This window comes from Spea bombifrons, chromosome 4 (assembly GCF_027358695.1).
Source record: "Spea bombifrons isolate aSpeBom1 chromosome 4, aSpeBom1.2.pri, whole genome shotgun sequence".
Lineage (NCBI taxonomy): Eukaryota > Metazoa > Chordata > Amphibia > Anura > Pelobatidae > Spea > Spea bombifrons.
The window spans coordinates 84,895,369-84,956,316 of NC_071090.1; the positions used below are offsets into that span (position 1 = coordinate 84,895,369).

Consider the following 60,948-nt stretch of genomic DNA (forward strand, 5'->3'; position numbering starts at 1 on the left):
GGATGTGGAGGTAAGTGTCTTGAAGATTGATGGAGACCATAAAATCTCCTATGGAGACGAGGACACACTGCAGTCTCTCCATTTGGAACCTGCTGTATCTGATAAAGCTATTGACGTGTTTGAGATCTATGACCAGCCTTTGGCACCGTCAAGACGGGAGGGTAAGCTCCCTGTTCTTGCAGGTGAACAGGAACCAACGTCCTTTCGTGCCGTAATTTGTTGATAAGCCAAACAAAACTCTGTCTTCTTGCTGGTTCCTGAGGAGTTATAGATAGAACTAATTCCTCTTCTCTTTCCCCACTGGGGCGTTGATAGGCTTTGTGACGCCCTGTACCCTGATTGGGTACTCCTGCCAAATGTTGCTTCCTCCTGCCAGGACACCAACAATTAACCCCTTCAGCGCCAGACAGCGTTGTAGAGGGAAGGGGGGATGTCGCTGCACCGGAGCTGGGTTGGCACTGTGGCTAGCCGAAGCTTAGCTACACAGTGTGGCTATTGTCTTGAAAAGGACAATAAAGGATCATAGCAGCCCATCCGAAGCATCATCAGAACTCATCTTGAGGTGAAAAAACAGGGGTATTTAAACAGTGATAATGGTACAAGAAAAATGAAAAACACCCTCACGTGTCTGAAGTGAAAATAATAATATATATATACTCCCCACAGGTTCCGCAGCTCCCAAAAACAACACTCCTCACAAGTGTATCACAACAGTATATCGAACAAGTGGCGCATGGACATGTGGAGAAAAATAACAATACAATAGTGCAGCAAGTTCAAAAAAATATCTGTGTAGTGAATATATATTGCACTCACGAGAGAGTAACTGGTTATAGAGGCTCATCAGATAGCGACAGATCTTGATAAATCCTGAAATGTAGATAAAAAACCGCCAATGGTGCAGTATAGTAGAAAATATATTTAATAAGAAAAAAACTGGGTAAACTCACAAGTAAGTTGGCACAACAAAAATGTTATGCTATAAGCGCAATGTGGAAACAAGCATCCAGCAAAATAAGAAATATCCGTATGGAAAAATCTTTCAAAGTCTCTCAACGCGTTTCATCAAACTCGTTGGCTTCTTCAGGAGCAGAATACAGATATTGTACAAGTAAAACAAAGTAAAAACAAAGTAAAAAGCTGCAGTTTAACTATAGACTAACATAGACTGCAGCTTTTTACTTTGTTTTACTTGTACAATATCTGTATTCTGCTCCTGAAGAAGCCTCACTGAGTGCCATGGATGGCCGCCTCAATGAACACCGGAACTGCATGAGTCTCTGCATGAGTCTCTGCCTGGCAGTGTCTGCCCTACTGCTGCCGCCTCTATCAGTTGCTGTAATCTGAAGGATCAAATTCAATGACTGGCGTCATTTTGTTGAAATTCAGTCCCAGATCATGCTGCTGGATGTGTCTATACATTGGTGTAGTGCTGGTGGTTCTGCAATACTTAGATTATTTTTTTTCCTTTTTTGTATTATGTTAACCACTTTATACTTTCGTTATTGAATAGCTTTTAATTCTGTAAACATTTTTACAGCTCTATACTGTTTAGATGATTGTCCAAAAACAATGAATTTCACAGGCTGAAATATTTTATTAAAAATACTTGAGTGCTTTTTATTTTATTAAGTATTTAGGTTAACAACACTGTTTAATGATACGGTGGAGGAAGGGGGCTTTCCGAGAGAAATGATACGCGCTAACATTCTACCAATATTAAAAGAAGGTAAATCCCCTACGATGATCACAAATTACTGCCCGATACCCTTAATTAATGTGGATGTTAAAATATTCGCCTCCATCTTAGATGAAGTCTATTCTAAATACAATAATTCACAAAGATCAAATTGGTTTTGTCCTGGGTAGATCATCTACCTACAATACAAGAAGAAGAATAGATATTATGGATGCATCTGCTAGATTGAAAATCCCTTTACTCACTATAGCGGTAGATGCAGAAAAGGCGTTCGACGGGGTCAGTTGGACATTTTTAGATTTGGTATTACAAAGAAATGGAATTCATGGATGGATGCACAGAGCTATTTTTTCCATGTATTCAGATCTATTCCTTCGGCTAGAATAGTAGGTCCAAATCTGTGCTCCCCATGGTTCCAATTGCGAAATGGCACCCGTCAGGGATGCCCTTTATCACCTCTACTATATATTATCTCAATGGAACCTTTAGCTATAAACATCAGAGGCAATGACAAGATAAAAGGATTTCAAACTAAAACTAAGAGTTCAAAATTAAATATGTATGCAGATGATGTACTAGTTACACTAACTGACCCGGTCGCATCCCTTAAATATTTGATGGACGAAATTAACAGCTATAGTAGGGTCTCAAATTATAAGGTTAATACAACCAAGACTGTTCTTCTGGGAAAAAAGCTAGACAAAGATACTAAAGAAGTAATAAACCATCGATATGATTTTACCTGGACAAAAACTCGACTTTAGATATCTGGGTATTTCTATTTCTTCAGACATTAAAAAACTTATGGAAATTAACTTCTTAAATTTGATGAAAGATACAAACAGACAACTGAAAGAACGGCAGTGTATAGAATTATTGTGGTAGGGTAGAATTAATTTAATTAATGCTTATATTTTACCAAGGTGGTCATACCTGTTCCAAATGTTACCTTTAAAAGCCTCTGACCAATGGTTCTCCTTGATCCAAAGAAGTTTCTCAAACTTTATTTGGAGGGGCAAAAGACCTAGATTAAAACAAAGTATATTAATTAAAAAACCATTAGGAGGTATTTATTTTCCGAGCATAAGAAACATCTACTCAGCCAACATGATTGTCCATATACCGTATTTGCTCGATTATAAGACGACCCTGATTATAAGACGACCCCCCAAAATCTAAATATTAATTTAGGAAAAAAAACAAAAAGCCTGAATACAAGACTACCCTATAGGAAAAAAAGTTTTACTAGTAAATATTGATTCATGTAAACAATATTTTCATATTTAATAAAAGCTATGATTGAGAAAAATATATATTTTTTTATTTCCTTTTATTTGCCAACCTGCCCCCCCAGTTATGCACATCTGCCCCCAGAAATGCCTTATACCCCCTATTTGCCACTCTGCCCCATGATGTGCCTTTTAACCCTCTATATGCCACTCTGCCTCCAGAAATGTCTTATACCCTCCTATATGCCACTCTGCCCCATGATATGCCTTTTAATCCCCTATATGCCAGAGTGGCATATAGGGGGTTAAAAGGCATATCATGGGGCAGAGTGGCATATAGGGGGTTAAAAGGCATTTCTGGAGGTGTGTATATATATATATATATATATATATATATATCTGCTAACAGCAATCACACTCCTATCAAGCCAAGGCAGCCAGTACATGCTGGAACCTGAGGATGATAGGAGTGTGAGTACAGCCTCCCTATGCCATGCTACCACCACCACCCTTACACATCCATACTAACACACACTCATTCACAAACATTTAAATACTCATTCATTCCATTAATCAGACATACTTCACACATTAATCACAAAAACCCTCCCCACCCCCTTACCTGAACTGCAGATCTCCCACTCGAAGACTTCTGCAGGGGCCCGGCTGTGCGTGCAACTTCTCTGGCCCCGCCCCCAGAGGAAGGAGGGGGGAGGCAGAGTTATGTGACACGCTGCTAGCTTCTTGTTCTCCTGCTGCTCGCGACCAAAGCCCGGTAAGTAGCATGGCCCCAGCAGACATTTTGAGGTCTGATGAGAAGACGACCTTGATTATAAGACGGGGGGTATTTGGAATAACCTAGGTTTAACATATATATAAGAAAATATTGGAGGTAGTCTAATTTTAGACCAATTGATCCCTATCTGGGAGAATCAAAAGAAACGTTGGAAAATAGATAAAACAACTAATTAATTTCCATCGTCTAGATGTTTTGGTATTTAATACAGAGGATCTTGATATAAAAAGATGGAAACAACAAGGATTAAAATACATTGACCACTTGCTTATAGATGGTAAAATTAATTTTTTTTCCAACCTACAATATGAATATCAACTCCCACCAACAGAGATATTTAAATACTTAAGAATAAAGAATGCTCTTAGCAGTTCCATAATGAAAAGCACTCCACAGACAGATAAACTTAGTGAAATCCTTAGTTCAAATAAAGTAGACCAAGTAACAGCCAAAGTCCTCAAATTAATGCAAGAATGGGATCTAACACCAGACCCTCCATGCATAAAAATTTGGGAAAAGGAACTAAATTATAAAATTGGTCGATCTGATTGGTTCCAAGCACAGCTAAGCACTAATAAAGCCATACATTGTATAAGCCTCCTAGAGATTCAGTATAAGGTTGTTAATAGGTGGTATCTAGTCCCTTCTACCATAAAACAAAATTACCCTTCTTGCTCTTCTTTATGTTGGAGGTGTAATAAGAAAGGGGGTACCTATCTTCATATATGGTGGAAATGCGAAGAAACTAGCTGTGTATGGACCAGACTTTTTGACCTATTGGAATCTCTAATAAAAATTAAATTTAGAAAAACTCCAGAATTGGCTCTTTAAATTGGCCGAAACTAAAAAACAGAGATAAATTATTATTAACACATTGTTTAGTAGCAATGAAGATTTCAATTGCTAGAAATTGGAAATCTTCCTCTCCTTTTGTTTGGAACTATTTTTATAAACAACTTGTCTTTCAAGCCCAAATGGAAAGAGCAATTAGCTGGCCTTTTCTAAATTCCTATAAATCTTTTCAATCATGGGACCATCGGCTTAAAATATTAGAAGAACCAGGTCTAACTTCTGACTCTTATATAGATTGCATTCTATTCCTTGCTCGTGTGTTGGTATAATCATCTTATTAAAGTTTGTGTTTTGACCATTTAGGTGCAATTTCCGCTACTTAAATAGTTTATATATATATTTATTGCTCTCTCTCTGCCTGCGCCATGAATGTCTTATCTATGTAGTAAGGGGGATTCCTCTATAGAACTTAAACATAGACAAAAAAGAAAGAAAAAAAAAAAATACTTGAGTGCTTTTCTATATAAACAAAATTTTAAATTGTCATCTCTGGTATATTAAACAAAATTACTTAACAGATCTTTCCATTATTTTATTTCTATAAAGATTTAATCAAACACACAAAGTTTTTTAGTGCAGGAGGAATGGCTGGTGGAAAGGTCATGACTGCAAACATCTAACCTGCCATATTTAAAGTATATAATGGAGCTATCTACCTCTACCTACCAAGGATATCCAAAGATGCTTCTTCTGTGTCAGAGGTTGTCAACCAGCAAAGGAAAACCAGTCAAATGCACAACACTACCACTTTTCACCCCTGCCAGCATTGTCTAAATATATCAGGCATTTAAACTTCCACAGTGGTCTTGGTGTCATCATTAAGAAGTTATCCAGTGGTGTATTTACCTTTGGACCTCCCTAGGCTAGAACCCCCCAGTCCCTCTCCACGGTCAGCATCAATGGTACAACAAAAGAGCGGCATGCATCTTTCAAAAACGGAGTGCCAGTGTGGTGACATAAGTATTGTTGTCAATGTTTTTGCCAGTTGAACTCTTCCTGTATCACATGTCTTTTGATATGTTAACGAGGGCACACCTACAGTGATTCAATATGCCTGTTGAATGCAAAATCTTAGTTCAGTCTCTCTCTGCCCACCATCCTGTATGGATGGGGCAACCGGTGGTGTGCTGGGTTATGTTGGACCTTTAGGTTAAAGGTTAGTCTTGGAAAGTGTTGGGCTGTCACTCATTTATTGTATGTGACTGTGTTAAATATCTGTTAAAATAGACGAACCTTTGTGTTATATTTTTATATTTGGTTTAACACCACAGCCAGTATAGGGCATCATATGTATCTTAAAGGCGCATATCTACACCAGGTCTGGACAGGGATACGTCACTGGAGTGATCGATATACTGTTTCTTATACAGATCATATTCATTATAAACGTTGAAAGGTACTATATTTCAAAATGGTAGGTTTCAGTTTGCCATCAAACATATTGCTGTCAACATTCAAGCTAAAAAATCCAAACTTTTAAACATAGTACGTAAACCACTGATTAAATAAACACATTGTAATGCAAATATAGACTTTTATTTTGTTGAAATTTAATTATGAAAGGTGTAAAATGATGCATTACAAAACAGAAACCTAGGTTCATGAACTGCATATTTTTAAATACCACTGTACATTTTTAACATTAAAAAAAGGAAAAAGGGTAAGTGAAGAACATTCACAAGACTTGTTTTTTATGGTAAGCAAAACTGAAAATAAGTACTATATTATTTGTAGGATATTAAATTTTGCTGGTTTAATCCCTTCATGTGCCGCTTGGCTGTTCCAACTCACCGCAAAACTCAGGCAGCCAAAGAATAAGGGAAATTGAACACTCACAATGCTCTGAGTATTGGCACATTAAGACATCAAAATGGCTACTGAATTTTCCTTCCATTAAACTACAAGCAACATCTGAATTAGACTTCCACATTACTCACAAACGCTAACCCCTCATTACTGTTTAACAAATCAAAATGAAAACAGTGCGTACATCGACATATTGCAAACATGGGTAAACTGTAAACCGGTGAATTAGATGTATAGCTAACCAAAAATAAAGTGTTAAGTGTTTGCTTCAACTGAAGCCATGTACCATTTCACTAAATACTATTAAAACCCAGTTTCCTGGGAGGATAAAGATGGAAATATAGGAAGTATTACTAGGCTACCAGAAAGTCCCGATTTCACTAGAGTACGAACCAGTCTTAGCGTAGATTCCTTTACAGATTAAACTATTTCATGAATAGTTGTTGGTGTGGAACAAACACATGCGGCCATTCCAAGGTCGAGAAAGACACACCTCGGAAAACAAACTTGTCTAAAGCACATAACGGAGGATACTCCAAGTAGTTAATCGTGGTTTATATTAATCATTGTCACATATAGAACGAAACGTTTGACCTAACGATGGCGCTGCATTATGATTTGGACTGTAGCCGTTGTACGACGTTAATCTAAAGGGAAGCCAAAATAATCCAGTTGCAGCAGTCATAACAGGCAAATGTGAAGGACAATTTACTAGCATAAGATATAAAACAACGTTTGTTGTCCTATTTATTGTCATACAAGGTCCCGCAATGCTAGATCACGCACAGCTTTTAACCCTTTAAGTGCCAGAGGGGCAGTTTTAATAATATGGTGTTCACCGCTTTGTCAAATAGATAATCTCTTTGGCAGATAAACAGTTAAAAACATACATTTAGAGAAGCAGAAAAAAAAATCCATAAATAACAGTGTCGCTTAATTACACAACAAGAAAGAATCATCGGACTTTCCATTTTGGACAAATCTTATATCAATGGGGTTTATTCAGTAACATTAGAGCTATATGGGATTTGCGGTTTCAACTCCTTAACTATAAATTCTAAAGGCCCAACCCCAGTGAGCTTCTGCTGCAGGAAAAGCCTGGTTGCCATGTTTAATACGTATTTGAATAAGCCTTCTTACCTATTGAATTATACATTATACAGAGTGATCTTGGCCCTTCTTGCTGGAGAAACTTGCCGGTGTTGGCCTTTCATAATGAAGTGAAGCAACTCTGTTGTCAAATATTTTACTGAATAAGCCCCATTGTCTAAATAGAAATGTACTTTAAAAGATAAATTACTACCATATGATATATTGAGCCTAAATATTTTTTTATTATTATAATACAAAATCTCTAAAATAAAATATTTTCTTTAAAAACACATTTGATAAGTGCAACTGAAAGTGCACGTTGTTAAACATCTATAAAAGAGCATAAAAAGAAAGGCATATTCTAGAAAAGAAAAAAAATCCCTTTTAACCAACTGTTGACCATATATGTTCTATGCCCTCTTGTTAAACAGGCTGCCCTTTAAGTCCAAGGTGACTTCTAATAATCTAGTTGAGGACAGATAGATGTTCAAAATCAGGCTGCACAAAGCTTGCAACACACATTTGCTAGACCTTTTACGGCACATGATTATGGGATATTTGATTTGTCAATAGCCAAATTGCATTTCTAGTGAAATAATCAATTGGAAGGAGCACACCTTGCATGCTGCCCTCAAAATTATTTTGGCCTGACCTCAGAACTACATAAACACATGAGCCATTTATCATGTCTGTCACAAAAAGAATCCCAAAATATTAATTAGTGGCAGTACAGAACAATTAGCTTTATATATTAACTATATTGCCTCACGGCTATGCAAATGCTGGCCTTTAAGCCACGTGATTATTTTATGTAAGGCTGCTGTTGCAAATCCTGATGCACAATACTTTAAACCCTACTTCTCCCCCCAATTATTCAAAGTGAAAAAGTTAGAAGAGTACATTTGAGGAAGAATCAATGATGTCAATATGTCAAAGTCTTTCACATTCCATTTTTGCAACGGACCTCAAAATTCATCTTCACAGTTCCAAGACAAGGATAACGCATGTTTTTTGGGTTTTTTTTTTTTAGGAACCTTTTGTAAGTAAATGGCTCAAAATTTCTTTAACACAGATAATTAGGTCTACCAAAAGCCACAAGTGCATGAAGTTCCTTTGTAAAGACCTTATCATCGCTATTGCTACATTCAGTGCCCTGTATGCATTTGCCCGGTTTTCCCCACCACCAGCTCTCTGCATTTCGGTGGTGCACATACAGCCAGCACCAAACAGCCCCAGCTTACGTGATATTTCCAGGGGATCTTTCCTGCCATTGACTGGCTGCTTTAAGCAGACACAAAGTTTGTGAATACCAAAGCAAGGGATTGGCTGCAGATTCTTCTAAAGATGTAATTTTTTTTCTCCTTGCATGAATATTAAAGTAGTCAAAGTACTTTAACATACATTTTTGTTGGCAAGACCATAAGGGACATAAGACTGTCCCTTTAAGCAATGATGTTAAATATCTGATATTAAGGGATAAATGGCTCATTTATCAAAGCTCATAGGGCTGCATGGACCATATTTGTATCCAATAAGTTCCTGAACAAAGGATCCTTTGCATTTCCAAACTCCAAAGTCTGATAAGGCAATATTACAAACATATTTAGCAGAATTAATCAAATATGCAAAACTAGCCTACAGTTTGGTACTCTTGATTTGTAAGGATTTTTAGGCACACTTTAAATATTGCATCTTTATATCATGTTCAAAGTGCAGTTTGGGTCACATCAGTTATGGCAGCTATAATCATACTTCCAGGGGACTACTCATTTTGCTTTCTAATTTGCTCGTTCTCTCTCAATTGCTTTTCTGCATGTAAGCAAAATTGTATTTCCCAATTTTCAAGTAGTGTAGCTTTTAAGAAGTTGTTAATTTCTAGATGTAAGTTGGTACATAACCAGGGGCAGGCAGAGATAGCCTACTGCTAAAAATACCCAGTAGGTAAATGTTGTATTTTTGGCATCCGCCCAGGGAAGCCCCACCACGTTGCAAGGAAAATGCAAAGTGGAGCTAAATATTTGATTTGGTGTGGGCACCGAGGATGCCGCCTTAGGTCAGACCTAGGACATCACTATTCATAAATACATCGCTACTGTGATTTATATAGTCCTTGCAGACACCAGCATACTGTTTATGTATATTTTACCGACCCCTGTAGCGGTTTAAAAAGAAAAAAAAAAGTTGAGTGGTTACTATAAACAAAAATGTTTTAAAGCCACTTAACTGCAGTGGTATTGCACACTGAGAGTCAAACATACGAAAAACCCAAGAAGTAGCAAGACACCAGTTGCCTTCAGGTGCATTTACAATGCGCATATTCAGTCCTTTAACTTGTCTTAACAAGTCAGGAGTAGCTAAACTGTATCGCAGGCCATATGTAAAATACAGATTTTACAAGACTGGGAACCTAAGCTACCGGTTTGCATATTTTTCCAAGAAGGCCATGAAATTAGTTAGCAAATGTGCATCTTGAGCAAGCCCTACAAGAACAAAAAAAAAGGGGAAAAAAACTGATCATTCACAGTCTGTCAATCAGGAAAGTGACTAGTATTAAGGCACGGTAATTTGTTTGTATAGGTGTGGACATATTGAAAGCAGTTAATATCGTACACCTGGTTAACAATTAGAGGCCATGGCACAACGGACTTATACACTCTTATTAAATTATCCAAAAGCAATCAATGAGGTCAGTGGTTTTAGTCTGTATAGCATAGCTGTTTGTATGTTGTAAAGGTAAGTACGTCTACCATAGAAGAGTTCTTTTTACATTGCGACTCACATCTACAGGAAACACAGTTCTGTATGAAAATAAATCCTTAACTTTTTTTTTCAATGAATAAGCATAACTGTTTTCAAAAGGAGCTGAAAATGTTTAAGATTATAAAAATTAAGGCAATGCCAAGTAACCACAAAAAAGGTGAAATGTGGTTTAAACTACTCAGGATATCTCATTGAGCATCTTGCATTTTAATTTACAAGGCACCAATTACTGGCTTGTATATGTTAGTCATACAAACAACAATAAAACATTCCCAGAAAGAAAGAAAATTAAGAGGACATAAAACGGTTTAATAAAAAGTGCAGGAATTCTCTGCGTCCAAGTAACGCGTCAGGTTGAACCGACATATTCTGTGCTGCGCGATCTTCTTGGTTTCTTTCATTTCCTCGAAAAAATGGGGAGCAGTCTGTACTCTGCCCAAATTTAGGATCACAGCTTGTCAGAACGAAAACTGTCCTCTATGGAAGGGTCAGACAGAACCATGTCTGGGTCACTCAACATGCTCAGCCCATCCAAACTCAGAGGTCCAATTTTCAGATCTTCATCCAAAGGAAATGCATTGTCTGCATCAAATCCCATCTCCGAAACTCCAGCCACGGCATTGCTAATATCCCTTGATAAGCTGTTACTTGTATCATCTGAAAGAAAAACATATAATTTTAAGGTAACCTACTACCTGCTGGATGTTAAGCCCCAGTTGTATTCATCCATATAATTGATCTGGTTAATGAAAATCCATCTTAAAATAATTCAAAAAGGTCACATTCAGAATAATATATATATTTAATATTCTGAATGTCACCTTATATACACACACACACACACTGTACTTGCCCGATTAATATTAATTTAGGAAAAAAAGAAAAAGCCTGAATATAAGACTATCCTATAGGAAAAAGGTTTTACTAGTAAATACTAATTCACATGTAAACTATTTTTTCATACAAACTATCTAGATCTGACAATATTTAGGTACACATCAATGTTATATGAAACTTTATTTTCAGTCTGTTTCATTACAAAGCACGTGATCAGCTGCCATCAGTATTTGAAGCAGGGAACTTTTAAAACAGAACAAATCCGTACTTAAATGTAAAAACACAACTGTTGTCAGGACAGACCTGTTAAGATTATATTTGGTACACTTCCCCCACAGTTGGAATATAACAGGTTCGCACGCAGCTGAAACTGATCCTGGAGATTTCCATGACTGCCTCCTAGCCCCATCATTGCAGCCTGAGAGTACTGCAGGTTCATACTTGGGTCAAACAATGCATTGCTGTTGGGAAGGGAACTGCTGGCGTTTCCAAACATGTCATACTGGTCTTGCTGCAACAGATAAAGAAAGCTTATAAATCCATGACACTGACATGGAGTACTAAATAGGATCTGGACAATAAACATTTAGAAACAAAAAGTCTCGAGTTGCACCACGTCAGCCATAGAAAAAAACATTTGGTGAAGATAATAGCTTTATTGGTATAATAGATTGCAAGCTCTCTCTCTTCACAATCTCGGCATCTCCAAACGGATACCTTTTGCTTATTACAATGGATAATAATAATAATAATGGTTTTTTAAAAAAAAAAATAAAAGGTTGTAGTCACGTCCCAGATTATTCTTCATCTTATCTCTTACACCTATTTGTAACATGTAAAAGGACAGGAAGTGTGTTATAGCTTTCAGCTTGGGACGACAGTAAGATTCAAAAGCAATTTTCACTATTAACGGATCATAGGAAGTGAAGTTCGCTTTACATGAAATACCCTGACCGTAGCACTGGTGTATGTTTAAGCAGAAACACCTAATCAGATAACATAAAATGGTACATTAAAAGAACAAAATATGGCATGTGGTTTACAGTGCTGGAATTATCCTTTATCTCAGATAATGGCCATTCCGTTTTAACATTGTGCGACATGGAAAAAAAATGTTTAAAGCAAACAAATAGGCCGATGAATGTTATTACCTCATCACTAACCTGATGCCACATATGCCTGCCCTGTCTTGTAGGCTGCTGCTGATCAAAGAAAGAGTCTCCAAAGAAGCCACTTAAAGAGTTCTGTAGAAGGAAGTGATAAGAATGAAGTCACAGAGTACCATATAAAAATCACGCATACTGATGTAGTCTGCAAAAAGTTCAATAACTGGTTAAAAAAAAAAAAAAAACAGGCTGACACAATGTATATAAAAGACTCTTAATGGAAATGTTATTCATTTTAGTAGGTATTATAATTAGCTCTAATAGTTAAAAAATAAAGATAAAAATTGCAGAGCAGGCTGGCTAGGGAATTGTACTCACATTAGCCAAGTTCAGATCCAGTGGAGGACAGGGCACTGGTGAAGGCGGCTGGAAGTTTTGGGACTCGGGAGATTCATGGATTTGTTGATGTGTATGAAGAACCGAATGTGGAGAATGGTCTTGATATAAAGGATACGGAGGAGGCGGCTCCATAGGAGGCAGAGAATGAGGACTCCTGTCCATATTAACGCCCTGCTAAAACACATGGGAAAGCAATCATTAGTTTGCTTAGAAGTGATTTCTACTCAATAAGGCTCTCAAAAATGTACAATGTCTTATGAACATTCAATCCATTCAAATAAGATGTAAATACTTCCTTCCTATGATGATGCACAGATACTCAAATACAGACAGGATACCATCACAGTTTGCTACCTGAATTGTACCAACCACAGGCTGCACTTTTCTCTAATTAACTCCCTACAATTTTGGATGCGACTTATAACCTGTGGTTAGAGTTTCATGATGGTTAATGGATGTCACTGTGGAGCAGAAGAAGGGCCTTACCTTTGTTAAAGCCAAATAGGTTACTGTGTGGACGGGCACATAACTTTATCAGACAGTGAAGAAAAAGCAAACTTAAAATGCAGGGCACGTCAGCATTCAGGCCAGTGGATTCAGAAATAGATAGCCCCATTGCACAGAGATGCAATATGAGAAGGAGCAGTGCTATGGCCCTTAATCAGAGGAACCAATTGCTTAGAACAGCATGGTGTTAACAATAATGGGGTAAACATGAGAAACAATGCAGTACATTCTATAATCATTTATTTTTCAGTAAAATGCGAGGCTTTAATAAAGAGCCTAAATGTATTGGTCTGTGATCCTACAATTTTGGCTTCTCTCGCCTCTTACACAGTAATCTCTGCTTATGAGCGGCCATCTTGTGGGAGCTGAGATACTTCTACACTAAACATTAGTTTAAACATTTTCCTTTAATGTCCCATTGAACTATGAATTGGTAAAGTGTCAGTTACCATCAGGGCCAAGATAAGATTGTAAACCGACCCCTGCTTGCTGAAGTTACCATTCGTTCATAAAACATCATTAAGTTGGTCAACTGTTGACTCGGCTGAGTAAACACAGCGTGGCTCTGAATCCATTACACAGGCAGATGCAACACGGTATCCCTCATTATTGCCAGGAGTAAACTTGTTTCTTTTCTGGGGACATAAGATCATCCCAAACATACATTTTTTTCCCCCAGAAGTTACCTGTGGATTTGAAGTCATGTTCAAGGGGCTTGTAGGTGAAAACTGTCCACTAATGCTTCGGTTAGACTCGCTGCTTGGCGTAAGGGTCAAAGGGCTAACAGGAGTGTGTCTGCGCCTTGGGGAACTTCCAAGAGCAGCAGTGGGGAGAGAAGGGTTGCTGAGGGAGGACAGCCGCAGAGACGGGTGAAGAGAAGGATTGTTGCAACCTAATGGAGGCCCATGGTTGTTTACAGGAGAAGCAAGAGGGTTATTATTCAGTGTTGCTTGTATGGAAGGATTACTGCGGGTATTCTGCAAACCTATGAGGAAGGAAGAAGCACACAATGTCAGTGCATTCATTTTCCAGATCACCCCTGGCCAATAGGAGCGATCTGATCATTATGGCAGCCCCTGGATGACCCTGCCCTAGAAAGAGAGAGGGGTCATCTAGGGTAATAATGATCCCCCCCAAATTATTAATAAAAAAAAACAATTATTACCTGATCACTTGTCAGTGACATTTTAAGTCACTGATTATTGATCGGTCTCCCTGATCAATACAAGTGGCCTAAACCTGTCACAAGTAATCTGATAAAAAAAAATATTTTAAAAAAAGCTTACAAATTGAAACGTGCATGTTACAGTTTTGACTCCACAATATCTGGGAAACATTATATCTATGCATGTGGGGTATTGTTGTACTCGGGGGGGGGGGTGTTTACTTAAATCAAGATCTACCATATCTACCTGATTATAAGACGACCCCCCAAAATCAAAATATTAATTTAGGAAAAAAACAAAAAGCCTGAATATAAGACTACCCTATAGGAAAAAAGTTTTACTAGTAAATATTAATTCATATAAACTAATTTTCATATTTAATAAAAGCTATGATTGAGAAAAATATATTTTTTATTTCCTTTTATTTGCCAACCTGCCCCCCCCCCAGTTATGCACATCTGCCCCCAGGCTTGCCACTCTGCCCCCAGAAATGCCTTATACCCCCCTATTTGCCACTCTGCCCCATGATGTGCCTTTTAACCCTCTATATGCCACTCTGCCTCCAGAAGTGTCTTATACCCTCCTATATGCCACTGTGCCCCATGATATGCCTTTTAACCCCCTATATGCCCCTCTACCCCATGATATGCCTTATACCCCTATATGACACTCGGGCATATAGGGGGTTAAAAGGCATATCAGAAATGTCTTATACCCTCCTATATGCCACTGTGCCCCATGATATGCCTTTTAACCCCCTATATGCCCCTCTGCCCCATGATATGCCTTATACCCCTATATGCCACTCTGGCATATAGGGGGTTAAAAGGCATTTCATGGGGCTGAGTGGCATATAGGGAGTTAAAATGCATTTCTGGAGATATATATATACTGCTAACAGCAATCACACTCCTATCAAGCCAAGGCAGCCAGTACATGCTGGAACCTGGGGATGTTAGAAGTGTGATTACAGCCTCCCTATGCCATGCTACCACCACCACCCCCCTTACACATCCATGCTATCACACACACACACACTCATTCACAAACATTTAAATCCTCATTCATTCCATTAATCACACATACACACACACGCTCAAACCCCCCACCCCCTTACCTGAACTGCAGATCTCCCACTAGCAGACTTCTGCAGGGGCCCGGCTGTGCGAGCAACTTCTCTGGCCCCGCCCCCAGAGGAAGGAGGGGGGAGGTAGCGTTATGTGAGGACTCTGCTAGCTTCCTGTTTCCTGCTGCTAATAGCAGACACGCTGCTCGCAATCAAAGCCCGGTAAGCAGCACGGCCGAAGCAAAATGAGGTCTGATTAGAAGACGACCTCGATTATAAGACGAGGGGTATTTTTCAGAGCATTTGCTCTGGAAAAAAACTCGTCTTATAATCGAGCAAATACGGTATTTTGTCTTCTGAGTTCACACATCAACTCAGAAAAGGAAACATGGTGAAACTGCAAAGTGGATGTGAAAAATTGCATTTTGAAAAAAAACCGTAATGCGCATGTTCCAATTTTGAACCCGCACTGCTAAAGAGACATACCCTACCCATGTATGTGGGGTATTCCTGTACTCGGGGGTATTTCTTAATACTAATCACAAGTTGTTTCAGTAATTTCATGTACCCAAGGGGGAAAAAAATACTGAAATATGTGTGTGTTTGGATTAAAAATTTTTACTGCAATGTTTAGGACAGACTGGCACTAAAATGGTTAAATCAAAAGTGTTAAAATGCCCCAAGTAAAATACTTTGGGATGTCATATATACTTTTGTTCAGCAGTTTTTCTGTTTCTGGCCACTATTGGGGCGCAACTCCCAGCATACCACATTTTAAAAAAAAATCTTGTTTAGAAACGTCATTTTTAACTCTGTAAGTACCAAAATAAATAAAAATACCAGGCATATGTGGTGTTTCCAAAAACAGGACAAATACCTAAATACACTTTTGGAGTGTTTTCCCCATTTGCACTGGTTATATATAATTTTTTTTTTAAGTTTTGTTTTTTTTTTTCATACTAAATGATGGCTTATATATAATATCTTTCAAAAGAAAGCCCTACTTTAGTACAACATGGTAAAAGAAACCCCCGGTCCTGAAGGGGTTAATTAAAACTGCCTGTAGCTTTAACTTTTCTATTTCTTTGTCAATGTAATGCAGAGTTTAAAAGTAAGCAGTCATTTTACTGCAGTCAGGCTTGGCTCCACGGAAAAAGGTAGCAGAACCTACATAACTAATTGGCTCTACTTCCCCCAATGCACTGCTTCTGACCCATCTTTTTGAGGATGCCAGAACTAATGCTTTCCACCATGTTAACCCCTTCACGACAGAGCCCGTACTTGTACGGGCTCACAATGCATTGTCATTAATGGGTTTAAGGACATCCCGTTGTCCTTAAGGGGTTAAACAGGGTGTGGGAATAATCATGCAAACCTTAAAGGAAGTTAAGAGGACTGCTCCCATCACTCTGTACAATAGATGAGTTATACATATTGCCTATTTAAATCCTTTTTTATATGTTAAATTGGCATTTTGAACTGTAAAACATTAAGTTTTAAGGATTTCTCCAAATATTAAATTACACTGTAAAAAATGGTTACATTTGTAACGTATTCACGGTTATGCCTGCCAACAGCCAGTTTAATGAATATGAAATTTATGTACCCGTTTTTAAACTTCAGAATGCAGTATTGCAGCGCAGCATGAAGGCACTATATGGAAACAACATTTAATCTCTTTCACCAATGTTTTAAAGTGAAAACGATGCAAAAGTAGAATATATTTTTCCATAACTTTTTAAGATGATAGGAATAAGAAACGCCTGTTTTCCCAAGAGACAAACCCCTATTCAAAGCCACATAATGCCAGCATTATCAGAGCGGCTTGGTCAAACTCAAACGCTTGCATTTTGAAGTAAGGGAGTGGGCTGCCGGGCACAAAGATCCTTTTCAAAGTGGAAAACTTTCCAGGGTGTTTTTTTTTTTTTTACATTTTTACTATCATTATTATTTCTGGCTTACCACTTATCCTGCTTAAAGCCAGTGCTACAAGTATAATTTTTTATATATCAAAAAAAGCAACATTGGAAGTAAGGTTAAGGTAAATGCCCTCAGAATTTTTAGACTAAGCTACAGACCAGAGCACAGAATGTAATTCCTTCTTTTCGCTTTAACACCAAAAAGAAAATCAAAAAATTACATTTGAAAACTACAGTGCTGCAATCCAATGTGGTATTTTTCTGTATACTGAAGCATTGCAAAGAAACAAACAAAAAAAACATGTAGAAAGATTATACTCATTTCTGTTTTTATAGTAATATGGATGCTGTGAACTGAAATCACAGTAAGTTAACACAAAAATGTATTTGTTATTGGCCTTGACTGGACAGCATTAAAATTTGCCAGTCATTACATACAATTCAATAGTAATAAATACATTTTTATGAAAGTTAAATTATTTTATGCAGAACTTTATGTATTCTCTTCAAGAATGTTCATTATACTAAATATACAATTTGTTAACCAAGACCGTAAGGCCTACTATTGTTTTAAACAACTTCATGCAAGTGTGATTCTTTTTTTATGCAGTTTTTATGTAATTATAACAAAAGACAAAAGCAAAATCAGACTATGATGTACACTGTGAATACACTGCACTGACCTGGAGATCCGCTAATGCCCAAATGAGTCATGGCTGCTGGGAGCCCACTTGTACTGTTCTCCACACTCATGTTGGCATACGAATCATCTGGATCCAAAGGGGTTGGCAGAGGTGATGGGAAATGCAAGTTTGTAAGGTCTGGCAGTGATCCACCTGTATTTGGATTCCCCTGGAAATGTGAGAGGGTCGCATTCTGGTCAGATGATGGGAAAACTCTAAAATTAAATTAAAAACGCAAATAATCAGTGCCAAGATTCAATTTGCATAAACACACTTCCAATATTTTTAGCGCATGCCAACATATCCTGCAGGTCAATACAGTGGTATAGAAAATATGGTTTAAATATGCTTGTGTTAAAAACTTCAAGTTAAACATTTACATCCAAGATAAAACCCAAATGGAATAAAATCCCTCTAGCATCTGTCTATGTTTTTTTTATTGTTCTGAAAGCTCCTCATGAACCCTTAGTGTATACTTGATTGGAATCCTACCAACACGAGAATGTGAATTTGCAGAAACATGATAAATATGATGTAAAACATCAACGTAAGAGACCGAGGGATTTCAGCAGAAAATAAATTGGGCTCCGTACATGCAAGAAAATAAATTTATACAGTAGTGTCACACTTATTTTGGAAACTTCACTCAAAAGGAGAATGCATTTTTTTTAAAATGCATAAGATGTAAGAAAAAAATGCCTAGCTCGATTCAGGGATCTTGCCACCAGGGCATTTTCTTTCCCTTTTGTGTTACATTTTATGCATTAAAAAAAATTGAAAGGAGGCAATCAACAAAATGTACTCTTCTGTTTGTCCTTTAAGATATTTCTTTTATGTAAGGAATGTAATAGAAAACTAGAAGAACTACATACTTGATGCCTGGAACTTCACAGGACCTTGGGCGAGATGTCAGAGACTGGACCTATAGAGAAATGGGGTGGTAGACATTAAAAATATAAAAAAGCTGAAACTGACATTTAAGATTATTTTAAAGTGGAACACCCACCCTATTTGTAATTACTAGTATAAGGTTAAAAATGCATAAAAAATATTATAGTTAAATACTAATAGGTCTAGTTCTGGCATAATATATTTTCAAACCTCTGCATATTAGCCATTTGTATGTGGTCCAACTGTTACCTTAATCTATCGGACAAACACTCAGCCTTTAAAGGTCTTTAAATAATACAGTCTTGTTTAAATAATATATAGAGCAGTCCCACATGGGCTGAGGAAACAGTCGTATGAACAAAATATCAGGACTAAATTACATTTAAGAACTATACACACGCAATGAATTGTAATAACAGATATATTTAACAAGGGCTTTAGTATTAAATGAAATCCAGACACATTAGTTTTTTATTTGTTGTATTACTGGAAAGTGGAAGCATTTAGGAAGAGCAGCAACAAGACCCCGTACAGTCACAGAGGGGGTCACAGAGTGCGGAGGAGCATGGTGTGTAAAAGTCGCCAACACTACACTAATTCCATAGATTAAGAGTTCCAAACTTCCACCGGCATTCATATCAGCACAAAAACTGTGTGGTGGGATCTTCACAGAATTGGTTTCCATGGCCAAGCAGTCATCTCACAATGGCAAGCATCAGATCGAGTGCTGTAAAGCATCCCGCCACTGGACTCTGGAGCAGTGGACATGTGTTCTGTGGCGTGACGGATGACACTTCTCTGTTTGGCAGTCTGATGGGTGAGTTTGGGATTGGCAGATGCCAGGAGAACGTTACCTGTCTGACTGCATTGTGCCAACTTTAAAGTTTGGTGGAGGAGGGATAAAGGTTTGGGGCTGTTTCTTAGGGGTTGGGTTAGACCCCTTACTTCCTGTGAAGGGAAATCTTAATGCTTCAGCAAACTAAGACATTTTGGACAATTCTATACTCTTCCAACTTTGTGGGAACAGCTTGGGGAAAGCAATTTTTTATTCCAGCATGACTGTACTCCAGCGCACAAAGCAAGGTCCATAACGACATGGTTGGTTTTGTTTTGTGTGAAAGAACTTGACTGGCTGAACAACCCCAACAAACATGTTTGGGATGAACTGGAATGGAGATTGTGAGCCAGGCCTTCTAGTCCGACATCAGCGCCTGACCTCACAAATGCTGTACTGTCCATTTATTTAGAAAGCAATGTCATAAAAGTTCCTGTTAGTAAAATGGTCAGGTGCCCCAATACTTTTATCTATATAGTGTGTGTTATATATATTATATACAAGTATAAATTCAAACTATCAGGAACCCAGAGGAGTCACGTGAAGTCACATCACATAACACTGCTCTGTTTCCCTGGGGGCGTGGCCAGAGAAGTTGTTCGAGAGGAAGCAGCAGGGCCCCTACAGTAGTCTGCGAGTGAGAGATCTACAGTTCAGGTAAGGGGGTGGGGAGGGTGTATGAGCAAGTATGTGTTATTAAGGGAATGAATGAGTATCTGTAAATGAATAAGTATATGATTGTGTGTGGGGGGGGTGGCACGGCATAGGGAGCCTGTAATCACACTCATATCATGCCCAGGTTATAGCATGTGCTGGCTGCCCGGGCATGATAGGAGTGTGATTGCTGTTAATCATGTATAATATTGTTATTGATTTTTTTTTTTTGGTGTGAACCATTTTTATTAAAAGTAACACACCAAAATTGGACAAAAATGCAATCACTATACATATAATTAACAGCAATCACACTCCCATCGTGCCCAGGCATACCTAAATTCCAGCATGTACTGGCTGACTTTGCATGATAGGAGTGTGATTGCTGCTAACAATCATATAAGTAAAATTGTTATTGAAATCACAGCAGTGTGATTGCTGTTAAATATATTATTAATATATATATTAATAGTTATTGTATTTTTTGTCCCATTTTGGTGTGTTACTTACTTTTAATAAAAGAGTGGTTAGTTTTTTTTAAGGAGGGGGGTAATTTTTGGTTTAGTTTCGGTTTCGGCCAAGTGAATCCTGAATTTTCAGTTTTGGTCCAGAATTTTAATTTCGGTGCATCCCTTACATTTAATTCAACCTATGTAATCATACACATTTTTAGGACAAAATTGCTACAATATTAAAGAGGCAACAATTATACCAGAACATAAAAAGGTTGTAAATGCTTAAACTGACAGAAACCCAAAACCTTTTAGGTTTCCATAGATTATTGGTAATTATTATTTACAGCAGCTTAAAGATGATTAGATCTTCAAATACACCCTAATGTGTCAATGATTTACAACATGCCATAAAATGATACTGCACCTTTTTGGCTTCCCATAGTTGTTTGGGCAGTGGCTTGGTAACATTCATAAAATTCTCCTCCGGCACAACATTAGGGAAATTAAAAACTGAAAGAGTAATGTCATGTTTTAGGCATAGGAACTAAAACCTGGAAACTTTAATCAATCTAAAAAGGTTACACATGCATGTTTCATGGTAGGACAACCTGCATTTGCCCATAAGATACCTATTGGCCTATGTTCACATGGGATGATCCAGACACCGATACAAACAAGGTGAGCGGTGTACAATTTGGAACTTTAGAAATAATGTTCAAGAAACAGTGAGCCCCCATTTTACAGGACTAAAGTACATTTTACTGTTTGAGCACATTAATTCTAGCTTATAGGTCATCATAATATTTTTGTTTCATACAGCAAAAAATATCAGTGTTTAAAAGTCTTTAAATTGTATTCATCAATATTAATCGCCACAGAGGTTTACAGAGGAAAAACCGTGTGCCTAAGTACTTCCTTATTAACACAAGGGCTCCAGGACCAGGATATCATTCTGTTGACCCAGTTCCATGTAATTATAGCCAGTATTTGTGTTATTAAGGACCTCTACATGCTTACATGAGTTGAAATTACTTCCACATGTGATATTACAAGTTTGCTATTGTATAAAATACCATAATAATTTCATCGAGCCCGCACCCCCCCCCCCACCAGTCACTCATCAACTATATTTTTGTTTCCCTAACTCTCATAATCCAGTGTTGCACATGACTGGCTACACATTAGATAGAAGAACAAGCTCCTGGTAAAAATACACAAACATTCAACATGCAGATACAGTAAAAAATAAAAATAAAAACCTGTAAACATGCATATAACATACATGTGTTTAATGTGTTAAATGTATGTTAACAGTGTGAGTTATAATGCTTTAGTTCCAATACGCACACTATGCAAACACACTTTTGGCACATATCAAATTAAATGCACAAAAATAAGGGGGTTTTGACTAAGCCCTTTCAAAATGTTCATATGTAACGTGGTTGCTGAAATGTTTGTTATGCCTTTGTATATTTGTCTTTTTTTTTTTTAATAAAGGAGTAATGTAAGATGATAAGGTCACACAAAAGGACAGGCATGATGACTATACCTTCTCCAAAGCCGTCAACTTCACCATCCTGTAAACTTGCTGCAAACAGAAGAAATAAAAGAGTGTAGATTATTTCCTTTTACGTTGTATTTACCACTTATGATAGACAGAATAAACAAAAGCCAACTAGTTTTGCCTGCCAACTGCCTCCTGATGTGATATACACATAAAACTCATCGAGGCAGGCCAGAGGTCGTCTTTATACAGTTTTCCAATCTCATTTACCCATGCGGTTTGGTTCAGCCCTGTGCATGCCGTTGGCCTACTGGACCGATTAAGATGATGGTGAGGGAAGGGAGGATGCAGGAGTATCGCTATAAATTACTTAAATGTATAGTAAAGTCTAATACTCAGTTTGGATTGCTTGCATGTTTACCAGAGCAACCACTGTGTACAATGCATATTTAAAAGATCTATATTAATATCTCAAATTATATCCCCTATATAGAGAAGCTGAACACAGGGAGGCTATAGTTCAGCTGTGACAAGCTTAATGACTGATTTGATCAGATACATACTGACTGTGCACACTTTAAAGGGAAACCACCATGGAAACAACATTAAAGTGCACAATATAAATGCAAAGTAGAGTATGGGGGGAGGGGGTCCTTTTGTTTTCATCCTTTCTACTCCTGTTATATGACCAGCGCCTGCTTTATAGATAAGCGGCTCATCTATGCAGGTATACATACTATAGAGATAAAGCATTTAGACGTAGTCTTCCCATTGTTAACAGCAATGCAGTCATAGATTTGTATTCTTGTAGCCGGCACACTGCCATTCAAATGTTTGGGGACATTTAGCTGTTTTTGTGGAAACGAGGAAATGTGCAGCTGTGATAACAATTGTAAAAGGGTTTCCTAATGATCAATTAGCGTTTTACACTTAAACTTGGATTAGCGAACACTACGTGCCATCGTAACAGAGGAACGATGGCTGCTGATAAAGGGCCTATGTGCGTTTAAGAAGATACTCTATTAAAAATCAGCTGTTTCCAGGTACAAAAGTCAATTGACAACGTCTACACTGCATTTATAATGCATTTGATGTCATTTTAATGGATATCTTTTAAGTTTCTTTCAAAAACAAGGAAATTCCTAAGGGACCCCAAACTTTTGAATGGTAGTGTCATTGCTGCAAAATGGCATAGCACTTGCATAAGTAGTTGCCTTTGCTGTGGCTAATATCTCCATGTTCTCGTATGCACACAAAGTACCCTAATATAGGCAGTGAAGCTGTTTAAACCTCACAAATCTAAACATGTAGAGATATCCATATCTTCAGTTGCTTATCAAACACAAGAAAATACAAAAAAACACATAATAAAAAGCAGCATAATGCACCAACTTACATATTAATTTAGCCAAAATAATTCTGCAAATAAAATGTAATTTCTCGTTTTACAATGTTTTTTTCTGGTGACGGGCCAATCCCTACCCATGAGGCATTTAAGCTATGCTTTTTTTTTTATTACTATTAAACTCCAACTCTAACACGCTCCACTTAATAGTCTGCTATCCTTTCGACGTTACTTTATCAAGACGTTTCAGTCCATAGCAATAGAAGTTGAAAGCTCTCCGTTGACGATGAATGTGGTGGGCAGAGATTTAAATGAATCAATATGTCTGAGTAACCAAACCAGAACACTGATTTCATCTATACAGGAACGTATGCAGTAAATGCCAAGTTAAAAGAAAGGGTAGGACAGCATGCAAGACACAAACAACGGGAGGATAACATGCGGCAGTTTCCAAAAAAGTTATTTTTTCCCTCTTTTATAAAGCCAGTTAATATTTTTTTTTGCATTCGGCAGGGTTAATATCAACACTAAGTTTTAGATCCATAAACTGCCTTAAGATTTTCTTTTCTTTCACAGAATGTTAATACCTTAAATAATTATGTTATATTCTGGTGGGGGGGGGGATCAATACATAAACTACTTGACTAAAAGGCAGGGCCGGATTTTGCGTTTCTTTTCATCATCATTTAATCTGATGCCTTCTATTTAACTTGTTTTACAACACTAATCTATCTAATTTGTACATCATCTAGTCTGTATAGGAGTGTGTTCTGTGCATTTATTTCAACAGTAGCAAAGTGTTGAAACCTTTTATAACCTTAACAGTAGTGTTTTAACTATTTGCAATGCTTTTAGGCCTATTTATAAAATATGAAGAAGAAAAAAACAAGAAAACCCCACATCATATGATGGGACACATTGCTGGTGAGACTGGCAGCTTCTCTGTATCATTTCACGCTCCCTGCAGGCATGGCAGTTTTCTTACACTATTCCTTATTTACAGACCCCATGGACATCTTATGCTAGCATCATTAATCATATTGCAGAACAAGTCCCTCCGGATTTGTCATGTGCTGGGAAAAATCATGCATGCAATGTGTGATCTTTATATGCTTGCAAACATTTCTGGCCAGATGTTATAGGCAGTTTGGAATATATATGACTTCCAGACTTATTGACAGCTATTAATGTAATTAGGTATGGACAAGAAAATATTTTTTTTCCCCCGTTAGTGGTGGAGCGACACTTCACATCACACCTTATGATCATACCCTGTATTTAATTGTGAATTCTATTGTTGTGGCACTGCTAGAATATAGCAGTTTAGTTTTCAAATGGTATTCTTATTTATTTTACTTTTTCCCTCTTTTTTTTGTATTTTTATTGGGAATTTTTACACGTTAATCCACTATGTAGCACAGGTTTTCCTTTTCTTTTGTATTTGCTTTCTTTTTTTTTTTTTTTTTTTTTTAATTTTCAGTGCATACATCAATTTTTCCTACGGCTTAGATACAATTTAAAGTATTTATACTAAAATGTATTTATTCTAAAAAGGAATTTCATATTTGATTATTTAGAAATTGCCATATTGCTTACATTTTGATAGATATGAAAAAAGCATGCTATCATTATGATATAACATGATAATTGCCCAATTCAAATCTGGAGAAATTATAGTTTTATTTTCTAATACAACATAGATTGTAACCTATGGATCTTTTTGTGTTTGTAAGATTGCTATTGATTCACAGCTAGATTTATTTTTATAAAAATTAATTTTTATATAAAAGGTACATAAAATACAAAAGTAAAATTACTCTGTGGAGTTGGATAATGGGAAAATGTATTTTGCAAAACAAAGGCCCAATACCTTATCTAGAATGCAACTAGAACTGGAAACCGTTTGAACATGTATAACCCTGCAAGTGCAGAATGCTGAGTGAACACTAGAGGGGGGAGAGTACAGGGAGACTTTTCTACTATTGTGTGTGGCTCTTACAATGAAACTTCTTTTAATGATCATTACAAACACTCTTCCCTCTGCACTATTATGTAATTGTGTTAATAGATCAAAATAACAAATCCTCTTGAATTAAAAATGCAGTACGCTGGAGTAGATTATGTTTATCTTTTCATTTTCAATGAATAGGATAGTCAAATAAAGTCAGCGTAGCAAATGTATGTACAGTGGGAAGAAAAAAGTAAGTGAAGCCTTTGGAATTAACAGCATTTAAGTATAAAGTTGTCTGAAAATATGATATGATCTTCAATAACAAACAAAACATACAATAATGAACAAACAAATCTAATAACTAATAACACACAAATCATATTGTTATCCACATTGAATACATCATTCAAACATTCACAGTGTGGGTTGGATAAAGTACATGAACCCTTAGGATAATCATGTAAACCAAAAGTTAATTGGACTCAGGAGTTAGCAAATCTGGAGTCCAATCAATGAAATTGGTTACTTTTTTATTTATTTTTTTAGGGCAAGCAGGGCTTTCTTTAGATACCGTTATTTTTATCATATCAACTAATATACTATAAAAAAAAAGATAAAATATGGTATTTTTTCTGCAAGTTATTGGGCAATAATTACAAGCAGCGCTTTGCTATTTCAAAACCATGTTTTCCCGAAATGCAATTTACCTCATAAAACCATATATTTTTTTAAATTAGACACCCAAGGGTATTTCAGATGCTGGTATTTTAACCCTTTCCATGCACCAATTCTACCATCAGCCTTTGTCAGTAACAGTGTTACTGACAATGTTTCAATGTTTTTTTTCCCACACACATTGTACTTCAGGTGTGAATTTACTGCTCCTGGTATCCATCACTGTCAAACAACACCAATATGTGTTCAGTAACATCTCCTGAGTACAGTGATACCCCCATGCATGGGCTTGTTGGGTGGTTATTTGGGAGGTAAAAGGCCACCTTTGTGAGGTGTGCTTTTTGGCATTTGGTCAGTCTGTGCCCATGTCCCACTTGCGAGGCTTCCGTGGATCCTGCAAAGCCGCTGATCGCAGCGAAAACGCCACGATTGTGGCATTGCAGCTATTAAACAACAGCCCGTACAGGTTTTGTTGTGAAGGGGTTAAATAAAAATGAATTTGTAAGACTCTCCGGATTGATAGTACCGGTCTATCTCAGATTCCCATTCTTATCAGAATCTTCTTCCACCAATGAATCTGTAGGACTCTCCAGATAGATAGTCCCAGGACTATCTCAGATTCCCATTCTTATCAGACTCTTCTTCCACCCATTTGCGGTCATGTAGGGAGGAGAGTGTGCAGCCCAGGCACTTTACAACACTCCTAATGAACTGGGCCATAAAACCCCTGCCTAACTTTTTAAGATCGTGGCCGCCCCATTATTACAAGCGTACATGTACAAAACACCCCCTATCTACCCGATAGCTAGGTTACCTATTCTTCCTTCTCAGGCCTTGTGTAACCCCCTCCTGACAAGTTTTATATCATACCGGTGAGGGGGGGGGGCACATTGTCAGCACACAGAATATCTTCACGTTATTATTCTGTTATGGAAACTTAACCATATTTCTCAAACAATAACTCTGAAGATGCTAGGTGCTACATCCCCTGTGTGACCCTTAGTGGCTGGTCCCCTGTAGGACTTTTTGGCACCTAAAAGAAGACATTTGGCATCCTTTGAAGATGCTGTACTTGGATGTTCTTCATGTTCAACTTTATGGTGGGGTCTGGCCAGGATTCCAGATAGCATTTATGGCAGGGTGTGGCCTAATAAAAACTATATTTTCTCTTCTTCATGCAAGATGCCTTGTTAACCCTTAAACACAGCCATTTACATGCCAAAAGACATGAAAGATTATCAACGATTGTATATAATTAGCTTAAGCACACTGTTTGTCTATACCAACGACTTAGATGTAGACCACATGTTATAAACAATTAATGCAAAAAAAAAAAAAAAAAAAAAATCATTTACTTTTTCTTGCCACTGTATGTATGGCTCCCACCTAGGTTAAGATGGCAGTAGTTATAACAGATACAACTCATTGCAACTGTGCCAAGCAGTCATTTCACAGAACGTTAGGTGTACATAGACTGGTTACAATTAGAAAATACTTAGTCTTACTGTTCCTTTGTGGAGGTCTGGGAGCCCGCAGCATAGTCTGATTCCCTCCCATGAATGGGTCCTGGGACTTATTAGTTGAGGCACTTGTGTGAAGAGCGGAATCAGAATTTGTTCTGTGAAGAAAAGAACCGATTATCAAAAAGACATGCCTATTGCAAACAGAATGGCGTAAGGAATGGTCATACACAGTACAAAACAGAAGCAAAAGGGAGTCAAGTCATCCACTGCCAAAGCTTGTATAACCAAATACACTAAGCAAGCTTAGTTTGGGTTATGTTACATTTTTGTGATAATAAACTCTGCTTTCATAAGCTTTTTCTTTTCAGAAAACACAGTAATTAGCCTCTGATTCTGCTTAAGGTTTCCATGAATTCACATTGTGGCTACGTTGTAATGCACATATCGAAGGGCAGCCAGTTTCCCTTTCATTTCTATACATTCAATAATAACTAAGAAAAGGACAAACAAATGCACAACGCTTCCTTCCCCATGTGCACCTCTCCTCAAACCGTCCACGTTTGACTAGTCTCAATAAAAATGTTGGTTTTCTTTTTTGATGACAGAAAATACAGAGGTTTGGCTGTGGTCCCTAAGCTTTCCATGAAAAGGATCAGCCAGCAGGACCTTGGTCATAGTTTTGCTCGATTGTTATAATGTGAACAAAAAAATTTTCAGCGGCTAGAACCTTGGGAAAGCATCTCGCATGAAGCAGCATGGCTGAGGTCTTAACATTCGTAAACAAGCACAAAGCAACGAAAAAAATAAATCCATGCATTTGACAACGGAACTGCACCATGTGTAAGTCCCCCATTTGTATATGTGTGTCTTTGAAAAAGCCACTCAATGTCTGCAATTTACATTATTTTGATGGGCTCTTCAGATGCTCATAAAATAAAACTATAATTACATTTGTGCTGCAAATGACGAATAATTTCATCAAGGCCAGTTTACAGGTTATAATTATCACTTACTGTTACTAATGAAACCACAATATATGTAATGATGGCTTGTTAAACTCTAAATGAGTAGAAGACCAGCCGGAATAGAGGCTAAGGTTAGAATACTACTTTTAACATAAACGCATCACCAATATATTTGTCATTTCACACACTGTCATTTTTATTACCATAGGCATATTGTACTGGGCATCTGGAATATACAGTATATTCACATTGATTCAAAAACAGAGATAAAATTATCTTGATTTCTGGGTCATGTATCCTCCAACGCTGTATTCTATGGAGCCACAAAAAAAAAAACCCGGGCCCCTGCATGACTTACCGTGGGGGCATCAAAGCTCTTCCTACATACACACGCTAACATACATGCTAACGCACACAGTAATATACTAACATACTCACACACGCGCACACAGTAACATACTGTGAGTGTCTTAATATGGGGGTAAGTAACATGTTTACATACACGCCAACACTATCTTAAACACACACACACTCACTCACTCTCTGCCCTTCTACCTTTGTTGTCTTGCACTCCCTCCCAGTCCTCACACGCAGGGAGCGCGTCTCTCTGGCTCAGTGATATGCATGGCCTGGGTGGAGAGGTCATTCAAGCTTTTTTCAAGAACACCAAGGTAGCATCACAGAACTGTATAATGGCTCAAGAACCAAAGCCTTCTAACACCATGGTTTAAAGTGGAAGAACCCAGTGTTTATTACAGAGTAAAATTAAAAATGTACCACAACTATGAAGGTTAAAATCAATCACCTGTTCAGAGCAGACAATAGTCTGAATCCTGGCCGTTTTTCTTCACTCCATGGAACCTGCTGCCTTCAGAGACAGAAGTAAGGAGGGAGGGAAAGGGGGGGAAAAAGGAATAATGTTTGACATCAGTTGTAATCCCAATAAAAATGATTCACAGTGCGATGGTCTCATGATGCTAGATCTTCTGGTAAGAAATTGTACCAGCGAAGAGTTAATGAGGGGGGGGTGAAAAAGGGATTCAGAAGGAAGACTGGAATGGATGTGGCCAAAGTAAAAAAATCTTTAGTTGATTGGGAAGTCAAGAAAAGCGAGATGATGAAAGAAATTGTTTGAAGATCTTATAGTGCACTAGAAGGTGTTAATCAGATTCAACTTCACATTAGCTTCAGCAAAAGAATGGAAATCGGTTACAGATAAGATGTGCAAGCAAAGTATTTATTAAATTCTTATTAAATTAAGTGTAACCAAAATGTTTACTTACACCATTTAGAAAAAAAATTCTAACGTAATTAGCCAAAGTATTGTTCCACTGCTTGAAGCTGGCTAGACAGATTGTTTAAAGTTATCAGAGCTACTAAAAAGCACTGCCAGAAATAAATATTGTATTTAAAAAGATTTTTTAAAAAGCTATCTACTAGACTAGCTGTCACGTACAAAATAAGTAAACACAGAGGCTATACAGATGAATCTGTATATTATACGGACCACTAGAACAGTGAGTTGGGTATAGTTTACATTTAAATATATTTAGTGGGCAACAATATTTTGTATAGCGTTATAATTATTTAAAATGCAGAATTCTGGACTATTCCCTGGCTTATATACTATTCATCACAAAAAAACGTGTTTAAGAAGTAAAATGAAAATATATGGTATAATATTCTGTGACACTTCCTAAATGTAACACCCCATCAAAATACATTCCTACAGATCACTCCAGACACAAGGCTGATGTGTACGTATGAACACTGGAGTGTTGGGCACGAGTTGCTTTTGTTGGAAGAAGAAGAAGAAGAAGAAGAAAAAAAAAACTGTCCTGGTACACAGACTTTGTAGCTTTGATGACGTTATGGGAGCAGAGGTTTTCTTCGTTGTAGTTTTTTGTTTCTTTGGCAGAGAATCGGTTGCCAGTGGGAACAAGCGATTGGACGCTCTGGAGCGTGGGACAGAGCCACTTGTCCAGACCAGCTGCACTTATGACCTCTCTCACTGGAAATTATTTCATGAGGATAATTTACTTGCAAGGGACACTGGCTTGTACCAAATGGATCCATGAAAGGGTTAAGATCTATGGGCGCACCTCACTCCAAGGCTTCCCATGTAATGAATTTAGCCAAGACAAGAAAGTATGATGAGGAAATGAGAATATCTAGATCAAATCAATTATGGGGACAAAAAACAGACGCTTTCACATTGACAAAACTACCCCTCGGAAACATAATTAGGGGCCTGACTGTTCTTACAGGGGAGATTACCACCATGGGTTTACAAATGTGGGAAGAGGGTATTTTTTCATTCGGGAAGAGTTTAAAAGAGACAATTTTTCTTGGTGTTATGTTATGCGATGTGATTGGCGAGTGCTATTCCGCAGGAACTGATGACATAGTAAGACTGCAGATGACACACCCATGAACATCTTGACCTGGAGATGCAGTTGTCCTCACCGTTTCGTACATATGGCTTTACTTTACCGTCACTTATTCATTTTCACTCTCCCTACTGTAATAGCACTACAGAATATGCGGTGGTTCAAAAAATAAAATGTAATTAATAACAAGAATAATGGTGAGGTCCATTCAAGACGACCCCCAAAAAATAAAGATATTCTGGGCAGCCGGCATGTAGAAGTCTTGTCATAAGAGCCCGATGTGTACTAGTCTGCATCTGCTGACCAGTTCTGGGAACGCATGAGAAATTCAAGATTTGCACCTACTGACCCCATTACTCTGTAAACAAAAATCATCTCCACGCTGCCAAAAAAACAAACCACAACCACCTCACTAGTAGACAATGGCTGCACACAGGATTCACTTCCAAATGTCCTGACTGCTTTTGATTTAATGTGAATAAAACCAGAACTTTGGCCAAAGTCAATGAATCGTGGACCTGGTGTCTACACAGATGTCTAGCCCCACACTTCGAATACAAACACGTTTCACATCTGGCTACAAAAGGACTGCCAATTTTTTAAAACAACGCACTTTAAAGCGTATACATCTAGTGAGCTCCAGCCATGGAAAATAATGTATTCATTAATATGAAAAATATAGATTCATGTTAGTAAGCAATAAGTCTAAAAGAGGGGTGCATGCCAAGAAGAGCAAAGTAACCCATTACATATATAAAACACATTATAAAAAAAAATGCATTATTAGTTAACATTTACACATCACAATAAGTGTGTTTATACATATATATGGATAATTATGTCACGTCCACAATGTGCATTTACACCTACAAGCCAATTTGTCCTGTACAGGACAGGTAAGAAAGGTCTAGCAAAAAACTTTTGGCTACAGTTCTGGACTAAAACTATTGCAGTAAAAGGTGAATTTTCACACAGCTTGCATGCCAAGCATTTCTACTAATTATACATGAAAAGTTTTGCATCTCATCTTTTTAGAGACGGAGCAATCTCTGCTTTCATGCATTATCCCGTTTGTTCAAGCTATTTTTAGTACATTACTGAAAGGAAACACAAAAGCAATGACATACATGCTAAAAATACACTGAATCAGAAAACAAGACATGTGGCAAATGTCCATTTCTTTCAGGAAATAATATAGCAGACATTAATAAACCGATGAAAAACGGGTTGCTCTTACCTTCTCCAGTTGTTATCAGGTGGAGGAGACAGATAAACGGATCCATAAGGAGAGCTCTCGCAGTGATTGAGAGTTAAGGAAATGTGGACGGCCAGCAGACCACTTAACACGTTACAAGAGACTTTTAGAGTACTGCATGCTACAAAATTGATAACCAGGACCTACAATAGCCAGGGAAGAGTAATCCAAACCATTATTGCACTTGAATATAGTATTAAGTGACTCTGTAACTGAATATGCGCTACACTTGAGATAAGCGTGGTGATCTGAGAAATCAAGTAGAATGAAAAGCCTTCTAATGCTGGGAACATTTACACGCCTGAAACTCAAAAGCGAAACTCACTAAGCAGCAGCTATGGAAGATACAATCTCTGAGCACTTCGGTACTGCCAATTCCAACTTTAAACGTAACAAATACTCACAAATACGTTTTCCCTCATCCAGACATCTGGTCCCATGCTGTCTACTTAACTGGACGCTAACCTTGTAATACTAGAACCAGGGGGAAAGTCCTTGTACAGTCAAGGCCTATCAAGCCTCCTTTTCTAAAAGTATGCCAGAAACAAAAACGAAAAAAAACCTCTGGATATCTAAACAGAAACCCAATATAACAATACAATTCCTAAGCAGCAATTTACATGACAGCTGATTCCATAGACAGAAAAGGGTGAAAATTAAGAGCTGTAGGAAACGCACAGGTATATTATAAAGCATATTTTTCTGGTGTCCGGTGAAACCAACTTCCAGTCGTTTAATACAAAGTCATTCCCTGAGTGTGCGGACAGCCATGACTGGGCACGCGGCAAGATTTGCTTAACCCCTTAATGACAAAGCCTGTACATGTACGGGCTCAAAATGCATTGTTTTCAATGGGTTTAGGGACCGCCCATTGTCCTTAAGGGGTACCCATTGTACCTAGAGGGGATAAAAAAAAAGCATTTTCTCTCAGACACCTAGGTCTTAATTACCTGCTACTGTATACTTTATACAAGTAAAATTTTAAGCGAGAAGACTAAACAAAAAAGGGGTCGTTTATAGCTACATAAACATCCACAGGAAACGTATGCTGTTGACATTTACTCATTTACTGTGAACATCTCAAGTGTACAGCTCCCCTTTTAATTGTGATTAGCCCATCATATCCTATTATTAAGCGTATACATTTGTCAGTGTGACTCGGTTAATTTGATGAGAGAAGAACGAATGGCCTGCTTGTCTTCATTCTGGTACGGAGTCTTACGCATGGTCAACTATAGAGTGAAGAATGTCCGCCTTCCCAATAAGCCTTTCAAACGTGCTGTGTTTTTCTTTGCACTGGTGGCTAAAAACCAGGAGTACAGAAAAGAATCTCTGAACACCTGTTACCTCCCCGCCCTGGAAAAAGCAAAAGAATACGCTCATTGAGTAGAAACCTACACACAGCAGTATTTATGTTACAGGAATAGGAAATATTTCATTTTTTTTCATTTTATTGGGTAATTAAATGCAGCTCTAACAATCTATAACCCTGCTCTTTTTCTGGTAAAAGTATTTATGATAGTAAACAACTAGATTGGACTTGGCCTAACACATTTTGATTAGCATGAGAGAGAAAAAAAAAGTAGGAGGGGGTGAGAGTGTCCATAACATAACAAGCTAACGAGAAGAGAGGTAAAAATATACAGGGTTGAGCGGCCGGCTGGTGGAGCAGCATGACCCGAGCCAGGAGAGAGCCAGATCCTGAGTCAAACTCACAACACTGAATACCAAGGTGAAGCTTGAGTGGCTCCAACTCACATTCCTCCACTTTTTACAAGCTTGGTTGAGCCAGCCCAATGTTGCTCACCTAGCATTCAATTTTATGTAACTGCGTCAAATATGATTTTGCCTGTTTTTTTATTTATTTCTTTTTGTGGATACACAGCAAAGGAGCACTGAAAGTTAGGTCAGTCACTGTTAACATTATAGATGCAACAATGTGCATCATACAAAAATAACACGCAAACTGTGTAAATGGCTAATTATGACACTTAAAAGACAGTCTGATTAGGTTGTCCCCTGATGTGGTGGTAAATGCAGAGATTACATGATGCACATCTAAAGCACAGCTCAACTAAAATGACTATTGAGATGACAGAATTGGCCATTACTAGCCAGACAGCAAGCCAATATGTGAACACACACATAGCCACGGGTCATATGAGTTACCCAGCACGCAACCCTCGCCACTAAAAGGCATTTCTGGAGGCAGAGTGGCATAAAGGGGGTTAAAAAGGCATATCATAGAGCACTCTGCTACAGAAATGCCTTATGCCCCCCACTTAACAGCCCCCCCCCCAAAAAAAAAAAAACTTACCGGTGCTTCTGACTCCCCGGTGTGTTGTCTGGGCAGCGAGTAGACGTCTACGCGATTTGCGTAGGCAACTTCCGCTGCAGCCGGAAGGAGGTGAGGTTAGCAGCGGGGGTTGTCTGCGTCCATCTCGCATACACCCTCCGACTGTCAGAGAGAATTCCCCACAGCGGTGCGGGGAACTCTTCTCTCTGACAGCCGGGGAAGGTCTGCACGATGGACACAGACAACCCCCGCTGCTAACCACACCTCCTTCCAGCTGTGGCGGAAGTTGCCTACATGAATCGCGTAGTCGTCTACCTGCTGCCCAGACAACACACCGGGGAGTCAGAAGCACCAGTAAGTTGGGGGGGCGGGGGTTACCAGACAGGAGATCTTAGTCTCATAGTCAGACCTCTATTTGAGGTCTGATTATAAGATGACCCCCCGATTATAAGACGAGAGGTATTTTTCAGAGCATCAGCTCTGAAAAAAAACCTTGTCTTATAATCAAGCAAATACGGTATTTATAGTGTTTTCCTATCTTACCTGAAATGTTTATAAACTGTGCATGTTTACAAACATTACGGGCAATCCATTATTATAAGTGTGTCTAGATAAAGAATTCATATCATGGTTGAGATTTAATAGCTAATTAACCTTTATTTCAACTTCTTCCCGACAGTAATTACAGCTGGATACTGGTTTATGGATTGGGTTTGCTTTGGTAGAGCTTTTCCAGAGATGCCAATGGTACATTAAGATACATACAAGAGAGAGCGGCATCATGCTAGTTACTTGTAGCAATGGGGTCAGGGAAAGTGGGGTTCTTTCCCTAAGAAAGAAAAACTTTTCAAAAGTTAGAGTGGCAGTTTCTATACATGCCACACTTAAACATGAAGAAAAAAATATTAAACTTTGCAAAGATTTTTTTTTTAAATTCAGAAAGGAAAGGGTTACTAGTAAAGATGCAGAACACACATTGTAAATCTGACAGGAAGGAAGAGTTTACTAGTCTGAGTGCATTCCCACTAAGGACTCCAGCCGTGATGTAGGGATTAGGCTCAAATTGTACAAACAAGGAGTGTCTTTGGCAATTCATATTTCATTTTTCAGAAGAAAAAAAAAACACCCCCACTCATTGCTATGTCAACACAAGCTCAAGACTGTGTTTTTGTCGCTATGAAAGCTTTAAAAAGACCAAATCATACGCAAGAACGAATACAATACTAGTGAAATGCCAGTTCCAATTCCTTTTCATAAAACAAAATCCCAGCGCGGCTCTGCAACGAAAGAAGGGGGAGCAGGGAAAGTAGACACAACAGTATGTGCCGCACAATAATAGCTGGAATATGATATCCTGTATGAAGTCTGTGTGCGATTACAGCATAGACATTTAGAATGAAGATACAAAAAGTTTATACTTAAATGAAAAATGTCTAGGAGCTTTAAGTAACATGTTTTACAAGTCTACATGAAAAGGCATGACTTTCCCTGGAGCAATACAGTATTTGAGTTGCCTCCCCTTAATGAGACTGCTGTACCTGCTGGATTTGCCACATTCCACACTATGCCGACACGCACTTCAAAGCCTAGAAACCTCTACGCCACGGCAAAATCATTTAAAGTCCACAAATCTGCAATAATGCTCATATTTTGGGGACAAAGAAACTTCTCTGAAGTACTAACTGTTCTAGGGGTACTAATAAATAGATATAAAATCAACCATCTTAATCTGGTAAGGATTTCCATGTTCAGTAGATTAGGTGGATTCTCCCAACAGGAAATCTCTACCAGAAAGAAGATCAAAATCTCTGACACCGTGCAGGGAACTTGCTGACAAAATAGGCAGAGCCATGCAATAAAAACAGGAAACATGGGAACTACTTAGCAATAATTTAGGAATACATCTCATAGGGTCTTCATTGATAGTTCAGTCAACAAAAAAATCCAACAATGAGCACCAATTCTATTAACCTATTCATACCAAGAAAAACTGGAACCCCTGAAAGTAATTCTTTCTGGAACAAAACAATCACTATATATGTGCAGGACAGAAGAGCCTGGTCAGTACGATTAACTTTTTCTAATGGGCAAGTTCCTTCTGGTTTCTTCCATTCTGACAGCAGAAACAAATTCACCCTCATTTTCATGTGACACAAATTAAATCTGACATCACACTCCTCCCACAATACATGGTGTCACCATGTCCCAGGCCAACCGAAAGCCTGGAACATAAAACACAGTTATAGGGCATATGGCAGCTATGAATCACAGATAAAATAATAAAATAATTGTATTTGTTTGTTGCTATGCACAGATTATTAGAAAGATTGTGCTTTATTGTAAGTGGCCCTCCAAGTTCCTACAAGAAAGGACAAAACACTAGAACCCACAGAGTTAGGAAAAGACTGTCATTTCACAAAATAGCAACTTAAAAGTGATCCGAATTAGGAAAACACGAGAAGGCATTGGGTTTCAGCATCCTGCACATTTCACTGGCCATTTCCGCTCTGTCACAATGCTACGGATTCAAATACGAGCTTCCTGTGAAAATATCCAAACCCAGATCTCAAGTTTGTCTAGAAACATCAGGATCTTCTAGATTTAGTTTGTATAGCAACGTAAACCGGTTCAGGTCTTTTCTAATCTGTGTAATATAAAACTGTACAATGTTATATTGCGGGGGGGGGCACCATGGACATTTAAAGGGACGTCTTGCCTATTATACGCATTAAAGTGAACATGATGCTTGGAATGTCCCTTTAAAACTTTTTGAAGACAGGCAACGATAGTTTGCTGACAAAATAACGTATTATTTGAGGACAAACATGACAGATCTGCTTAGGTTTCATTGCTGAAATGCACGGTGGAGTCTAGTCAGGTCACATTTTAAGGGTTCAGCAGACAGTTTGCTTTAATTTTCCATTTTGTTCTGTAAATGCAAGCGGAACTTAAGTAAGACATAGAGCTGCCTCCGGTAAAAGGGCTGCATATGGGAAGGGTCACAAAGCTTTCACAAACACTCCCTCAGTTCCCCCACCTTACAACGAGTTCTGTAATAAAGGAAATACTCATTCTTAGATCCACTTAGAATGCCAGACGAAAAGCACATCATCTTCAATTCTACCATTCAGCTTCTCTTACAGCTAAATATTGCCGCAAAATGTACAGCATCTAGAAAAAGCAGTTCTGAGATGTAAAATAATTTGTTTAACCAGTTATGTTGAAAATCCCCAAGAGAACTAATCCTTCCATGCGCCAATCTGTCTGACAAATTAATTTTATTGTAGCTTTTTATGAAGTCACCGCAACCTGTGCTTAATAAGAATTAATTAACCATAAGTGAGACATCTCTTGCAAGTCCTCATCAGAACTTCCTAGAGCAGTACATGTTGAAACACTTATGAAGATATTAGCAGAAAATGAGTGGTTGCCAGGCAAAACTGGGTATTAAAAAAACCATCATTCATGCAAAAAAATAAAAATAAAAACCAAACTTCTACAAAGGCTCACTAATAAATCCAAGATTAAGTAGTGAGTCACATAGGATCCACTTCAGATACCTGTATCCAGCCTTAGTCATGCCATAAAATTCAATGTGCCACGTAATGTACCGTATTTGCTCGATTATAAGACGACCCTGATTATAAGACGACCCCCCAAAATCTGAATATTAACTTAGGAAAAAAAGAAAAAGCCTGAATATAAGACGACCCCAAAGGAAAAAAGTTTTACCAGTAAATGTTAATTCATGTAAACTCTTTTTTTTAATAAAAGCTATGATTGAGAAAAAGATTTCTTTTGTTTTTATTTCTTGTATTTTCCAAACTGTCCCCCAGTTACGCACATCTGCCCCCAGGCTTGCCACTCCAATATGGCACTGTGGCCCATGATATGCCTCTTAACCCTCTATATGCCACTGTGCCCCATGGTATGCCTTTTGACCCCCTATGTGCCACTCTGCCTCCAGAAATGCCTTATACCCCTATATCCCATTCTGGCATTTAGGGGGTTAAAATGCATATTATGGGGCAGAGTGGCACATAGGGAGGTATAAGGCATTTCAGGAGGCAGAGTGGCATTAAGGGAGTTAAAAGGCATTGTATAGAGCACTCTGCCTCCAGAAATGCCTTATACCCCTATATGCCACTCTGCCATTTAGGGGGTTAAAAGGCATATTATGGGGCAGTGTGGCATATAGGGAGGTATAAGGCATTTCAGGAGGCAGAGTGCTCTATTAAATGCCCCCTTAACGCCACTCCAGAAATGCCCTATGCCCCCATTTAACACACACACACCCTATAACCCCATTTAACTAACACACTCTCTCTCTCTCTCTCCTCTCTCTCTCTCACCCCCTCTCTCTCTCCCCCCCCTCTCTCTCTCACCCCCCTTCCCCCGCTCTCCCCCCTCTCTTACCGGTGCTTCCAGCCGGGGCAGCGGGTTGACGTCGCCTTCTGCTGCAGCCGGAAGGAGGTGTGGCTAGCAGCGGGGGTTTGTATGCGTCCGTCGCGTATACTTTCCCCGACTCTGACAGTCGGGGAAGGTCTATGCGACGGACGCAGACAACCCCCGCTGCTAGCCACACCTCCTTCCGGCTGCAGCGGACGTTGTCTACGCGCATCGCGTAGACGTCAACCCGCTGCCCCGGCAACAAAGCAGGAAGCACCGGTAAGTGTGTGTATGGGGGGGGGGTCGGGTGAGACAGGAGGATCCAGGTCCCCTGCAGCGGTGCGGGGGATCTGGATCTTAGTCTCCTAATCAGACCTCTATTTGAGGTCTGATTAGAAGACGACCCCGATTAGAAGACGAGGGGTATTTTTCAGAGCATTTGCTCTGAAAAAAACCTCGTCTTATAATCGAGCAAATACGGTAATACTTAAAGAAATACAAACTGGGATTTCTCACTAAAAAATACTTTCTAAAAAAATAAATAAAAAAAAAGCTTTATAACCAACAAGCAACACAATTTAATTAAATAAAAATGTTGGTAATTCCCTTTTTACAAGTAAATATACTTGTAACAACGTGACAACGTGACATTCCCTGGACATTTGGATACCAATATTGCACTAAGAATGGTCCTACCCAGGGGTGGTGAAGAAAAAAAAAAAAAAAAAAAAAGTATCCCTGCTACAAATAATGAAGAAAAAAAAATATGAAAAAAAAAAACATGATGGGCAAAAGCATATAACAAAAATGCAAAATGCTAGGAAAACAAAAGGAACAATGTGGTCGGAGAAGTGCTAAAAGCTGGTAGGGTAGTAAGTTGGAACTCATCCGAACATCCACTACTCAGATGCAAGTGCACTGGCCCTAGGTGAAAGCCAATAAATTGCAGCTGCTGGAACACCAGCACTTTCAAACATTCCAGAAACCAATTTCCTCTTGCCCTTGTTTTCAACCTGAAAGGATATTTGACGTCCGTGTTTCTCCATAGGTCTGTGATGAGGTGAGTGTAGACGGTTACGGGAAGCTCTCTCGACAAGTCCATGGTGGCGCATGCCTCGTATATTGTCCGTGGGGTGAAAGGAAGGCTGCAAGAGAAAGGAAAGGAGTTCAGACTATCACTGCTGCCAGGCAAAGAGGCCAAACCACTTTAATTACACTTTGTACATGTAAAATATGTTTTCATTTGTCATGTAGCTACTTCTAAACACACCAAATCAGTCCTTGCTGCGCACGACACAAAATCAGAACATTCATATTGTAAAACCATCAAACTATGGAAAACCTGGACATGAAAACAAATTTAGTCTGATTTCATAATGGTTAACCCTTTCACCCACCAAGGTTATATAATACGATATGGACGTTAAATAGTGCTTCATACACGCTCTTACATTTTAGCTCATCAGTGCTCTTCTGTTCTTTACTAGTTAACGAGTATTAAAAACGTTGGCTTAAGCACAAGCGCCATCAAAGCCAGGGGAGGACCGAAAAGAGGGCAGGAAGGCAAGTTCTCTGAAGCTTTACTGTGCGTTTTATTTGCAATTCCTCATACAGCTACCATGGTATTTTAGGAAGAATTTATTAATTGACCAAATCCTTTTTGTGTTCTTTTTAAAACTTGTAACACATCACCTTTCCGTTTTCCACAAGACTGCATAGTAAGCACTGGGTATGCTGCCTCCCAAATCTGCTTTGGCCTGCATTACTACTGGGCACCTGGATGTAATTGCCCCCCCAGGTGGAGTGTTGTCAGCTCTCCCCTGATCAAACCAGGACCCCCCCCCCCCCCTTTGTATCTATAAAATCTATTCATAGCTCTGGAAAGTTACACTTGTACTGTGATGGGATGCCACCTTTACAATAAGGCAGTTTGTGAAATTTCACCCTTGCTAGATATTCCACAGTCCACTGTGCGATTATCGGAAAGCAGAAGCGTTTAGGAACAGCAGCAACACGAAACGGAAGACCACGTAAAGTCAAAAAGGGAGGTCACCAAGTGCTGAGACGCATGCCGATTCCACAGCTGAAGCGTTTCAATCTTCTGCTGGCATTAATATCAGCACAAAAACTGTGCGCCAGGAGCTTCATGGAATGGGTTTCCATGGCCAAGCAGCTGCATCCAGGCACAACATCAAGCGTCGGACTCCATCAAGCAGGACTCCAAAACAGAACACGTTTACTGCTCCAGAGTCTGATGGGCGAGTCTGGGTTTGGCGGATGTCAGGAGAACGCTGCCTGCCTGCCTGACTACGTTGGGGCAGAGGAGGAATAATGGTATAGAGCAGTTTTCAGGGGTTGGGGTAGGCCCCTTACTTCCAGTGAAAGGGAATCTTAAGCTTCAGCATAACAAGACATTTTGGACAATTGTATACTTCCAACTTTGTGGGAACAGTTTATGAAAGGCCCTTTTCTATTACAGCATGACTGTACTCCAGCGCACAAAGCAAAGTCCATAAAGAGATTGGCCCACACAGGACCCTAACCCAACTCCATACCTTTGGGATGAACTGAAATGGAGATTGAGAGCCATGCCTTCTCATCAGTGTCTGAGCTCACAAATGCTCTACTGGATGAATTGTCAAAGATTCTCACAGAAACACTCCAAAATCTTGTAAAAAGCCTTCCTAGAGGGGGTACCAACTTCATATTAATGTCTATGTATTTAGAATACAATGTCCCTGTTAGTGTAATGGTCAGGTGTCCCAATACTTTTGTCCACATAGTGTATGATCAGACATGGGAGAAGCCATATTACTTAGATTAAAAGATAATTTAAAACACCAATCATCACAGATTTTCAGATTAACAATGATATTAAGAAAGCATGTTCTGGAAGTTTGTTTTGGTTCTTAGGTCAAGAGCTGAGGCTCCACATGAGAATAGGTTCTCTCAACTGTGATATGGCATATAGCACGCAAATACAGGGATTAGGTTGTCTCTTTGCTTTGAATGTCATAGGGAAATTAAAAGGACAGAAAGAAAATACTATGAATATACAAACCATAGGAGTTGGCCGAGTTCCCTCTACATAGGTACAATACTTTAAGTATTACTGTCCCCACAGTATATGAGTTATAAATCCATACCCCTCAAAATCTCCCTCTTTAGGAGGTACGGTACCTTATTGGAACCCCCAATCTTTTCTCCCCTGATGTCCCTCTTTTTCTACATGCTTACAGTGTTCTGCAGCCTTAATAAATCACAACATAGTATATAGAAAGAATAATTTACATTCAGAAGTCGATACATTATTTCTCTTCCAAACACCTTACTTTCCTGACCTGTGACTTCTATAGGGACTGATGCAGCCCGCATCATCGTTAATTCTACGTCTGTGGGCAAATGCCGAAGGTGCGGATGCAAGTATACCAGGTTTGGGTTTTATTCCATTAACAATGATCACTTGGGAATCCTCCCTTGCATTTTCAGCTGTGTGCTGTGCTCCAAAGCAGTGTCAAAAACAGTGTTCATATACAAATGAGGGACCCCACATAACTATGGGTAAGGAATCAAAATGACACCTGGCGTGCTTATATGCACACATCTTAAGCACCTCTATACCGGCGAATGGATTTAATTTTGCTCAATAAATTCTGTACAACCTAGGGCTGTCTTTTTTTTTGTTTTTGCTTGCCGCAGTTAACACTTTCCTACTGCCATAACAATGTCAAATGTATTACCACCTCCTAATAAAAAGCAAGCAACAATGTGCAAACTAGTTGTACAACTTGCAAACACAAACAACTAAATCACAGGACTAGATAACTAAAGGAGAGATGCGTTTTCAAGTAAGAAAAAGGTTGTTACTTTATTACATATACCCCAATATAATAATAAAATGCTCCTGCCACTGCAGACACATCTAATACTTGGCGTCAGTCCATTTTTGACTTCCATCCATAGATGAACTCTCGAAAGCGTGCTTTTTTTTTTTTTTTTTTGTAATACATTCTGTTCCCACCGACTCTCAATGGTTTTAGAAGACTCGTGTTATCCACTTAAGTAATCTGTGCCTGCGTTGCATCTCTCCTAAGGCCAGTGACAGCTGAAAGCATTGCTGTCATTTTTCACAGGAGAACACTATCAAATCAAATAAATATTCACCCTGTACAGATCAGCTTAGCTTAACATTTGCTACAGAGGCCTGTTTTATCAACACAGATCAACAGCACAGCTTACTTATAGAAAAATAGGAAGGTTGTGGACATGGTGGCAAAAAGGATATGGTCATTATAAAGTATACTACGGTGGATCTGACAACTGGAGACAAATATCCGATCAACACGCCAGTCTGTATGCTATGTCAATACCTGCTAACAAGCAAACCATTTTAAAATGCTTTTACAATAAATCTTATTTTCCCTTCAATGAAAATCAGCATGCCTAGATTCATTGAAGGAGGGTCATGTATTACACACATGGGGGCTAAGAACTATGTTAAAACAGTTTGAATGATACGGGTTTGTAATGCAGAAAATGGATCATATAAATAGCTTACAGGATCAAATCCAGCACCAAGTCATCATTTGATTGGGCAATTTACATTTAATTAAAATGCAGGAGTGATACCTACATTACTGGTAAGAAAAGGAAAAAAAACAAGACAGAGTATAATATCAAAAAAGCAATGTTGACTGCTTTGTTAATTGCTGTTTTAGGTAGCACCACTCCCTGTGGATAGGAACGATAGCACCATGAGTACAATGAACATCAGAATCCAGAGGGACTCCGATATTAAAATGCATGGACTGTGAATGCTGAATATATGGCTGTGACCATTACAACAGTGGGAAAAGTAAATCAAATAGATACCCAAGTATGTATCCACATGAAAAAACAAGGGTTATGACAAATGGTAACTCCCCAGCTAATGCTAGCACCCTAGCCTTCTTCATAGGCTACTGTGGTGATGGCACGTACAGGAAGCCGCTGGGGTCATTGCTGAATCCAGCTAATGAGGAAAGATGATGCATTGGAATAAAAGGAACATGCGTAAGCTCGCAAGCAGGGCTCTCTTTACCTAACGCATCAGTTTGCCTCAGTCTTTCAATTCTAGTTGTCATAAACTTTGAATATATGTATTATAAGTAGTGTTGTGTAAATGGTTGGCACTATAAACAAGATATAATTATTAACAACTGCAGTGCATCAGGAGGTAGCTTGTGATTAAGCTGCCATGCAATGACTGTCACGATAACTAGGGTTATTTAATAATTGCTGTTCTGTCATAATAATACATTGCATTAGTCTGGCAGTGGAGTTCAAGTTGCCAAAATACCTATAATGACATTCGAGGGTTACGAGCTAAATGTGATGGAACATGGTACGAGCCAGTGCTGAGCTAAGTCTAGGCCTGACATGCCAGACCAGCCATTCAGATCCTGAGGTCTTGTAAAAGTCTCAGACATATTGCTCTCTTCCTATTATGAGAATCTGAGCCAGCAATCGGGCTCATTTACAGGTCAAGGCCACACAAGCCTGCTTGACTCTAAATGACAACTTGTTAGGTTCCGGGTTAATGTGCTCTGTCCAGTCCACCTTTAAAATCAACAAGAAAATTCAGAACGATACATTCTTTTTCACCAATTGTTTCTGCTTTAAGACTAATTGGGCTTCTCCCTTTTCGAGGAAATGCAAGTGTTTGTATCTTCAGTCTCCAAGAGGCAATGGATGTAGCTTGTTGAAGATCCACTCATAACTTTCTGTCTTTTGTCTCTCCCTACAAGGAATCCATAATCTATTTGAAGTTGCCCAGGACCTGTCTACAGTTTTCAGCTGATTTATGAAGTTTAACGGTTGCTTAGCACAATATTTGAGTAAACGGTTTGCAAATCTGCGAATCACAATCGGACAAGAGACAAAATCTAAGTTTTCCAATTGTGCCTTTAGTTTAAATCGGATTTCTGAGTTACATACAAGATATTTCATTCTACCGGCAATGTACAGGAACGTTGGTTATGTTGCATACATGTATATAATGTACACAAAAAACTGCATTAAAGGAGAGTTCGATGTTGGGCATTGACATTTAGCAGCATTAACGTAATTGCAAAACACGTATCTAAAAAGATTACAGCAATCAATGATCCTTTTTAAAGGATAAAAACGCATAAACTATATAACACCTGGCTTATCTAAACACTGAACTTTGAAGGTTATTAGAACTAATTACTCCCTTAGGATTATGCAAAAAAAAAAAAAAAACCCTTTAACTTTAGCCTTTTTATGTAGGTTTAACTTTAATTTTTTTTACCCAATAGAATGTACTTATCATTGACTGCTTATACCCAGTAACAGTGATCTTTGAAAATAAATTTCCAGTAACCTGTATACAGTAAGTAAAACAAAGCAACATAGTTTAACTTGTTTATTTACTGAACTGTTTAAGCCGTGGAGCTTTTAGGGATGGCAACTAAAACCAAACTTGGGATAACCCACTTGAAGTAAAGACCCCACCTGATCTTTTGCATTGGTGAATATTTTGCCACTGATTGTTATTAAATCTGCAGCACAATATTAAAGAAACCCTACAGAATTCACATTTTCTTCCTGACGCAGCAAAGCATCCTCAAACTACGACATTGTCACCATCAACACATTTGACAGAATGCAAAAGAAAGTCTTATTATGCCACCCCTATTCGTCTATTCTGAAATCAAGAAGAACACTTCAAAATATTATGCATTACGGATTATGATCTAGGCTAAAAAGTTTGTATTTTACAAAAAATAAACCCAAGAAAACAAATTCAAAACCCAGTAATCTGTAAACTGGTGCTGGATAACTTTATAAAGAGGGTTGGAGCCATCCAGTTCATTTTGGGAAAGATACACCCTTAGAGAACAAATGAAGCTGCATAAAAATCTAGAAGCCAGTTGTGTAAAAAAAAAAAAAAAAAATTACCCACACATCTAGTAGCCATGACTACCTGGCTCCTGGGATTTGTCAAACTAACAAAAGCTATACAAGCTTAACTGAAAATGAAGAGCTGCTTGTAGAACGGTAAAAATATTAAAGGATTTGAGGAGTGGTCAGACGAGGGCCTCCAGCTTCAATAAACCAGTAGTCTTGTTTTTCCAAATTCAGTTATTCCCAGAGATCTGAATCTGTCTACTCTTAATTCAAGAGACATTTTAAAAATACTGTCCCAGAAATTCCAGGATATGGAGCTGCCCTCGCAAAGAGTTAATGTGCTTTGTCAACATTACAGCACATGACTTAACACTAATTGGCTATTCGCTAAAATGCAAGTAAATAAAATACATTTAGTATTTATCATAAAATCTATATTTGATAAAAGTTTGGTAAGAGTGCCGCAGGCCACACTAAATATGCAGCAAAACATTAAATATTTTCTTGGTTTCTTGGAAGATGGTTCTATCCTTTAAGAAATTGAGGATATTGCATTCAGCTTTCAGGAGGCTGGGAAGCGGTCTATCAGTTCCTAGGTATCTGTATAGAAAGAGAAGTGTTGTGTACGCTTACAAGGATGATTTTACTTTTCATGCCGTGTTCTTTGAATAAAATATGCATTATAGTTTGGTCAAGGGATAAGAGACAGGAAGAAATTGTAGGGAGAGTGATAGAACAAAACAGAAGTACATCTATGCTCTGGTAAAACATACTCTCATATATAGTGCTTAGTAATTTAAACAATATTGGGCTTTTTAAAGTCTACCAGTCATATATTTCTTATTTAATTTTGGTGCCAATAGTAATGGCAAGTAGTGGCATAAAACAATGTCAATAGAGCAACATACGAAAATGAACTCCCCTCCCCAGCCATACTAAAATATAACTATTACAGATGAAATGGTATTTGGTTACATTATTCTCACGATATTGATTTAACAATACAAGTATGCGCGGATACATGCTGCTGCTTGTATCATTCCAGGTCCCACTCAGAACAGTGCTGTGTCACCTCTTGCTGGACTTAACATTCTTATAACTAAATGCTACATTAGAAACAGTATTCCTAGTACTGTTGAAGGGACACTCCAGGGCCCCAGGGTGCCCCCTCTAAACGATCAATGTTTTTCCGCGCATGTGCACGAGAGCCGTCCAGAGCGTTAACAGAGCAAGCAGCAGAGCCAATTGGCGGTAAGCAAATCACCCAAAATGAAATGTGTTCGGCCCAGCACATCTCTTGCACGGCATGTAGTTGCCAGGGTTGGCAACGGCGCAAATGCAGATCTGCTAAGGTTTATTTACTTAGTATCCTATAGATTGTAGTTGAAGATTTGTCTACATGCACCAGCAATATTAATCCTTTTCCCTGTACTGGAAACCACATCATACCCAGCTTTCTTTACACGATAACAGATACTTGGAACACACATTAAAATAACACTTGCAACTAGCACTATGCTGCAGCGTGTCTTCTCTCGGTCCTGACGATTAGAGCGGGTCACCGATGTAACAGGTGCCGGCAGTGTCCACACACACTCACACAATGCGATCCAGTATGCAGCAAACCTTACTTATGATATAAATTGCTTCCTTAACTGTAATCATAACTTTAAAGAACTTTACCGACTCTTTAAACATTCATCCAGTTACGATACGCCAAGTTAGTACATTTGTTTCTCAGTTCTGAATTTGATGTGATGTGATTGTTGATGGCAGCAGAACACAATAGCCTCGCTTACAGAAGCGTCTTAACTTATAGAAGTACAGGACTTCCAAAAAGAGACAGTTAAAGAAAAAATATATATATATTTTAGACTGTTGTAGAATGTTTGGAAGAGTATTAATTTAAAGAACTTTCCTTAGGTTCAGACTTTGATGACTCCATACTTTGTAAAAGGCACCCACAAGATCTCTCTTTTCTTGGACATTGCTGGATGTACCTTGGGCTCCATGACTACTTGCCATCTGGCTGGAATCTGCCCCCAGGCTGAGGGTTGCCAGCTCCCCTCAAGTCACCCGGCACATTTACTGGCTAGGCTCTAAGCCATAAACACTGGCAGATACATTGTGATGGGGAGTATTGGGAATACTGGCTATTGAGGACTTGGTCCATTATACTATATAAAGGCTTCTTAAAAGAGAAACTAGCTTTCATTCTATCTATCTATCTATCTATCTATCTATCTATCTATCTATCAAGGGGACTAGGTTTGAAAACTTGGTCATAGATTTTTAGCTTTACAAACTATATCTCCACATAACAGGCTTCTTAATGAATCCATGAGATGAGAGAAGACCTCAGAAACAGTGAGCAAGACAAATTCTACAAATACAGGCAGAGTCTGGAGTTTCCAAGAGCATCCTTCATAAATGTTGATATCTACAGTTCGTTGATTTACAAGCAGTACAGCAGCTGGAAATTATTTCTGGAATTCACATCTTAAAGTTTCTATTGTGTAGCATTTTCTTAAAGCCCTTTTTTATTATTATTTATTTACACAGATGAATAATGTATGAAGTTAACATTTAAACTAATTATCTTCAAAACTCTAACAATGACAACTGCCAAACAAAAACACACAAGCTATATGCAGCTTTTAATTTTTTATTTATGCTGAAAGCTCTGATATCAACAGTCCCCCTTTAAAGTTTTGTTATGGTTACTAACTGCACCTTAAATAAAGAGGTGCGCTATGGTTTCCTTGGAATATATCCACTTTGCTTTTCAAGCATACATTTGAACATATTAAAGGAACCGGTACCTTACAATAAATTATGCTGCGTAACAGTAGTAAGAACCCCATTGGGGAAAGACAAAGGGGTAAAGACACTGCCATGTAATGCAGGGAACCAGAAGGGGCTGGGAGGGATTAGGGAAGGGAAATGCATTATGATGTCATATCCAAACTAAACATATCAGGCCATACTGTAACCCAAACCTTAGCAGGCCTGGTGACGCTTATCAGGTTTCCACCTCGAGGCACACCCACAACAACCAATAAAGAAAAGTAATTGTGTGGACTGATTTTTCTCCATGCTGAAACTAGATGTTTAGCCTTTAGATCTGAAAATCCACATATGAGACCCAAGGCTGTAACATGGATATTTATCCTCCAAAAGTATATATTTAGTGTCCAATTATACCCACTTATGTGTTTATTCTTTTGGCTTTATTTGCTGGAGATTACTTTATTTTGACCAGAGTAACATCTCATGGATCAGCTTCTGATCTGCTGTTTCAAACCCAAGATTTTTGTTTTTTAATATCATCTAGACTCTTTCTTTTATCTATTTATTTAGTCTGAAAAGAGCCCCCCAACTCACATGGTTTTGCCAAGCCAGTGCTGGAGCGGACTGTCAGCAAGCATTTCAAGTCCATGGACATGCGTCCGGCCAAACACAACACTTAGCTGGGGTTTAGGGAAAGCAGAAAAAGCATATGGGGAAATAAAGGGATGACACGGTTATCTTACGGTGTGTATTAAAGCGCATCAAATGGATTCACCATCCCTTTAACATGGTTAACCGAAAACTCCTGTACTATGACATATTTGACATTTTAAACTATATAATAAGTGTTCTTCTAAATGTCATACGTGCTGACAGGATAGTTTATAACATACCCAGAGTGACATTTTATTATTCTGTTCATAGTCCGACAACAATGTGTTCAGTGTGTTCCTATCTAAACTGTAAGGTATACGCTCACCCCTGGTCAAAGGGCCAGGCTTCTGACAGGTCTGTTTCAGCAATTAATCATATTATCTATAGAATATTCTATATTAAATTGATTAGTCAACATAAAATCGACACTCCAAACAGTGCTTGATTGTGTTGAGACAGAGATACCAGCTTCCTTCACCTGTCACATTAACCACCAAGCAAATAAATGGCACCTTATTAAAGGAACGGTTTAATGCCTCACCAAAGAACAATGCATATTAAAGTACTTTGGAAGTAATACTCAGCATAAAGTATATTTGATGGCTAGAGTGTCTTTTTAAAAAGTAGTTAAAGGTAACAAGTCACATCATGGAACCGGAGATCTGCCTCTCAGAGTGGACAGCCCTGTCTGATTAATCTCACGCCATGAAGTTCTTCCTAAGACTGCAATGCTGCAGTCAGCAACTTAAGAGGGAATAGATAAGAACGGGAGTAATAATAATGCAGATCTTGAGAACCGAAAGCTTAAGCGAAAAACACGAGCCATTGTATGCAAGTTAAAGCATATGATCGCTAAGTGGTGCATTTCAATTATTGCGTCCCCCCCTTGTAAATACAATTAGGGATTTCAGTTATTGTGTTCCCCCCTTGTAAATACAGTCAGGGATTCTGCATTCCTCCACCTCCCCTCTTTAAGATGACTGCCCCATGGTATACATATAAGGTGGGTTCTAAATACATACATACATTAACCTGTATACACAATAACTGTAAAGCATAAGATTTGGAAAAGGTGATTGAAGCGCACTTTTAAATTTTCCACATCTTATTCATCCTATTTTCCCCAACTATTATTTAAGTATTTTGTTGAATCACTGAAGTCTTTCCATTACCGCTGAGTTAGTTGAGAAGATTGTTTGCGGGTGTATAGATGTAATACTCCACGACTAAACCACCTATCCTGTTAAATCTTAACATTAGAAATGTAATTTCTATTACTGCTGAAAGTCCAAACAACGTCTTTAATCAATTAACATCTTTGCCTCATTCATTATTTAATATGGGATGCTACGATTGTCATGTAAAACAAAAAAAGGACACATTGATCTTTGTTTGCTTTGCTACAGAAACTATGAAAGCTTCGAAAAAGTGTTTGTTATTACGCGATCAGCTCTTTCCTAAAAGAATGAAGCTGCAGACTTGCTACGGTATAAATCGCTTAATGTTCTAAAAGAGCTTAATTAATCTTTTGTCTGAGTGGGACAGCTCCTTTAACTGAACCATGAAATCTCTATTTGGCATTGCCAGCATGTGCCAAACGGATCAAAGTCACTTGGAACCCAACATCCAACTAACATCAACCCAGGAATTCAATGATGAATTCGTTAAATGAAACGGCGATCAAACACGCAGCCTATCTGTATGTCAATTTACCAATTAATCTGCAAAGGAATTGAAGTAACATCAGTAGGAACACTGACAACTTAACGAGCTTCGGCCTTTACAACAAGGTCACAGAACAGTCTTTAGGATTAACAAAGCATCCTGTGCAGTTTGCTTGTCAAACAGAATAAACTAATTTGAACAATCAGCTGAATTCTTTAGTGACCATGGCACATTTGGAGGAGCAAAGGGAATCCAGTGAGAAGAAAAAAAAACAAAAAAAAACAAGTTAAACGAAGAACAAGCGACTAGCTTGTCTGAACTGCACCTTCATAGTAAAAACAAATTAAACTTTTAAGACTCGGATCTTAAAACATTCTGTTCGTAATCGAAAAACAAAAACTCAATTCGGTTTCATTTGATAATCAACCCTTGTAGTTTAAACACATCTGCTGTACACTGATCCCCTAGGATCTACTATGTTATTTCCAAATACTTCAGAAAAAAATAACATAACAGAACCACATGGAAATATCAGTTTCTTGCTCTGCTTCCAATAATGATGCAGATGTTTAAAAGGGCTCTCCCACGCTCTCTATTAAATAACCACCAGTCCAGGTGCAAGGTCTTGGGAAGGAGACTCATGCGCTTATCCTATCAGAGACCATCATATATGCAAATTCGCTTAGAAAACCACCCGATTCATCATAACATTGCCACATACAGAAAAGACACAAACACGTTTATACTATTACATATACATCATGTTCACTAGAAACAAAACATGTAGTTATGTGTTAAAGTCACCACTCTTACTTCACAGTCCTTATCTACCTACAATCTGAGCAGTGTGTCACTGATAAATAAAAAAAAAACACACACACACACACACACACACACAATGCTCAGTTACTCAAGAAACATTATAGAAAGGATAACCAAGTCACCGTGTATACATTCATGTTCTAAAAAAGATCAAACTCACGCCATTCCAGTACAGTTCACCCCAGGGGTTAGAATTAGCAGTTATTCTAGGGGTGACGTGTGTGACACACTGGTACAGAACACTATTACACAATGCCAGGCAACACTGCATAGAGTTTCTCAGAAAATAGGGAGGCTGGACTATAGCCCATACAAGAAAGCTTACATAAACAAACACACCGATATTGTGGTTGTGAAATCACTAGCAATGCATGTATATTATATACAATATATAAAAACTACACATACACAATAATATTTACTTCCTAAAATGTCAGCTTCTGGCATTTTCAAAGAAGGCTGCCGAGGTGCTGCAGAAGTGCAGATGCGCATGCGCCTATACTGCCTTCTGTAGAGAGGATTGCAGGTGCACATTCATTCACCCACAGCCATTCTTACAGCTATCTTACATTCTCTATACTGGTGTAATGCCGGACAATGGGGAGTGGAGGGGATTAAGAACAATTTCAAATAATGTATGGGTGAAGTTACCCCCTACAGAATTACATTTTATGGCATACTTGTGTAGAAGTGAGCCATGAACTTGTGATCTTATAGTTCTATATTTTGTGGACCAGTGTCTTGTTTCCTAGTCCAATTTTATGTACTGTGTTCTGGGTTTTTTTCATGCACAGGTGAACATTTCCACAAGTATGACTACTATTTACCCATATACAATATATATTAAACACATATTATATACACACATTATATAAGTGTATATACACACGCATCAAATGTTTGGGGTAGCCGTTTTCAAGGGTATTTCTAGCTGTGACATAACCGCAAAAGGGTTTTCTAATGATCAGCTAGCCTTTTAAACTTAGCGAACACAATCTGCCATTGGGACACAGGAGTGATGGCTGCTGATAAAGGGCCGCTGTATGCCTATGAAGATATTCCATTAAAAATCATCTGTTTCCAGTTACAATAGTCATTTACAACTCTAATTTCTACACTGTATGTCATGTTATTTTAATGGACACAATTTGCTTTACTTTCCAAAACTCATCAATCAACAATTATCTGTAGAGTCAGCGAGCCGTGAGGTTCACTATTGACCCATGTCACGAAATAGACTAAAAGACAATATTGTTATCAGAGCAAATTTTGTAAAACAGAAGAGCAACATCAGCTTGTTTTGTGTTCTTATCAGAGTCATCCATTTAGCTAGAAATTGACCAAAAATGACCTCAAGTCATTCAGGCAGTGTTTCATCACTACAACACAGGTCTCAATTTTAATGGCCAATTTCAGTAAAAATGAAAATTATGTCTGTCTACTTGTAATGTTATATATATATATATATATATATATATATATATATATATATATATATATATATATATCTATCTCAACAATTCATTAAATAAAGTAAAAACTTAAACCATTTTGATGGCTGCATGGCAAATATGTACTCTTGTTGCAAACTTTAAGATGTTTGATCCCACATATTCATTCCCCTGAAATGTATGTGTGTTAAAAAAGGTACCCTTCATACCTCCCAACTCCAAAATCCTTTATCACGAAATATGCAGAGAAAAAAAAAAAACCCCGCACTATATGACGACACAATTTTGAATAACTTATTGTTTTCCGTAAAGCATATTTAATCGGACAAATATTGGACACAAACTGTTGCAAGGTCAAGAAAAATCCTCGACACAGCTCAAAAAGCTAGAGGGACATGAAAAGTCTTACCTGGAAATCATTGGGGCTGCTGCTGATCTGGTTTACGTTTGGCAGAGAGCCACCATAATACTGAGCCCTGGATTGTGCAAGTCGCAACTGTTGGAGCTTCTGGAACTGCACCTGCAAAAAGCAAAGACGGAGAGTCTAAAAATACATACAGATCAATGGAGAGGTCTAAACCTCCAAAATACATATACAGGATTCGTTAAATGGAGCTGACAGGTAACCAGCTCTACATATACACATATATATTATATATACATATATATTATAAAAATATATATATATATATATATATATTTTATTATTATTATTATTATTATTTTTAATTTGTCTTAAATGCACAGCAAAATTCCAATAAATGCACAGCAAATTTTAAGCCATCTCCTACTGCGCAAGAAAGATTACTCTTTAAAGATCCCAGGCTTTTCAGCCTTTAAATGGATTACATGGAAAAAAAATGGGTGCTAATTCAGCGTGCAGTCTACCTGTAATCTGTGGTCTACAGTTAGACTGCAGTGCATTCTGTCCAGCACCAGTAAGAAGTGCAGTATAACCCTGCTAGAACGTTAAGAGATTTCCATAAATCTATCATCTGCGCGGTTTTACGTGAATACGGTCTTCTGGATGCACCACAAAACGCAGAGCCTGGTCATCGACGTGGCAGTCATACAAAAGAAAAAAAGAAAACGTGACAGAGGTGGGGAATAAGGACGTGTACTACAATGTGGTCATAGAAGGGCGCCAAACTTTCTGTTCAAAAAAGAAATGCATTTTTCCATTATACGGATATAAACAAGTTACACCGCAACCTGAGTTTTAGAACTGGTGTTCTTTCTTGTAACAGAAATACCCATGTACGGGCTCAAAATGCATTGTTTTCAATGGGCTTAGGGACCGCCCATTGTCCTTAAGGGGTTAAAAAAAAACAAAAAAAAAAAAAACAGGAACTATGGACGTAGAATTGACCGGCTGAAGGTTTTCAGTCTGAAGCAAGGCTAAGGTTGTTGATATTTTTATGTGCAGCAGTGTGACAGAAACACTCTAAAACCAATCATTCGCCATGAATGTGAAACAGGTTCAGTAATTCATTCCACGAATGACCTGCATATGGGAATCTAAATTCCATCAGTTACAGCCATTTTACGGTGAACCGTCAAGAAAATGATGTGGATCCAGCGAGAGGAGTAAACACGTAAGCGATTGAACGGTCATGGTTGGATGCCAAAATACGCATTTTCAAGAAAATGAGAGGCGTTCCCAATGAGGCGTTTCAATCACACCTTGATCACATTTGCTAAAAGTGCTAAGAAAGGAAGCAGAATATTGGTTTTCGGACATGTGTATATCGTTTAAAGGATTAAAAAGTAAATACATTTTATTTGTATGTCAAAATTAAATATAAAGTAATCTTTTGTTTAATCTTTTTTTATGATAAAGTTCAGGAAGACAACACGCTAAAGTAGCACAAAAAAAATGTAATACTACAGTTAAACAAAAAAAAAAAAGAAGATTGTCAGATTGCACAATCAACTGCACAAATCAAAGCAAGAATTTAGCACTTGCCATTCAAAAAATATCACTGGGGATTCCGTCATACTATATGGCCATAAACTGCTCAGCCCGCCACTACGTCAAAGTACCCCAAGCTAGGCAAGTCTTTTCTAGTTTTTCAAAGTTATATTGCTTAACAATGAGCTGAATCTGTGGGACTGAAGTGCATTTTAAAACAGACTCTCATGCAATGTAAAGCCTTCTCTGGACACCATTAATGAGGCACCTGTGTGGCAGATGGGGCTGTTCAACCCCAAGGTTTGGTCAGAACCTACACATAAGCACGGCAACAAAGTTTCAGATTCCCAGGTTGCCGCTGAATCCGAATGTGTAAGCCTTTTATGCATAAAAAGTTTTAGGTTCTGGGCTCCCCTTTCTGTATATTTTTTTGCTGTGCGTATTAGCAGATTCTGACCAAATCTTAGGGTTGAGCAGCCCCTCCTCCCACACAAGTGGCAAGCAATTTAATAATGGCCACAATTACACAAAAGTTATACATGCTTTTTCACACAAGAATGTATGCAGTGCTATTAAACATTCTAAATTATAATATATTAATAATGGGGGGGGGTGAGAGGATGTATTACAAGTATTAGATGTATTACATTACATTCATTCCAAAATTAAAAGTGTGGGTCGAGAGTTTCTACGTGCATTGTAGTTATTGGCTTGTATGTTTTCAAAAGCAATGTTACTTACAAAAGAAACTATCACTTATATGTTATAAACTTTGTAATCATTGTAAGGAGACTGCATAGAATCATTCAAAACATGGATTTTTGGCGTCTTAGTCTCCAGTAACCCAGGTTTTAGGCAACGACAGGTTTTACTCACTATTCCCTGGAAAAGTACAGTAAATATATGCAAACTGATGCAATTTTGGCTTTGATACTCAAACATTATAATATAAGCATCACACATCACACAAATTTCCCCAAGTTGTAGCACGTGGAATATACCAACACGTTTCCACAAGCTAGATTTTATACACTGCTGCTGAGCCAAGGAGGGCCAGGTGAAAAACGCAATAAAACACAACACAAACATATTGAGCAGTCCCAATTTACGTAGAATTTAGTCCAAAGCACAAAAGCAACTTCAATTTAAAGTTTGAAAACAAAACTACTGAGAGGCACTTAAATATTATCTGATGCCATTTAGTTCTAAAAATGAAGCAACAGGAAGCTGTATAAAAAGCCGATATCAGCTCCGACATAATTATGTTAGAGACATCCTCTGTGCAACCATGATAAAATAAATTCCTATAAAATATCTTGAAAAATGGAAGTAAATAAACTTTGCCCTCCCGATACCACTTATTACTTCAAGTATGTATATATATTTTTTTCTTCTCAATGACGCATGCAATCTTTCACACTGGGGTTATTTACTAACAGTACAGTTGAGTTGACAGGGCCACCATGTTTCATCTTCTTCACTATATGATATGAAGGACCAACCCCCAGGGAGCTTCTGCTGCCGAAAAGCTTGGTTGGCCTTGTGTTAACGCTTTAAAATTTTACACATTAGATTATGAAGGCCATCTTACAAACTTGCTGCAGCAACTTGCTACCGTTGGCCCTTCATAAAGAATACTGAAGGCAAATCGTTCAAAACCACAACCCTTCCGTTAGAAAATAGATCCTTCTATCATTTTGAGGATATCTTTGAAGTATCCCAGGGGGCCACCTGTGATCCATACACAACAATATATGAGCCACTGAATTAAAAACAGTTGCTGGAAAAGAGTGACAAGGCAAAACAAGCTGGCCAAATAGTAGTGCGTTTAATATACAAGATGGCAGCCATCAGCATTAACAGCTGCAAACATAAAAAGCTAATGACAGCAGACCAAACACATCATAGAGGTTAATATCTAAATCAGGCCTTGACAAATTGGTGTAGTAGTTGGGAGCCAGCCCAAAATGAGAAACCTGCTTGGATTGGCTAGGAATGTGAAAGAAAAAGAGAGCAATATAAAAAGTTAGGAGCCAGATGTAAAAATATAGGAGCCATGGTCACCTGGCTACTGGGATTTTTCAAGCCCTGGATAACCTTCTTCTGCATTGTTCAATTAAGATGAATGCGCCATGAGAGTTTATGTCTGAAAAAGTGATTATGATTCTTGACAAATGGTGTCACTTCAACAGCTCATGAGTAATGAGAAATGTCATTTAAAAAACCTGCGAGCCATAAAATGTGAATTACACATTCAGAAAAGTAGACGGTTTACCTACACGGTTGTGCTAATGACAGAAGGATTGAAAAAAAAAGTAGGTGAGCTGATCTTATAAGCCCTTTTAGCAGGAAACTTAAAGGTGACATATCCTATTTCAACTCCACACCCTCAATGCACGAACGCTCAGGGGACTCATTAAACGCACAAATCAGTGCCAATCCACAGAAACATTCATTAGCATCCCCTCCCAATAATCCCTCGGGATCCGGGATGTTACAATCATTTTTATTTCCAACGCTTTGTTTCCTTTATGTAATGATCACAGGGAGAGCGGGCTTTACCCATCAAAATATTTGAAACAATTACAACACAATTTATACGCACGACAAACAAACTAGGGGTAACTTAAATACTCAGAGTTCAATTAGGAGCGTTAAAAGGACAATTTAAACACTACTCTGTCACCGACAGCCTCGAGGAGAACTAATTCCCAGCAGACTCCGAGCCCTTGGACTTTTGCCAGAACCCATTCCTCCTGCCCCACATTTTCATCTACCCACCAGTGTCCAGGTGTCTTTTCTGCAACAATCCCATATTATTGCATTGGTTAGCGCTGCCCCATGTACTATATTTTGTGTCGATAGGTTACATTGCATTACAGACGTATATTTTAAAGCTATATAAAGATTTTTAGGTATAATGTTTTTGTTTTTTTATCCATTGTACACGTTATGCTGCTATTTGCTTGCTTACACGGCTGATTGTTCTGAGCGGCCGCGCAGTATACCAAGTGTATGAAATAAACATTCTTGGAATAAAGTCAATCAAGTAGCATTTTAACACAGTTCACTATTTAAAAACGATACGGACGTACTTATAATCTAACTAAGGCTGGCCTGTCCAGGGGAACACTACTGAACCCTTTATAAAGAATGCTTGGATTTCACAACTCGGAAAACATAAAGCCAGACGATGCCAAACGCATTGAGAATCATCTAACCTTTACGCAGGTTATGCAAGAGTGATCTAATCGCAAAACTGGGTAAGTGTCATCATGGACACACACCACATTATGAGACAAGCAAGCTTCGCTATGCCACGCTGCTGTAATACAGAGTACAAACCATGCATGGTGACCTCTTTATTAGGTCAATAAAAGCATGCTGGCAAAGGAAACGTCCAAAGAGGGGACTGGATGCTTAAATGACTACCGGTCAGCGACTAACTCCAGGTGTCAAGCTATTACTAACACACACTAGCAGACCAATCAACTGAACACACACACATACATTATATATTTACAATTACTCACTAGTACACAAAACCATCATTCAAGGAAGCGCAGGTTTGTAGTAACTGAGGAAATCGTAACTTCTTACGAGGAAATACTTTTTCCTGTTGTTCGCAACACACTGGAAGTTTAGAAATTGTAACCCCCCAAATATATACACAACGACACAGAGTACGCGACCTGTCGCTGACAGCTTTCCAACAAACACAAAAATTAGAACTATCACAAAGACTATGTTTTCAGACTACCAAAGGCAAGTCAAAATGACCAAAGTCATCTTAAGGAAGAGTTTTGGTTTCAACTCCTAGAGTGAACCATTCAATATGAAGGGCCAACTGCAGAGAGCTTCTGCTCCAGGAAGAACTTGGTTGGTCCTCTAAAAATACCCAATTAACGCATGAATTCTCCAAATCTCCTCACCCACTGGATTATGCAGGGCCGAACTGGTTGGCCCTTCATAACAAATAGCAAAGCGAAGGCACTGAAACCACAACTCTCGTGCCCAGCTCTTCCGACAACTTTCCCTTTAATGAATAAACCCTGTGTGTAATTTAGAAACAAGGCATCATAAAACTCTCTCCTTTACCTAATTCACTGCTTTATCAGAAAAAGAAAAAAAAACACCAGACTGGGATTTACTAAAGTGTAATCTCTGCACTCTAACAGAAGCGACGTGCTTTCGCTCATACGAGGTACTACGTTAAAGTACATCGATAACTGTGAGTCCATTAAACTTTGGACATCTTCAGTGCGTCAACAGCGCTCTTAAGGGCTGGATGAGACGACAGACGCAAGTTTCTCCAATGGAAACAAAAAGCGCGAGAGGGAATAGCCTGCGCAGACACTTCTTTTACACAAAGCCTGAGTCTTATTCATTTTGGAGAAAGATACTGTAACCCTACACAGAGGGGGAAAGGGAGGGGGGGCGCCTTCCTTGTTTTTGGCTGCAGGATGTACCAAAACAATATTAACCCCTTGGCTGCCACTTCAGGTTTAAAGCTAAATCCCCCAGATTTTACCCCAAACCACTGTAATTATCTTTAATTAAAGTTTGAGCAGTTATGCGAACACAGACACTTCTTTGATAATGGTATACTCCGAGCTGCGGCTGTCACTGCATAAATAGCTCTCGTCTTTCTAGGAATACAGCATTAGGTCTGACATATACAAGTCTCCTTGTTTCTGGGAATGCCCTGGATTTAACCACTTGTTGTGCCCTGCTGGGGCCCAGCTGTCAGTGGGCCGGTTCTCACCCGGGACATTGTCAGGTCGCTCATGAGCTCATCAAAGGCCCGTGTCTCCTCGGCCTGTTTCTGGTTGTGCAAGGCAATCTTCTCGCTGAACTTCCGCGGATTGGAGCTGCTGGAGGCCGGGGAAGAAGCCATGGCGCAGGCCTCGGCCGTCTCTCCGTCCCGGAGAAAGCGTTTAAAGGGGGGTCCGACACAGCCTCGGCTGGTACAGTCCCTACGGGACCGGTTCTGCTCAGCCTGTCATGCAGTCCGGGTTCGGCTACTGCCCCCTTCCGGAGCGTTAGGGGTTAGGAGAGGCCCAGTTTGCACCCTGAAGGGAGGCCATCCAGGCGGGGCTAAATCCCGAGCGGGCGAAAGGTTCCGACCCTCCCCCTTCCGAAGATATCAACAGAGCTGTCGCTGTCCGCGAACAACCGGATGGTTCCAGTGATGGGGCCCGACGACAGCTCCAGAGGAAACCTGCAGCCAGCGACACAGAGCTCAACTTCCCTCCTCGATGTAGACCCGCCCACGACCACCGAGCCTCCCTCCGTTAAAGAAGAAGCACCGTGCCGTCCTACGAGATAAACTCACTCGCTGACTCTCTCTATGTGCGACATAGGCCAACTCACTGGCCACCCATGGCAGCAAGGACCGCCCACCGAGCCTCCATTAATGACGAAAACCAACCCAGTCCTAGCCTCCCTCCCTTACAGACAGTAAACTGCGGGCAAGCCAGCCTCCTTCTCGCGTGGCCCTCAGCATTTCAACTACTAGCAATAGAGACCCATTACTTTGCTTTTAGGAGGTGCGGCGAGAGACGTGGTCCTACTGCTGCATTTTACTTGCTTCAGCGTCCCTCTGACGCACAAACCCCTTACATCCTATCTTTTCGTCTTCACGAGTCTCACTAAAGATACATATAGATATATATATATAACCAAAATATGTTATTCTAATATTCTGTTCTAAATGCATTCATTATATAAATCACTATTGTGGAGCTTAAAAAACAT

General features: G+C 38.6%; 1 protein-coding gene across 6 annotated transcripts; it reads right to left on the bottom strand.

Moving 5' to 3' along the window:
• Positions 1-8,836: 8,836 nt before the first annotated feature.
• Positions 8,837-60,459, bottom strand: CRTC3 (CREB regulated transcription coactivator 3). 6 transcript variants are annotated; one of them, XM_053461922.1, is made up of 15 exons: positions 59,957-60,459; positions 53,689-53,799; positions 40,011-40,130; positions 32,283-32,344; positions 29,461-29,523; positions 27,733-27,845; positions 22,302-22,340; positions 21,177-21,262; positions 18,790-18,839; positions 17,918-18,132; positions 13,770-14,068; positions 12,556-12,747; positions 12,235-12,315; positions 11,375-11,582; positions 8,837-10,891 (listed from the first exon to the last, which is right to left on the bottom strand). In XM_053461922.1, exons 1-15 carry the CDS (start codon positions 60,086-60,088, stop codon positions 10,683-10,685), a joined length of 1,980 nt encoding a protein of 659 aa, XP_053317897.1. In that variant the 5' UTR covers positions 60,089-60,459; the 3' UTR covers positions 8,837-10,682. The 6 variants fall into 6 exon arrangements, with proteins under 6 accessions (XP_053317897.1, XP_053317895.1, XP_053317896.1 ...); XM_053461920.1 differs by having other exon boundaries at positions 12,223-12,315; XM_053461921.1 differs by having other exon boundaries at positions 12,556-12,750.
• Positions 60,460-60,948: the final 489 nt, after the last annotated feature.

Excerpts from the sequence above, each read along its gene's own strand:
- CRTC3 (XM_053461919.1), bottom strand. The coding sequence starts at position 60,088 with ATGGCTTCTTCCCCGGCCTCCAGCAGCTCCAATCCGCGGAAGTTCAGC. Across the intron at positions 12,751-13,769 it reads ACATGACTTCAAATCCACAG|CAGGGCGTTAATATGGACAG; the intron begins GTAACTTCTGGG and ends CATGTGTTTTAG. Across the intron at positions 12,316-12,555 it reads TGGATCTGAACTTGGCTAAT|AACTCTTTAAGTGGCTTCTT; the intron begins GTGAGTACAATT and ends TTCCTTCTACAG.